At 39.4% G+C, this 72089-nt stretch overlaps 1 protein-coding gene and 2 pseudogenes across 1 annotated transcript in view; all 3 read right to left on the reverse strand.

Annotated features, from left to right (window-relative positions):
• Positions 1-11975: 11975 nt before the first annotated feature.
• On the reverse strand, positions 11976-13633 carry LOC132376290 (inositol-3-phosphate synthase 1-like; annotated as a pseudogene).
• A 12038-nt stretch (positions 13634-25671) lies between these two features.
• Positions 25672-26223, reverse strand: LOC132376291 (protein lin-28 homolog A-like; annotated as a pseudogene).
• Positions 26224-47779: 21556 nt separating this feature from the next.
• Positions 47780-72089, reverse strand: part of NKAIN2 (sodium/potassium transporting ATPase interacting 2) — a 1008072-nt gene continuing 983762 nt past the window's right edge. The window contains exons 5-7 of the mRNA XM_059941958.1: positions 71253-71313; positions 52256-52337; positions 47780-48099 (exon numbers count right to left, since the gene is read on the reverse strand). Coding sequence (XP_059797941.1) covers positions 48090-48099; positions 52256-52337; positions 71253-71313 — 153 coding nt within the window. The 3' untranslated portion in view covers positions 47780-48089. The remainder of the gene's footprint in view (positions 48100-52255; positions 52338-71252; positions 71314-72089) is intronic.

The raw sequence follows: 72089 nt of genomic DNA on the forward strand, positions 1-72089 counted from the left end.
TCCTGTCCTCTCTTCACTAATACATAATAAAAGGTAGAGAAGCAGAAAAAGAGTGACCTATGACAGAGAAGAGTTAGTGATTTATTTATTCAATTACGCATTTAATGAGCACAATTCAATTTGTGGATTGTGGAGTATATATTGTTAAAATAATTTAAACATATTCTAATTTACAATATTTTAGTGGGCAGTTAGATTGAGCTATAAACAGTGTCAGATGTCAGATAATCTCTTCATTACATAGTAATAACACAAAGTAACAAGTAAGAGCAAGTAAGAACAAATTGCATTCTTCTTATTCTTTATTTTAACACACACACAAAAATTGTGTTTTTCTTATCCCCCAGAGGAAAGGGAAAAAAAGAGACAGGATAGAAAGACGCTGATCTTTACCTAGTGCTGACTACCTGTAAGTGTTTTATGTATTTTGTTTTTATTAATTGTCTCAACAACCCCGTGGTGTGAGGCATTGATTTTTATTTATCCTGATAAGATAATCACACATCCTGGCTTGCTGGATAGTCCTGGTTTACTCTTGTTGTCCTGAGATAACTATTAATAGCGCCTCCTTTCACTCTTAAAAATATCCCAATTTGGACAACATACTATATGTCCTTCAAATTATCTCTGTTCTGTACTTGTAGAAACCAAGACCCAGAGATGTTAAGCAACCTGGCCAAGGTGATCAGTTTGTAAGTTGCCACGTAAGGACTGGGAGAAAACTCTGCCTGACCCTAAAACCCGTACTCTTCTTACTGGGCCAAGGTTGTGTCTGTCACAACATCTTCAGAATTTCTTCAGAGCCTTTTTGACTCTCCCTTGCCTATTGAGGCATATGATTTACTGCTTATCTTGTAGGCTTTATAGGCTAAGTCATAACTGTCATTAAACATTCCACATAAAATATAATTTCATTTTCAAAAGGAAACACAGATCTTGCTGATAGGACCACTCATGAATGCTAACAGCCTTTTAAAACTGCCTCCTCCAGTTGCTTTGTAAAGCCATCAACATACAGTGCTTAACTAGGTCATATCAGAAGCTTCTTGTGGTATTGAAAGGCTGTATTATCTTTATTTAATATTCTGCCCTTTCTCTAGTGCTCTATCAGATCAAAGTGTTAACCTGGTTGAATAATAATTTTGCTAATGAGTTCCTGGCAAAATTGTGTCATTATTAGAGAAGACAGAATCATTTGAATTAAAACTATCAATGCTGGGGTCGTCAAATGTCAAGTAAACCAGATCCTTGAAATTTATCCTCAGGAAAGCTGTCCACAGGTGAAGCATGCTGTATGAATATAGGGTGAGGGCTGGAGGGTAGGGAGTAAGTTGAAGCCAAAATGTGAAATGCACAGCAAGAATGCCCTTCGGGGAAAAACTTACCGAAAGTCAGCTTCGGGGCTGTATCGAGGTGTGTACCTAAAGGGAAGTGGTTTTACCCCCTTTTGCTTAAAGGTAGTTGAGGGTGGGGGAACTGAACAGCCAGATAGTAAAATATTATGCTTGATAAAACTCATTAACTTTAATGTGACTTAACACATTTGTTCTCCCAAGAGTATTTTTTTTATTTTCTTTCTCCCAGATATTAAAAAAATGAGAATATAGACAGAAATTTCAACATAGGTTGACAGCCTAGACACCCTTCAATGAGGGGTCTGCCTGCAAAGTCTCAATGCAGAGATGAATGCTATTTTATCTGGCAGTTGGTGGGATGTCTCTCAGGACAGCACATGCATTTAGGTGGACTTAAAGAAATATTATGAATGATGATTTTAAAAAGCTGTTCCCTTTCTGGGCTCTGTTCTTGACATAAAATTCCCAATTATATACTATTTTTTTCTCTCTCTCTCGGCTTAAAATAACATATACATAATACAAGTGTTATCATAAACTTTCTCACATTTGTGTGAGAAACACTTTTGTGTTTTATGTGGGGAGAAAAGGAATTTCTGGTGGATAATGAGGGAGAAGGAGAGAGAAATATTTCAAAATCTACACTTAGTACAGGGAAAAACCATCCTGGATTTTGCAAAAGCACTTCTACAAAGTCAGCAAGCTGAGAAGCTTTCAAATTTTTGCAAAGTCCAACTGGAAGAATTATTTACCATTTTATCAGCATCTTCTTTCTTATCTTGGCTTATTAGGGATTGCCAAAATGTATTACAAAGCACATTAAAAGAAGCCTCCCTTTCTTTTTCTACTCACATATCCTTGTGTCTAGCCTCTTAATAGCCCATAATCAGGTGAATTGTTTATGCTGCTGTTAAGTGAAGACGGCCTTCTGCTGGAGGTACCCTGGTGTGTTGCCATGGAGATGCCATGAGCACTGATTGAGCATGAGGATTTTTGGCCACACTGTGGAAATAAGCATAGAGAGAAGACAAGTTGAGATTTTCTTTAAAAGGATCCAAAATAACCTCAGTTATACTCATACCTTGCTTATGCAACAGATATTTCCTTTAAAGAGTTTATTTTTCATAAATAAAAAAAATAAAATCCTGTTATAGATACATTAAAGAAGCCTGATAATTATTGTTAGCTAATCTGGAAACAAAGAAAATGGGGATTTTTGTTGTTGCAATTGTTGTTAGTGATAACAGTACCTACTCCCTGGTTATATTATTTTAGTATAATTAAATACTATAATATATGTCAAGCATTCAGCATGGCTTTTAACAAGCAGGCAGATTTCTAAAGCTGCCCCTTAAGACTCCCATTCCCTGGTTATTCAACCAAAGACTAATCTAGACATTGCTCTATAGAGCAATCTAGGAGAGACTCTACAAATGTAATTAAGGTTCCTAATCAGCTGACCCTAAAATAGATTGTCTTGGGTTACCTGGATGGACCCTGAGAAGCAGAAGAGGAAGGCAGAAATATCAGTTACATCAGTTAGAGGGATGTGACAGAAGAAGTCAGAGATATCTGAAGTGTAAGAAAAATTCAGTCCAACATTTACGAGCCAAGGAATGTGGGCAGCCTCCAGAAGCTGCCCCTGGACAACAGCTAACATGGAGACAGGTACTCCAGTCCTACAACTGTGTGGAGCTGAATTCCACTAACACCCAAGTGAGCTTGGAAACAGACTTCTCTCCAGAGCTTCCAGAAAGGAATGCAGCCTGCTAACGCCTTGATTTCAGCACTCTGGGACCCAGAGAAGCTATCTGACTCCAAGAACTCTGAGATAATCAATCTGTGTTGTTTTAAGCAGCTAGATTTATGGTAATTTGTTATGGCATCAATAGAAAACTAATACAGGCACAAAGGAATGAGCAATGCATGTCTTTCCTTTTCTTCCTCTTTCTGCACTGCCCCCATCTCCCATTTATCATTGCTCTCTTCCTCCATTATTGGTAATTTGTTGTTATTACATATTGTACTTGCAATCAGAAGGAGTAAGAGAAAAAGAATGCTGCTCTCTCTCTCCCCTTGTCTTGTTCATCCTCATCTCCTCTTCCCCCAGCAGGTTCAAAGTGATAGATAGGCTGTAGTGGCCGGAAGTATGACCAAGATTATTTAGGGCATGGGAGAAGAAACATTTCACTGTTTCTTTACATAACCCTCCCCCCCACCCCGGTACCCTGTTCTTAGGTTAAAGCAAATTTTATAAATTAAAACAAAGAAAGAAAAAGGTGAAAGTGTCTTAGGAATAGGCTTATTTCTAATGTAGTACTTACTTATTTTTGTAAAACATAGTGGAGGTGATTGAGAAAGTAGCAATCATGAGTTTGTACGAAGGATGGAAATCTATGAACATCCTCATCAAGGTCAGAGTCATTAGTGCCCAATGTCTGTCTTACCATCAAGATTTCCTCCTCTTAATGGGTTGATATTCAACATGTGAAGTGCCCAGCTCCACTATAGCATCATATAATAGATGACATCCTCCCAAGCCAAATGCATCCCTTAGATAAAAACAGCTGATGATAGAAGGTTGTGATGTGTTTAAGTGGGAAGTGAAATGGATCTGGAAAGTTAAACCACATCCTGTATGACCTTAGTGGAGGTCTCTATGTTAGGGCCTCCCTAGAAACCAATCTGTCTTGGTTGGGTGCTCTCTTCAGCATATTCAGCATCTCAGGTTTTAAATGAGTAGAGTTTTTTCCAGATGAACATCTTGGGAACAGAGGATATTTGCAAAGTAGCAAGCATAATTTTGCACCATAAAGTCTAAGCTGGTCATAGAGGAAAGTAGACTCCCAGGCTGAAAGTGATCACTTTGGGGTAATGAAAGTTTACACCTGACATATGGAAGGTGATCAGAAGATATCAATGTATAATGTGAGAATGTACAGCTTAGAATAAAGTCAAGAATTTCCTGGAGCTGAACTTTTTATCATCATCATCGTTATTTATGATATTAAAAATACTTTGTGAATGTAGGGAGTTTTAGAATTTATTTTAAAAATTCTCACTTACAAAACCTTCTCACAAGAGCACTGTGAGGTAGATATCATTATTATTTCCATGTTACAAATTAAAAGAAGCAAAGTCTCAAATAGTTACATCACTCCAAAGGTCATTCGTTAAGGAGTGGTGAAGATGAGAATCACATTAATGCTTTCTAATCCCAAGGTAGCTGCTGTTTTCTTCTGAGTTCTCAAACGACCCCACAAAGGTACTTGGAGAAGACTAGTATACAGTTCTTTCTCCTCCTCCATTTTAAAAAATTTTGTAAAATATACATAACATAAAATTTGCCTCTTAACCATTTTTAATTGTACAGTTCAGTGGTATTAAGTACATTGATATTCTTGTGCAACCATTACCATCATCCATCTCTAGAACCCTTTTCATCTTCCAAAACTGAAATGCTGTACCCATTAAATAGTAACTCTCCATTGCCCTCCTTCCCCCAGCTCCTGGCAACCACCATTCTACTTTTTGTCTCTAAGAGTTTGAGGTACCACATATAAGTGGAATTATATAATGATTTATCTTTTTGTTACTGTACAGTCCTTTTTAATTCAAAATAAGAATTCTAGGACTCTTGCAGGTCAAGATAAGCTAAGAAATGTTTTTTGTTTTTTGTTTTTCAGGATTCTTGACTTGCCAAGTGATGTTCTCCCATCACTTCCAGTGACTCATTTGCAGACTTCATGTTTCTCATTCCTGTGGGCTCTGATAGGCTGGAGATCCTGGTTCCTGGGGGCTGGAGTGTGAGGAGGGTTTCCTACAAAAGATACAGTAAGTGACCCACTGAACCTGAAACTATAAACTGCCACCTGGTCACTTAGGGGTTCTCATGCCAAGGGACCAGGAGGCATAGAAAGGAGTACTACAACTGGCAGGGATAATTGATCTGTCCTCTTTCAAGAGGCAATGGAATTGTTGTTACATATGGAAACAGGGAGAATTATGTCTAGAACTCGGATTCACTGGAGTGTTTCTTGGTACTGCCAGGCATGATAATAACTTGATGGACAATTGCAAAAACCAAGGACTGGCAAAGAGCAAAGAACCAAGGCTCCTCAGTGGTGAAGGTCTGGGTCATCCCACCAGATAAGCACCCTAGGCCAGCTGAAGATGAGGCAGAAGTGAGGGAAATCTAGAGCAGACTAGAGAATAAGGAGATGATGAATACTAATTACAGGCTGATTACTAGTTAGTACTTCTCAGCTACCTCTCAAGAAATCTGTGACGGAGTGGGGCTCAGTGTGAGGTATGAGCAGATATGAGAGGTGCAAGGAGTGTTACAGCAGATGCCTTTATTGGCCCCCACCATGTCTCCTTGGTCTACCTCCAATCTCAGCCATTGCCCAGGTGGGTAGTTTTGTATGAGCTCTTATTCAACCTGTGCTGGCAGCTGTTCCATCTTAAGAGTATACTGTATACCTTTGCACTTTCAGGGTCTTCTCTAATGCCATGGCACCCTACTTGGCCCTTGGGTAAGGGTAGCTCAGAAGTGCAGGGGGAGTTAGAGTGCCCCCAGGGACAGCTCTCATCCAAAAGGTGATGATGGGAGCCAGTAGATGAATGCTCCAGATTCCAGTTCTCTGAGTAGTAATTCCAGGGAGGCATTTTCTACCCCTCTCAGAGGATCAGTGATAACAAAGTCTCTATTGCCATTTTTTTCTTTTCTTTTTTCTTATTTTTTTCCTACTTCCTTGGAACAACTCCCCAATAAATGACCTACTTCCAAGTCCTTGAATTCTTCCAGAAAGCAAATGTAGCAGAAAAGTGTTTGCAGAAATGACACTAACATTAGGATCCATCAGAAGATGAACTTGAAGGATAGCTCCCATTAGCATATTTAAGTTTAAGCATGTATCTTTAAAAATGTATGGCTAAATAATCTATCTTTTGGGAAGGATTTTTGCACCAAAACAATTTGACTTCAGTTGTCTTAATACTAATTATTATCATTTGTAGTTGCAGATGGTAAATCTGTACAATTCTTTCATACATTTTTTGGTGACACAATGAAATTTAAAAGCATATCTTTATATGTGACTCAAGATAAGGTGTCTCCTTATCACTTGTTAAGCAACTACTTTTTACTGGGTATTTTTTCATAACTACCATATGAACTGGGTGGACATTACTAACTTCTAGATTTACACCTTATGAAGATAATATGCCTTAGAAAAAGTAAGCTTCTTTCCCAAGATCACACAGCTGTTGAATGGCTCAAACAGGATTTAAATCTAGGAATTTCTGTCTCCAAGGTCCATGTTCTTACTATCATATCTTAAAAGAGGTTATTAGGAAACCCTAAAATGAATTTTCATAATGCCTGGAACAGGTATAATCAGACCTTGTATTTTCTAACATAATCAGAGCAATTATAAAAACAAAATTTTGGATTTGCATAAGAAATAAGAGATCATAAAACAGTTTAATGTTTATCAGGTAGTTGAAGGTATTATAATATTAATAACCAGATATTAGCTAATAAAATTGTATACTAATATGTTTAGTAGCATTAAAATTTTACATAGAGTCACTCAGTGAGATAAAAGAATATTGCAAATATGATAACTAAGATAGAGAAATGGTAAATGTTTGGTAGACTTTCACCCAAAGAAAGTCATAGATCTTGGGCAATAGGCCACCTGGGATTGTCACTCACATTTAAATAATAAAAAAAACTCAACATCTTGCTTTCTGATTATATTTGATTTAAGGAATCAAGTCAAAAGATGGAAACCAGTGAGCAAAAGATAGACTCACCATACTTAAGAATCTAAAATAATCACAAAAATCAACATAAAATTTTCCAATGAGAGAGAGGTATATAGAGTTCGAAAGAAGGTTCTGCCCCAGCTAGAGGAGGCTTCCTTTGAGATAGGAACTTTGAGTGAGATCTCTTTCAGTTATCCACTGTTAGGTAAAAAATTGGCCCAGTTTGGTGGCATGAAACAACCATTTATCTTGCTCATAAGTTCTGGGGGTGATGAATTTGGTCAGGACATAGCAGATATATTTTTTTGTTTCTGCTCCATGGTGTCTGGAGGCTTAAACGGAAGATCCAAAGGCCCAGTGTGTGTATTGGTGGGGGTTCGGGGGTGGGGAGGGTGGGAGGTGGATTCTAAGGCTGGGAATCAGAGCCTTCTAAGTGCTCAGTCACCCAGCTGGCTGTAGCTTGGGACTTCTTTTGGGACTTTTGACCAGAGCACCCACACGTGGCCTCTCCATAAAGCCTGGACTTCCCCACACATAATGGCTGGGTTCTAGTTCCAAGCTTGCTGAGAAAGAGAGAGCTAGACAGAAGCTATATGATGGTGTTGCTTCTACTACATTCTGTTCTCAAGGCAGCCACAAAGGCCAGCCCAGTTTCAAGGGAAGTGGAAATCGAATCTTCCTCTTTACGGAGAAAGGCAAGGTTCTGGGAAAGCTCACAGGGGACAGGAAGTATTGTTATGACCATTTTTTGTGAAAGATAACCTATCACAGATCTGAAGAATGAGTAGAAATTAACTGAGCTAAGAAGGAGTGGGTGTGAGATAGGACGAAGAGGAAGAGCGTTCTAACAGAAGGAAAGAGGACCACAGAGGTCTTGCACACCTGGAGAGAGAAGTGGTACTATTTAATGAGACAGGAAACACCAGTTCTGATGGAAGATCAAGTGTAGAGTTTTGCTTTGAGATGATTTTAAACACTCAAATTCAAATGTCAGTTTGCAGGGCTAGGAACTCAAAGTATTTCATCAGACTATATCAAATAGATTTTCCCATGGTTCAGTCTCCACTTATAAACTGGAAACTCCAATCTTCCTTAAATTACTCTGGCATATCAAAAGTTTCTCATTTAGTCCTTCCTTTAAGCAATAAGTAAATATTGAGCACCATAAGTACCAATTACTGTTCTAAGTACAAGTGATACTGTTGGGAAGAAATCAGAAAACAGTTGTCACCATGCTACAAATTCAAGTTTTGCCTTTTGGAATGTTTTATAATCTTTTCCAAATATTTTTGATCCACATTGGTTGAATCCTTGGATGCAGAGCCTATAGATAAGGAGAGCTGGCTGTATAAATAACTGTAAGTGCTATGAAGAGAAAAGGCAAGGCATATATGGTACTAGAGAGTGACAGGTGGCAGTCATTTTAGACTTTAAAGGGAAGACATCTTTAATGAAATGATCTTTAATAGCGGCCTGCTGGTGGGGATGGTGGGAGAAAGACTATCTTTGACCAACTGAGCTGCTGTATTGGTCCACCTGAGCAGGATTCTGACTTGGAATTGTTCAGTCATGACTCCATAGACAAGAGCTTCATCCTATTGGTTCCTCAGCCAAGCACATACTCCAAATGTCTGATGACTTGATTGGAGTGGAGTGCCAGCATGCAATTACCTGTGGGAAGAATGTTTGAAGCAAAGGGAGAGGCAGTTGTAAAAGCCTAAGTTAGGTGTGCTCTTGATATATTTGAGAAAGAACAAGGTGGCCAGTTTGACTGGAGAGAAAGTGGTAGATGAGGTTGCTGATATATCCAGGGACTAGCTCATGGAGGGCCACTTAGTCATGGCAAGGAAGGTTGACTTTATTTTAAATGCAATAGGAAGCTATCAGCAATTTCAGGTAGAAGAATGACATGATCCTAAATATATTTTAAATGGATCTGTCTGGCTGCTGTGTGAAAACAAGCTAGGAGGGGTTAAGAGTGGGAGCAAGGAAGCTAGGAAGGAGGTTATTGCAGAGATCCAGAAAGAGAAAACAGTGCTTAGATCAGACCGATGGAGGCAGAGATACTGAGAACAATCAGATTTGGGATAGAGTTTGAAGGTGAAGCCTACAAAAAACCCTCTCTCTTCCAGGTCATCCTATAGCATTGCGGTTTCCATCTGCCCTGCCACAGTCACCGCCTGGAATGAGCTGGTTTGATTCACTTCCCAGGCTACTGTGCTCCTATTGCTCACCTGGTCCATAAAATGCCCTCTCCTATCATATCATGTGTTGCCTCACCAAAGTGGAGAGAACATGCTTCCTGCCTCTCTGATGTGACTCACCGTGCTTGATTCCAGCATGTGTGCCTTGTCTCTCTGTTTCTCGAGTGATTATTATTTTTCTTTCCCCATGATGCTTCTTGATCTCTTAAGCAAAGGGACGCTGTTGACCCCATCCCTCTGCTATCCAGGAAGTACTGGATATGTTGTGTTGAGGCACTACCCAATGACAGCCCATTCCCCAAGAGTCCCTGAGGTAGTGGGGGCAACAGAACGTTGAGAATCTGTGTGGTACGGTTATCTTTAAGCTCCGGTACATCAGTTAATGATTTTCACCATTGTAGGAATCTTAGAACTTTAAAAAATGAAACCAGCTTATGGTGAATTGTACAATAAGATTCACTGTCTTATATCCGAAGGCATCATTTTATAATGACGTTCACTTATTTAATACTTAAATATTTACTTGCCTTTGTGCTTTATCCTGAAAATTGTCTTTTAAATCTGTAAAATGCCTCAAGCTTTTTTGGAATCAAGAAAGGAGTCCAATATTAAATGAACAAATGAATGAATATTTAAGTAAATAAAATACTTCGTCTTAGCCTAAAATGAAGACCTAGAAAAAAGAAACAATTATTTACCTTACAGAGGAAAGCTTCATGAGGCATCTTAAAGCTTATTTTCATGTGTATGAAAGGGAATGATGAACAAATATTGAACTTCTTTAAATATAGGACCTCAGAAAATGATCTTCGGTATTTTTTTCAAATTGAAATATATTTGACATATAACACTGTGTAAATTTAAAGCATACATGTTAATTTGATACATTTATATATTATAATGTGATTGCCATAGTAGTGATAATTAGCACCTGTATGACCTTGAGTATATATCATAAATACCCAAGAATAGAAGATGTATTTATTAGGAAGAATTTCTATACAAAGACAACTGTGAAATATTGGGAAGAATTAATGAAGGTAGTTGTGACTGGGACTTTTTAGATGATTCTTTAAAGTAACTTGTTTTCTTCTGCATGAGACTACTTGCAATTCTACGTGGAAAAGAAGATAGAATAGATGGGTTAAATAAAAATAATTTTTACAAATAAAAGATACAATTAAAATGTGACTTTCCAATAAATTTATTTTTGGAAAAAATTTTAAAAGTAACATGTAGTTTTAAAATGTTTTAACGATAAAACTTTTGGTTATATAATGCATTGCATTTCATTTGAAGCAATTTTAAATGGGATATTTAAAGGAATAAAATCATAAACTATGGGCAAAACACAACAGCAAGTCAAATTTATGATTCCTTTTTCTTGTTTTTGTCTCTACAGTCAGTGTGACGACTAGTGCTCTAATTGATTGCTAGAATTGCCAGACTAGATTCAACCATTCACTTAAACCAGAATACATATTAGGGTTAAGGATGAATAATTCAAGAAATATTTTGGGGGAGCTCTTTTCACATTGCAACTCTAATCAGCAGATGGAATTTAATAGCACCTGGATTAGGCAGAAACTAATGAGGTAAAAATTTCTTCCTCTCTACCTACAAAAAAATGTTCTCATTTGCACTAGGAAATTTTAAAGGGAGAAATCATTCAGATTATATTTTCTGAGTACACAGAAGGTATAGCAAGTTACTTGAGAGCCTCCCACATGAGAGAAAAGATATATGCTTTTGAATGCTTTTATGCTTTTGAATTCACAGCAAAATGTACTCTATTGGGCTACTAGTCAAAGAGGCTTATCTGTGTTGCTTGTCACTTAATACACACGGATTCTCACATACACCCATACGCACCTACTGTTACTGCTGCTCTCCAAAATTCAGTTTTAAATTTCCACCAAGGGAATTTCCAGCCAGGCACTATTCACTTGCCTTTCACCTCCTGTTCTCTCTCCTCCCTTCCGATTGACTGGCCTTCAGTATGTCACACTGTTGATTGATAACTTCTTGAAATAACCTCTATTTCCATAACTTCCTGGGGGACCATAAAGATTTAGTCCTGGAATACTCTGAATTTTTTTAAAAATTAGCCTAGGGTAAAATTATGATGATATTTTCTGGATCTTGTGGTATTTGTAGTTTGTATCACTTTTAAAAACTTGTAACTTGTTTTGACTTTCTCAGTCTAACCCTCTGATTCTAAGAGCAATAGGAATTTAATAGCATGTAAATTCAGCTGTTTTAGATGGTCAGTGAATTAATAGTAAAAGGAGGAGAAAGAACGAATCCTATCCCTTGTTTCTCATGGTGACCGCAGAATTTTTTGTTTTTTTTAGTTTTATGTTTCACACATAACAATAACACAGTTTAAATTAACTTCTGTTTTGTTAACCCAGTATTGTTTGTTATAGGATAAAAATAGTAAAACCAAGAAAGCTGTGTTGTTTTGATTAAAGACCTTAGTTTGGTTTTGGTGATGGTGATCGTAAACCTACTGATTTGCTGCATAAAACTTTTTTTTTTTTTGATAGGGGTACTAGCTTTATTATCTTTGGGGGGCCTGGAAGGGTTGGGTTCTGAGGAGCAATGGGGACAGGAGTTACGGGGGAGCTGTATGGCCATGGCCTTAGGTGGTGGGCATCTGGGGTGACTCAGCCTACAAGTGCCCGTTGGCGTCACCAGTATAGCCACTGGGGGCGGTGGGCACTGGTCCTTTCTTGCAAGGCACAGGTGGCAGGCACAAGCCCAACTCGCTTGAGGCCAGGGCACTCCATCTTGCGCTCCAGAAGCCTGTGGTTCTGCGGCCGGAGTCCCACGCAGGCCGTAAGGATGTTCTCCGTGCAGCTGCGGGGGCAGAAGGACACGCTGACCACCTGGCTGCCTGGCGGCACAAGTGGCACCTGGAAGAGGAAGCCAAGTTGAGCAGCCACAGCACGGGGTGGAAGCTCTGCGGCTCTGGGTCGACGTCGGTGCAGAAGCTCACGCGCTGGCACAGTTCTGTCAGCAGCGCCAGGTCCAGCATGATAGGCGCGGCCAGGAGCGAGTCCTCGCACGTGTTGAGCAGCACCAGCGTGCTGGTACCGCCCAGCATCAGCTCTGATGTGCTCATGCAGGGCACGCTTGCTGTCGCCCACGTATGGCACATACTTGATGACCACACAGTGACCGGGCTCCACGACCTGCTAGTAGAGCGCTGGGTTGCTGCGCCCTGTGTCGTCCACCACGCTGCTCTTGGACACCTCCTTGGAGCGGAACTGCGGCGGGGTCGACAGGTTCTGCCGGTCATTGCTGCCCAAGTGGTTGTACCTCACGATGGACGTGGTCTCGTGGCCAGAGCAGATAAGCAAATCCACGAGCACGGACTTGACCTTGGTCTGGCCCGATCTGAAGTCGTCTCCACCCACAAAGAGGCTGCACTGCCACTTGAACTCGAGGGCACCAGGCACCAGCGTGGTCAGTGGGGACCCACCGAGGAAGGAGCAGCCCTCCAAGACGCTGGCCACCGCAAAGAGCGTGGAGGGTGACACTTGCAGGCCCAGCTGGATGGTGCGCAGCAGGTTCTCAGAGGTGTCACTGAGGCCCGGGATCACTTCGGAGAAGTGCTCGGTATTCGCTGTCTTCCGCCTGATGACTTCAGCCAGCCCAGCGCCGGACTGGAAGCCGCAGAAGTCGGTACAGATCCGCTGCAGCTGCTGTGCGCGCGTGCCCAGGATGACGTAGTCGGCCCGCGCGCTCTGGTTAGTTAGCCGCGAGGAACTCTGGGAGGTAGACGGAGGGCCGCGGGAGCAGGGCCTCCAGGTGCGGCCGCGGTTTTTCCTGTGGCTCCTGTGTGCACTGCATCGCCTCCGCCAGGTTCAGAGACGATTATGGCCCAGCCGTCGAATACGAGGTCGTCGGGCGCCACCATGGGCAGCAGCGAGCTGAAGGGCACGAATACCTCCTGGCCTTCGTTGACCAGGCCCAGGTTAACGGGGCCGCCTGCGTCAGCGAGGCGCTGTAGTTGGCCTCCTTGTGGCAGGTGCGCGTGGGCCAGGACAGGCGCAGTCGGTGCGCCAGCACTGCAGCGGTCAGTCTGGAGCCGTTGTTCCCGCCCCAGCCCAGGAGCACGACCGCGAGCCCGGGCATCTGCTGGGCGGTCCGGAAGGTGAAGCGTGGACCTGGGGTGCATCTTGAGGATGGCGGCTTCGCGGCTGATGCACGTCATCCGGTGCTTACTGCACCTCGCTGGCCTCGGACTATAGACCGTGTTGGACTCTCGACCACGAACTCGGTGGCGGCCTCCATCGCGACGAGCGGCGCGGAGTCAGCTGGGACAGCGGCGGACAGCTAAGTAAAACTTCAGAAAACTTTTAATAGAGCTATAAAGTGAGTCATAAAATAAATTTTTATTTAAAAAGATATCACATAACAGTTTAAATTCAACTTGTTTTGAATCAAACATATCCTCATAGACTGAAGACTCTATGAAAATATTTATCTGATTGGGCATTTCAATGAGAACTAGTCCCTTTGTTTTATGGTAGCTGAGGTCCTGACTGACATCACCTGTAAAATAGTGAAGGGATGACTTAATTCCTTTTATTTCATAATGATTTAATTTCTAGAAGCCCACATAACCTTACAATCAATTATTTTATTGTCAGTATTTAATGGAAAATCTTAGATGGTATGACTGGGATGTAGAATCAAAGAGTATATGTTGACAAAAGTTTTAAAACTAAATTGTTTGCATATTTATTTACTCTATGAAGTCTTTTAAACACTAGATGGCGCTAAAAATATATCATGATAAATTTTGTTATTCATCAAGAGGTTATATTAATTTTATGACCTCGTAAGTTGGTGCATTCTTTCTTTATATTTTTTAAACATTTAAAACAACTTAAGTGCTGCTAGTGTAATTGATTATTGAAATAGGTAATAAAATCACCAAACTGTAGAAATACAGAATTTGTAATTAAAATTATTCAAAGTGTTATTTTGGTGGCCCACAGATATTGCCTTACGCAGGCTTTCTCATCATATAAGGTTCCTCTCCTCTAAATTCACTAAGAGGAAGAAATACTTTGCAAATGGACATAATGAATAGGTTCATGAACTATTTGATAATCTGATTAATGATGAGGCGTGACGTATGAACACATTGATAAAAGATTTAAATTCTTTTTTTTTTAAAACAAAGGAAAGCTTTATTTATTTTTTTTTAAGAGATTGGAGTTTATTTATTTATTTTATTTATTTATTTTTGGCTGTGTTGGGTCTTCGTTTCTGTGTGAGGGCTTTCTCTAGTTGTGGCAAGCAGGGGCCACTCGTCATCGCGGTGCGTGGGCCTCTCACTATCGCGGCCTCTCTTGTTGCGGAGCACAGGCTCCAGACGCGCAGGCTCAGTAGTTGTGGCTCACGGGCCCAGTTGCTCCGCGGCATGTGGGATCTTCCCAGACCAGCGCTCGAACCCGTGTCCCCTGCATTGGCAGGCAGATTCTCAACCACTGCGCCACCAGGGAAGCCCCAAGATTTAAATTCTTGACAGGTGATACTTTCTCCAACAAAGATAACATAAAACTAATGATATGCCACTACATAAGGACATCAGTGATTCATGATTGATTTGTCGTCAGTTCAAGGAATATTTGCAATTAGTGCACAGAATGCTTTGAAATGACCCGCAATGTCACACAATTTAAAGGGTTTCCTCAATTTGACAGTAGCCCTAAAATTTTACCCATTATTAATAGATATTTTGTGAAGTTGAAAGAAACTTTTATATACTATTGCTGGTAAACACATTATGATCAGCTGTGCTAGAGGAAAGCCTGAGTTATCTTCCTTGTCCTATGGAGACAGGATTGAAGAGTGTAGCCAGTCCCTGGAGAGAGGTGTGTTAGATAGTAACATAATTCAAATGTTGCATAGTGTCTGGATCTTGTGATATGTGTGGTATTTGCTGCTTTTAAAAGTTTCTCATTTGTTGTGACTTCTTTTCTCATTACAAATACATATTCATTTTTGTATGTAATTTTGTATTCTTTTTCTTAAATAGGGCTCAAAAAACTGTATAAGCTTCAGATTGCACAAATTATTCGTTTTTATTCCATAGTCTATGCTTTTTTTTTCACTATTGGACTTTTGTTTATGTTGTTTTCTTTGTTTTTTAATGCCCTTTCTCTCAGTATTGCCTTTCTAATTTCTACTTGCCTAGGTCTACAAGACCTGGTACATATATCATATTTCCTTCATGAAAAGGGCTCTGATCTCTTTCCCAAAACTCCGCACTTCAAGTCAGTCAAGAGTAATTTCTCCCTCATCTAGAACAATGTATTTTTATTTCTTTTGTGACCCATTTCTTTGTATATCTTGTATTATATATATTTATGAATGTGTTATTTTCCCCTATTGGGGTCTTAACTTCCTGATGAAAGAGTCTCAGTCTTACCCATATTTGCATCCCATGTAGTACCTAGCACAGTAATTTATATATTACAGGCAACCCACAAATATGTGTAAAATAAATTAATGAGGGCATGAACATTGTTTGATCTGAGGGTCACAGCATATGTTCTTCTCTGCCTGTTTATTTGAACTCTGAATATTTTAGTCTTAGGTGTATGCTTATATTTAAAATACAATATGCATCAACCAGACTCTTGGAGAAAATAAAGGAGCGTATTCTACATTTACAAGAAATCGTGGTCCTATCTCGATATAGGCAACATTACAATACCATAGATCCCTCTTCCAGCATATATTTAGTCTACATTAGGAGGCATCAAACTATAGCCCATGGGCTAAATCCAACCAGTTGCCTGTTTTTGTAAGTAAAGTTTTATTGAAACACAGCTTATTCATTTTTATCATGTCTGTGGTTGTTTTCAAGCCACAAAAACAAAGTTGAGTAGTTTCGACAGAGACTGTTATAGTGAGCAAAGCCTAAAATCTTTACCATCTGGTACTTTATTTATTTATTTATTTTTTAACATCTTTATTGGAGTTATAGTTGCTTTACAATGGTATGTTAGTTTCTGCTGTATAACAAAGTGAATCAGCTATACATAAACATATATCCTCATATCTCCTCCCTCTTGCATCTCCCTCCCACCCTCCCTATCCCACACCTCTAGGTGGTCACAAAGCACCGAGCTGATCTCCCTGTGCTATGTGGCTGCTTCCCACTAGCTACCTATTTTGCATTTGGCAGTGTATATATGTCCATGCCACTCTATCACTTTGACCCAGCTTAGCCTTCCTCTTCCCCGTGTCCTCAAGTCCATTCTCTATGTCTACGTTTTTATTCTTGTCCTGACCCTAGGTTCTTCAGAACCATTTTTCTTTTTTCTTTTTTTTTTTAGATTCCATATATATGTGTTAGCATATGGTATTTGTTTTTCTCTTTCTGACTTATTTCACTCTGTATGAAGACTCTGGGTCCAACCACCTCATTACAGATAACTCAATTTTGTTTCTTTTTATGGCTGAGTAATATTCCATTGTATGTATGTGCCACATCTTCTTTATCCATTCATCTGTCGTTGGACACTTAGGTTGCTTCCATGTGCTGGCTATTGTAAATAGAGCTGCAATGAACACTGTGGTACATGACTTTTTGAATTATGGTCTTCTCAGGGTATATGCCCAGTAGTGGGATTGCTGGGTCATATGGTAGTTCTATTTTTAGTTTTTTAAGGAACCTGCATACTGTTCTCCATAGTGGCTGTATCAATTTACATTCCCACCAACAGTGCAAGAGGGTACCCTTTTCTTCACACCCTCCCCAGAATTTATTGTTTGTAGATTTTTTGATGATGGCCATTCTGACTGGTGTGAGGTGATACCTCATTGTAGTTTTGATTGGCATTTCTCTAATGATTAGTGATGTTGAGCATCCTTTCATGTGTTTGTTGGAAATCTGTATATCTTCATTGGAGAAATGTCTGTTTAGGTCTTCTGCCCATTTTTGGATTGGGTTGTTTGTTTTTTTGATATTGAGCTGCATGAGCTGCTTGTATATTTTGGAGATTAATCCTTTGGCAGTTCCTTCGTTTGCAAATATTTTCTCCCATTCTGAGGGTTGTCTTTTCGTCTTGTTTATGGTTTCCTTTGCTGTGCAAAAGCTTTTAAGTTTCATTAGGTCCCATTTGCTTATTTTTGTTTTTATTTCCATTTCTCTAGGAGCTGGGTCCAAAAGGATCTTGCCGTGATGTATGTCATAGAGTGTTCTGCCTAAGTTTTCCTCTAAGAATTTTATCGTGCCTGGCCTTACATTTAGGTCTTTAATCCATTTTGAGTTCATTTTTGTGTATGGTGTTAGGGAGTGTTCTAATTTCATTCTTTTACATGTAGCTGTCCAGTTTTCCCAGCACCACTTATTGAAGAGGCTGTCTTTTCTGCATTGTATATTCTTGCCCCCTTTATCAAAGATAAGGTGACCACATGTGTGTGGGTTTATCTCTGTGTTTTCTGTCCTGTTCCATTGATCTATATTTCTGTTTTTGTGCCAGTACCATACTGTCTTGATTACTGTAGCATTGTAGCATAGTCCGAAGTCCGGGAGCCTGATTCCTCCAGCTCTGTTTTTCTTCTCAAGATTGCTTTGGCTATTTGGGGTCTTTTGTGTTTCCATACAAATTGTGAAATTTTTTGTTCTATGAAAAATGCCATTGGTCATTTGATAGGGATTGCGTTGAATCTGTAGATTGCTGTAGGTAGTATACTCATTTTCACAATGTTGATTCTTCCAATCCAAGAACATGGTATATCTCTCCATCTGTTTGTATCATCTTTAATTTCTTTCATCAGTGTCTTATAGTTTTCTGCACACAGGTCTTTTGTCTCCTTAGGTAGATTTATTCCTAGGTATTTTATTCTTTTTGTTGCAATGGTAAATGGGAGTGTTTCCTTAATTTCTCTTTCAGATTTTTCATCATTAGTGTGTAGGACTGCAACAGATTTCTGTGCATTAATTTTATATCCTGCTACTTTACCAAATTCATTGCTTAGCTTTAGTAGTTTTCTGGTGGCATCTTTGGGATTCTCTATGTATAGTATCATGTCATCTGCAAACAGTGACAGTTTTACTTCTTCTTTTCTGATTTAGATTCCTTTTATTTCTTTTGTTTCTCGAATGGCTGTGGCTAAAACTTCCAAAACTATGTTGAATAATAGTGGTGAGAGTGGGCAACCTTGTCTTGTTCCTGATCTTAGTGGAAATGGTTTCAATTTTCACCATTGAGAACGATGTTGGCTGTGGGTTTGTCGTATATGGCCTTTATTATGTTGAGGTAAGTTCCCTCTATGCCTACTTTCTGGAGAGTTTTTATCAAAAATGGGTGTTGAATTTTGTCAAAAGCTTTTTCTGCATCTATTGAGATTATCATATGGTTTTTCTCCTTCAATTTGTTAATATGGTTTATCATGTTGATTGATTTGCATGTATTGAAGAATCCTTGCATTCCTGGGATAAACCCCACTTGATCATGGTGTATGATCCTTTTAATGTGCTGTTGGATTCTGTTTGCTAGTATTTTGTTGAGGATTTTTGCATCTATGTTCATCAGTGATATTGGCCTGTAGTTTTCTTTTTTTGTGACATCTTTGTCTGGTTTTGGTATCAGGGTGATGGTGGCCTTGTAGAATGAGTTTGGGAGTGTTCCTCCCTCTGCTATATTTTGGAAGAGTTTGAGAAGGATAGGTGTTAGCTCTTCTCTAAATGTTTGATAGAATTCGTCTGTGAATCCATCTGGTCCTGGGCTTTTGTTTGTTGGAAGATTTTTAATCACAGTTTCAATTTCAGTGCTTGTGATTGGTCTGTTCATATTTTCTGTTTCTTCCTGGTTCAGTTTCGGGAGGTTGTCCTTTTCCAAGAATTTGTCCATTTCTTCCAGGTTGTCCATTTTTTTGGCATATAGTTGCTTGTAGTAATCTCTCATGATCCTTTGTATTTCTGCAGTGTCAGTTGTTACTTCTTTTTCATTTCTAATTCTATTGATTTGAGTCTTCTCCCTTTTTTTCTTGATGAGTCTGGCTACAGGTTTATCAATTTTCTTTATCTTCTCAAAGAACCAGCTTTTAGTTTTATTCATCTTTGCTATTGTTTTCTTCATCTCTATTTCATTTATTTCTGATCTGATCTTTATGATTTCTTTCCTTCTGCTAACTTTGGGGTTTTTTTGTTCTTCTTTCTCTAATTGCTTTAGATGTAAAGTTAGGTTGTTTATTTTAGATGTTTCTTGTTTCTTGAGGTAGGATTGTATTGCTATAAACTTCCCTCTTAGAACTGCTTTTGCTGCATCCCATAGGTTTTGGGTCGTCGTGTTTTCATTGTCATTTGTTTCTAGGTATTTTTTGATTTCCTCTTTGATTTCTTCAGTGATCTCTTTGTTATTTAGTAGTGTATTGTTTAGCCTCCAGATGTTTGTATTATTCACAGATTTTTTTCCTGTATTTGATACCTAGTCTTATAGTGTTGTGGTCAGAAAAGATACTTGATATGATTTCAATTGTCTTAAATTTACCAAGGCTTGATTTGTGACCCAAGATATGATCTATCCTGGAGAATGTTCCATGATCACTTGAGAAGAAAGTGTATTCTGTTGTTTTTGGATGGAATGTCCTATAAATATCAACTAAGTCCGTCTTGTTTAATGTATCATTTAAAGCTTGTGTTTCCTTATTTATTTTCATTTTGGATTATTTGTCCATTGGTGAAAGTGGGGTGTTAAAGTCCCCTACTAGTATTGTGTTACTGTCCATTTCCCCTTTTATGGCTGTTAGCATTTGCCTTATGTATTGAGGTGCTGCTATGTTGGGTGCATAAATATTTACAATTGTTATATCTTCTTCCTGGGTCAGTCCCTTGATCATTATGTAGTGTCCTTCTTTGTCTCTTGTAACAGTCTTTATTTTAAAGTCTGTTTTGTGAGATATGAGAATTGCTACTGCAGCTTTCTTTTGATTTCCATTTGCATGGAATATCTTTTTCCATCCCCTCACTTTCAGTCTTTATGTGTCCCTAGGTCTGAAGTAGGTCTCTTGTAGACAGTATATATATGGGTCTTTTTTTTTATCCATTCAGCCAGTCTGTGTCTTTTAGTTGGAGCATTTAATCCATTTACATTTAAGGTAGTTATCGATATGTGTGTTCCTATTATCATTTTCTTAATTGTTTCGGGTTTGTTATTTCAGGTGTTTTCCTTCTCTTGTGTTTCCTGCCTAGAGAAGTTCCTTTAGCATATGTTGTAAAGCTGGTTTGGTGATGCTGAATTCTGTTGTCTTTTGCTTGTCTGTAAAGGTTTTAATTTCTCCGTCGAAACTGAATGAGATCCTTGCTGAGTAGAGTAATCTTGGTTTTAGGTTTTTCTCTTTCATCACTTTAAATATGTCCTGCCACTCTCTTCTGGTTTGCAGAGTTTCTGCTGAAAGATCAGCTGTTAACCTTATGGGGATTCCCGTGTATGTTATTTGTTGCTTTTCCCTTGCTGCTTTTAATATTTTTTCTTTATATTTAATTTTTGATGGTTTGATTAATATGTGTCTTGACATGTTTCTCCTTTGATTTAACCTGTATGGGACTCTCTGTGCTTCCTGGACTTGACTGATTATTTCCTTTCCCATATTAGGGAAGTTTTCAACTATAATCTCTTCAAATATTTTCTCAGTCCCTTTCTTTTTCTCTTCTTCTTCTTCTATAATTCGAATGTTGGTGCTTTTAGTGTTGTCCCAGAGGTCTCTGAGACTGTCCTCAATTCTTTTCATTCTTTTTTCTTTATTCTGCTCTGCGGTAGTTATTTCCACTATTTTATCTTCCAGGTCACTTATCCGTACCTTCTGCCATTCTTCAATTATTCTGCTATTGATTCTTTCTAGAGAATTTTTAATTTCATTTATTGTGTTGTTCATCATTGTTTGTTTGCTCTTTAGTTCTTCTAGGTCCTTGTTAAATGTTTCTTGTATTTTCTCCATTCTATTTCCAAGATTTTGGATCATCCTTACTATCATTACTCTGAATTCTTTTTCAGGTAGACTGCCTATTTCCTCTTCTTTTGTTTCGTCTGGTGGGTTTTTACCTTGCTCCCTGCATCTGTGTATTTCTCTGTCTCTCATTTTGCTTAACTTACTGTGTTTGGGGTCTCCTTTTCTCAGGCTGCAGGTTCGTAGTTCCCTTTTTTTTTGGTGTCTGCCCCCAGTGGTTGGTTCAGTGGATTGTGTAGGCTTTTTGGTGGAGGGGACTGCTGACTGTGTTCTGGTGGATGAGGCTGGATGTTATCTTTCTGGTGGGCAGGACCACGTCCAGTAATGTGTTTTGGGGTGTCTGTAAACGTATTATGATTTTAGCCTCTCTGTTAATGGGTGGGGTTGTGTTCCTGTCTTGCTAGTTGTTTGGCATAGGGTGTCCAGCACTGTAGCTTGCTGCTCATTGAGTGGAGCTGGGTCTTTGCGTTGAGATGGAGATCTCTGAGAGAGCTTTCGCTGTTTGATATTACATGGGGCCGGGAGGTCTCTGGTGGACCAATGTCTTGAACTCAGGTATCCCACCTCAGAGGCTCAGGCCTGACACCCAGCCAGGGCACCAAGACCCTGTCAGCCACACGGCTCAGAAGAAAAGGGAGAAAAAGAAAGAAAGAAAGAAAAATAAAATAAAATAAAACAAAATAAAATAAGTTATTAAAATAAAAAACATTATTAAAAATAAAAAAATTAAAACGTAATAAAAAAACAAGAGAGAAAGAAAGAAGAGAGCAACCAAACCAAAAAAAATCCACCAATGATAACAAGTGCTAAAAACTATACTAAAAAAAACCAAACCGGACAGACAGAGCCCTAGGACAAATGGTAAAAGGAAAGCTGTACAGACAAAATTACACAAAGAAGCATACACATACACAGTCACAAAAAGAAAAAAGAAAAATATATATATATAAAAAAAAAAGGAAGAGAGCAACCAAATCAATAAACAAATCTACCAATGATAATAAACTCTAAATACTAAACTAAGATAAAGATAAAACCAGAAGCAAATAAGATGCAGAAAGCAAACCCCAAGTCTACAGTTGCTCCCAAAGTCCACTGCCTCAATTTTGGGATGATTCGTTGTCTATTCAGGTATGCCACAGCTGCAGGGTACATCAATTTGATTGTAGAGATTTAATCCACTGCTCCTGAGGCTGCTGGGAGAGATTTCCCTTTTTCTTCTTTGTTCGCACAGCTCCTGGGGTTCAGCTTTGGATTTGGACCCCCCTCTGCATGTAGGTCGCCTGAGGGCGTCTGTTCTTCGCTCAGACAGGACGGGGTAAAGGAGCAGCTGATTCGCGGGCTCTGACTCACTCAGGCCGGGGGGAGGGAGGGGTACGGAATGTGGGGCGAGCCTGCGGCAGCAGAGGCCAGCATGACATTGCAACAGCCTGAGGCGTGCCGTGTGTTCTCCCGGGGAAGTTGTCCCTGGATCACAGGACTCTGGCATTGGAGGGCTGCACAGGCTCCCAGGAGGGGAGGTGTGGACAGTGACCTGTGCTTGCACACAGGCTTCTTGGTGGCTGCAGTAGCAGCCTTAGTGTTTCATGTGGGTCTCTGGTGTTGGCGCCAATAGCTGCGGCTCATGCCTGTCTCTGGAGCTCGTTTAGGCAGTGCTCTGAATCCCCTCTCCTCATGCACCCTGAAACAATGGTCTCTTGCCTCTTAGGCAGGTCCAGACTTTCTCCTGGACTCCCTCCCGGCTAGGGGTGGCGCACTAGCCCCCTTCAGGCTGTGTTCACGCCGCCAACCCCAGTCTTCTCCCTGGGATCCAACCTCTGAAGTCCAAGCCTCAGCTCCCAGCCCCCGCCCGCCCCGGCGGGTGAGCAGACAAGCCTCTCGGGCTGGTGAGTGCTGGTCGACACCGATCCTCTGTGCGGGAATCTCTCCACTTTGCCCTCCGCACCCCTGTTGCTGCGCTCTCCTCTGTGGCTCCAAAGCTGCCCCCCTCTGCCACCGCAGTCTCCGCCCACGAAGGGGCTTCCTAGTGTGTGGAAACCTTTCCTCCTTCACAGCTCCCTCCCACTGGTGCAGGTCCCGTCCCTATTCTTTTGTCTGTGTTTTTTCTTTTTTCTTTTGCCCTAGCCAGGTACGTGGGGAGTTTCTTGCCTTTTGGGAAGTCTGAGGTCTTCTGCCAGCCTTCAGTAGGTGTTCTGTAGGAGTTGTTCCTCATGTAGATGTATTTTTGATGTATTTGTGGGGAGGAAGGTGATCTCCACATCTTACTCCTCTGCCATCTTGAAGCTCAAAGTCCCCTGGTCCTTTAATAAGAAAGTTTTGCTGACCTCTGATATAGATCTTATTGGTAGTTAGGTAGCCAGATGACTGGATAGGAGAATGCAAATCTTTTCTTTTAAAAAATGACTTGGGAATAAGAGAACTACTAAAATTTCAGTTTTGGAGCTATCACTGTTTCAGAGTGTTTGAGAGGTTAGTGCTCTCTTGGAGCATGTACACCCCATTGGGTAGTAGGAGCTACTCCACAGAAGTTTGTAAACAAAAAAACCCCAAAAGAACATGGAGAAAGACCAACACATTGTATTTCCACAGAGTAGGCCAATTAGCAATCACCAAATCAGTAACTTGTAAAGTCCTACAAGGCCTAGACAAATACAGTAACTGGCGGGGGAGGGGTGCATTTGGGGGAGACAAGAATCCAGGATCAGACACACAGCAGCCAGTGCTCTCCATTGCATTCGCTGATTTCAACACAGTGAGGTACGTCTGCAGTGATCTTACAGCATGTAAAGGAAATCCCCTTTTCTCCTCGAGCTTCCACAACACTATTAATCACTGCTGCGACACGGCAGGACACGGGCTCCTTGCACCACGAAGAAGTCATTGCTCTGGTCTGGAAGCCAAGGAGGAAAAGCCCAGAATTTTTAAAGGCTAAGGATTTTAGTCCTTGCTTCATATATCCATTCCTGGGCAGCACAGGATGTGTACAAAGGTATCGTCCTTAAAACCTGTCCTTCTCAGCTGACATTAAAACACACACACACACACACACACACACACACACACACACACGCTCTCTCACTCTGTCTCTCTCTGTCTCTCTCTCTCTCTCTCTCCCTGTTGTGCATAGTAGGCGTGGCCCAATCCAGTGAAGGATGGATCTGGTATGCAGAGTGAGTGCCATGTCCTGAGATTAGAGCTCTGGAACGGGAGACCTTTATCACATAGGTGACCCACATCCATTCTTGGCTTTTGCTCGGTGCCTTTCACCTGGCCCTTCTAACCTGGCTCAGCCTCTCCTAACCGCTCTGCCTCGCCTTTTCCTGTTCATACCAATTTCCAGTCTTCCAGGAGAAGGAGATCAAGTCATGGGGCAACCCAGTTAAAACCTAGTCTCCCGTGAAACATTGAAGGTAGAGAGGTTGCCAGAGGACACTGTAGCAGAAAAGCCAGCTCTAATTGGCAAAAGTGAGGTAGTTCAATAGGTTGTGCCCTCCGAATAGTCCTTCTCCATGGTGAGAGAACAAAAAGTGTCCCTGCTGTGCAGACCCTGAGACCACCGTGCAGGAATGAGGGCCTTAGATTAAAACATAAAACCAGAATATTTATATTAAGAAAAAAGTTAACTCAAGATATACCATTTGCACACAACTAGTTCAGTTGGCATCCTGAGACAGCGGGACCCAAGGTGCAGTTATTGAAGGGAGCAAATAAATATAAGCGTGTTGGCTTAGAATACCATGTGGGAGGGAGTGGGCAGCTGAGCAGCAAGTCTGCAGCTGTCCCCCCAAGCACCCCTTTTGCCTATCATCACAACCCATTTCTTGGGACAGTTCCTGGCACCCTATCTCAAGAGTGGGTTATGAGGAGACAAGATGTGGAAAAATCCAGCCTTACCCCTGAGAGATTCCCTCCTCTGGGATATAGTGGCTTGTGGGTTGAACCCATCAAGATTAGGCATGAGGTGGTCTCATGCCTAATCATTTCACTCTGGCATGGCAAATATTATTGTTACATACCCTTCTTTGAAAGGAAAACAACTTCTCTACTCAGGCCACTTTCAAAAGCTGGAGATTCTGGGGGTGGAGACTTGGATAAAGCATACAGGCTCTAGAGGGATTTCCTCCAAAGCCCTCCTGTGCATTTGAACAGAGTATGGTTGGAGTTCCTTTGTCTCACCACTACCCTGACCCAAGTGGGAAGAGGGGGCGATGATGTGGACCCAGTCAGAGATACATGGTAGTGCCAGCTGCCCCTACCCACCCTGCCCCCACTTTGTCACTCTGCAGATTGATGCCCGCTCCTAGAAACTTCCTGATGGCAAAAGGATGGCCCCAACACTGAGGCTCAGTTCTTAGCCTCTAAAGCAGGGCAGGGCCCTGGATCTCCTCTTCCTCCCCAAAGTATGCTGGCCTTCCTTGTGAGCTGGGGATTTTCAGTGTACAGGAGGCTGCCACATGGCAGATGCAGATGCGGCATGTCTGGGCCTGGGGTGGCTCCTTGCATTCCTTGGCCTGATGGTCTAGACCTCCACAGTTGTCTCATCTGTCTCTCTTTCATCTTCCTTCTGCATGTATTTCCCTTTTGGCCACCTCACACTCCCAATACCGAACACCCACCAGGGCTGGTGACACTGAGAGATTCCAGTCCCTAAGGGGACTTCTCAACGGTGAACTCCATTGCCTCACCCTCCTTCAGGCTCCGGAAGCCCTCCGTGTGCAGTTTACTCTGGGGCACAAAGTGCAGCACGACCTTGGTGCTAGCAGTCACAAACGGCAAGCACGACCTGTGCTCCCGCTGGGACCCACTTACAGGTGCTGGCATGGTGCTGCCGTCTGGGCCATGTCCTCTGACACCACCTCTGGTGCCTTGGTGCTGCCACCTGCGAACTGCTGGCCTGACGTGGAGACCATGGTAGTCGGTTGAGCTCCTGATCAAGAGCTTGCTGCCCCCTGAGAAGTCCAGAGGCAAAAGGTGGTGGGAGAAGAGGCTGCTGCAGCTTCTCTAGTACTCCAGGTGATGCTCATGACACCAGCATTTGAGAATCGCGATTTAGATAGAGCAAGAGAGTGAGTGAGGAGCAGGTTTAAGTAAGTGTATAAGTGTGTAGGAGGGCTTACTTACGGTAGACCTGCGGCTTCCAGAGCTCACGCGGGGGAGGTTTAGGAGAGTACGGGGGAATGGGATTTGCGATTGGGTAAATAAACATCAGATATTTAGCATCTGGACTCTGACTGGCTCTGGGAGAGTGGACTTGGGCCTGAGGTACTTAGGAGGAATCTCAGTAACTGTCAGAGGTGATGTGTCTGAGATAATTGAAATGAGAATAAAGTTGCACTTAACTGCGAAAAATGGGCTTTATTCAAGATCCAGTCATAATTGTAGATCCACTAGTTCTCACCCAGGTCTAATCACAGTAGCACCAAAATTGAAGTTACTGCTTTTATTACCTGAAGAAGAACACACAGTTTAGCTTCTCAGAGTCTCATCTTTCAAGTGTGTCTAACATGAAAATGAATGTATTTTTCCTAATACTTGAGATAGAGAACATTTCATTTTTACTTTTGAGCCCCCTTTGGTCTAAATCCTCTAGGACTAGTTAATACATGCTTGGGTCAAGCCCTCTGGCATGATCCAACTAGAACCAGGATAGGGGTTTCTGATTCTTCAACTATTTTGAAAAGTAAGACAATACCATACGAAAAGATAAAGTCATTTGCATAATTAGCTGCAAGTTATTTTGGTCTGTGCCTCCTTCCTTCCCCTTCCTCCCCCCCACCCCCCCATAGGCTTAGAGGAAAGATACAAGAGGGGATAGAAGAAAAAAATGAGAGCAAAATGAATTTTACATTTTCTGCATTTGACAGCTTTGTTCTTTCTACTGCTTAATGATACCAGATTATGAACAGTTTGTAAGTTTTTTCATAATATAAGTGCCTATCATCATCAGGGGTATTTTGTTTTCCCTCAGTAAGACCATTCACTCTTATTTGCACTGTGAAATCTCAGTAACATGTGAAAGACATAAAACACTGAAATTTAGACTATTTTTAGCCATAAATGGTTCTGATCAGCACGCATATCTGTAGCACTCGCTGCATATTTACCATGCATTATTAATTCTTTATGTTCACTAAGGCAGATATCTCAGTCTTAATATTCCTTTGTATCCCATTAGATTTATGGTACATAGTAAATCCTCAGTACATAGGAGTTGATTTATACAGCTGTGAAAGAGGATAGGTTCAAATTTGTTGATGACGCCAGTTGGAAAATTCGAGGTCTGTACAACTGCACATGGGTGAACGTTGATAAGTGAAATGTCTGGTGGATACTACGAGAATATTCTAGCAAAAATTATTTAGGAAAAGTGGGTAATTCTTTATGCAATGAGAAATTTACAAGAGAATGGTGATATATTTCAAAGCTTGTCTTTATAAGATTTGCACTCGAAAGCATTTTCCAAAGTTAGAGAAAAAGACACTCTAAATCCTTTCGGGAATCTTTATTGCCGTTTGCATACATAGATACTCTCCGGGGGCCCTTGGTTATAAATCCCTTCTTTGTGATGAAGGCAGGGCAGCTTTTGCCTCCCTTGCCGACCACACCTTATACATATGCCACGTCTGTCAGGAACAGTCTTCGTCTTCTGTGTGCCCCATCCTGGAAAGTACCCACATACGATTTTCTTTGCTTCATTTCTGGGTACAAATGTTTCTCTTTCTGGTTTGTTATATCAAAGATTGGGGCTGTTTTGAAATATTAAGAAGCAAATGAGAATCCATCTGGCCGAGATTTTTTAAAGACATTTATCACCATTTTGGGAGCAATAAGAAGCTATTCTGTCTTCATTAAGGACAAAGTAATTGTCAATATGCTTAAATTGCTGGAAAGTGCACTAAGAATAGACACAAGCAAGAGTTTCTCTGTAGGGAGTGTTGTTAGGCCCTTGAATGGGTGACATAGGAGGCAGGTCACTTCAGAATAGATTTTTATTAATAAATCTTGGGTGTCTTAATAAGATCTGAATTATAGACAAATGTACATTTCTCATATTTTGGAAATAAACAAAACCAAAACTTCCCACCAAAATGTCCTTCTTTAAGGCATCAGTTCTTCCCAGAGCTAATAATAATCGAAGGCATATGGAATAGATTTCACTGAAGACTATGAGTGCTGCTATGGAAAGATCTTCAAGGAATTTTGTTAAGTGTGAAAAAGCAAGGTGCCCACACAGCATGTATAACTATGGCTGCCTTCAAAACGGCAGTATGGCGTTAGAAATTGGGTGTGTGAGAGAGCTTTTTGATTTTGAATCTAGTGCATATATTCCCTATTCTGAAATAAATAAAAATAATAAAATTCTAAAAGCTCTTTGTTACTAAACAACAACAACGAAAAACACCCTGAATTCATCTAATGTTGACCAATAGGGAAGTGGTTAGATGGTACTCCATCTAATGGAATAAACTCTGCATCTATTAAAAAGAATGAGGTAGATAGACATAGAGAACGTAGTAAGTGAACAAAAGCAAAGTGCAGTATGTGCAAAGTTTCATTTCTGTACATTTTTAAAGGTCACTCAAAGAGCAGTATATACATACACTATTCTATGTGTGGGTGTTCTTTTCTGGAAGGACACACATGGAAGGATGAATAGAGATTAGCCATGGGGAGAGAATAGAGGGTGAATGTATGGAGAGGATGATTTTATTTGTCATAAATTTCTGAGTATTTTTAATATGTGTGTATGTTATTTTTATTTAATGAACACCTAATAGTTAATTTGTGTTATGTTATGCCTCTGTGAAAAATGTTTAGTGTCATATTCCATATTTTCCTAAACTGATGTGAATCCAAGTGGATGAATTATATAATATAGAAAACTCCTGTAAAAATTTCACAGGGAGATAGATAGCAGCCAATCCATTCTAGACACTTTCTTTTTCTTTTCTTTTTTTAGTCACAGTCTTTAGAAGTGATTTATTAAAAATGATTGGATTTTCCAAATTATTAGCAACAGTATGATGCAGTGGAAATAGTAGTAGCCTAAGAGTCTCACTGTGACTTCCACTTGGGCCCTTTCAGCCTAAGACACAGCAGTCTTCTGTGTTCAAAGAAAGAGATGACTAGTTTAAGATTCTGTCCCCCTTAGAATTCCAGGATTCTAATTCTTATTGCTAGAAAGCAGATGATTCAATGCTGATTTAAGTAGTTCTGTGATTTAAAGATTTTTAATATCCTATGTGATATTATATATCAGCAGTTAGGAATGCTGGCTCTTATACCAGTGTGTGTGGGGTAGTACCTAGGTAGAGACTTGGCGATTATGGTTGGTATAATAATGACCCTCCAAAGATGGCCATGCTTTAACCCCTGAAACCTATGTACGTGTTACCATACATAACAAAGGGATTTTTGTAGTCCCTTTTGCAGATATGATTAAGGATTTTGAGATGGGAAAATTATTCTGGAATATCATAATCACAGGGATCTTTGTAAGAGGGAGGCAGGAGGGTCAGTGTCAGAGGGGAAGAGGTGAAGATGACATCAGAGGTCACAGAGTCAGAGAGATTTGAGGATGCTATACTTCTGACTTTGAAGACAGAAGAAAGGACCTATAGCCAAGGAAAGCAGGAAGTCTCCAGAAGCTGGAAAAGGCAAAGAAACAGATTCTTCTCTTGAACCTCCAGAAGGAACAAAATCCTGCTGACACCTTGATTTGAGCCTAGTGAAACCCATTTTGGACTTCTGATCTCCAGAATCATATCTTAATAACTTAATAAGTTTATGTTGTTTTAAATCACTAAGTTGTGGTAATTTGTTATAGCAGCAATAGGAAACTAATACAGTGATTTATATCTAGAATTAAAATTTGAGGGTCATATCAGTTGTTGTATGTGTTTCCATCTCCTTTAATACAAACAGAAATTGTCAACCAAAGCAAGACTGAAGAAAATTTGTGATCATTCACTAACAATCGATAATACAGATAAAATGCTGTTGACTTTTATAAACAAAATATAAGAAAAGATAAATCAGTAGGTAAGTTTTTTAAGGAACTTGCTTGGCTTTTAATTGTAAATATACACTGTTTCAGAAGGATAAATTGCCAATAGCTATTTGATGAGAATAAGAATGAAGGAATACTGTTATGCTTGGCATGGATGGTGGAAAACTGTAGGGAACTGTTTCAGTTTTTTCCTAGCCTTCCAATGTAAATAATCCTTTAGGAAGATGTGACTTTTTGTAGTCATAGTAAATCCTGCCTGTAAGAATGATTAACACTGGCAACAGGTACTTAACAAGTCCTGGTTCACTGTCCATCTACATCCCATTTTCTCTAGCTCAGCACTTCTGTTAGTTTCAATTTTAAATGTCAAGCACAACCCAAGTGGGACTTATGAAGAAGGGAATTTATAAACATAATATATTACAAATGTCTTGTTTTCCTTCAGAATTGACCATATTTACCAAGATTCACTGTGCTTTTTTTTCCCTCACTGTGCTTTTTTTTGCCTCCCTATACAGACAGTGAAAGAATGTTGATGAGAGAGGTCCTGTGGTCATGATAGGTCCACTTTTAAGCCATGGAGACCCTTAGGGAAGGCTAATTCCAGAGTTTTCTGCTGAAGTCCACCCTCTGCCTGATGACCTTCATTATTAAGAAATCCCATTTTTTTTTCTTGTCTCAGTGAAATGTGTTTGGGGAGGAGGGGTGGGTGGAAAGAAGTGAATTCCCTGAATAGGGTCAGAACTACAAATTCTGTGAGTGAATGAGTAAGAATCAACTATAATCAGAGAGACAGATCTTCTTTGATGTTACAGAAAAACATAGCAAGCTACTTACATCTGCTCTCTGGAGACTTTATTAGAAGTTAGAACTGTGGGCTCTGTGGACAGAATCTGTGTTTGAAATTTGGATTTGTCACTTAGATGCTGTGGCAATACAGAATATTGTGTGGAACTTATCATATCCTTAATATTATCTTACATTGCAGACTGTTTATAATAGAAAAAAGAGTAAGAGAGGTAACTTTGCTATTCTAATGCTTTGGATATATGCCCACATAGAGACCTATGAAGGAAGAAAATATAATATCTCTCAGTCAATTACATAAAATATATTATTTCAATTTACTCGTTTGACACTGTGTCTTGATTCATGATGCATTATAATTAGGAATATTTTCCATTTCTAAAATCATTTTAGCAAGAAATCCATCTTATTTTAAATTTATTGGATATTTGAAGAAAATATTTGAAGAGATAATATCTGAAGTCTTCCCTAACATGGGAAAGGAAACAGTCACCCAAGTCCAGGAAGTGCAGAGTCCCATACAGGATAAACCCAAGGAGGAACATGCTGACTCTCATATTAATCAAATTGACAAAAATTAAACACAAAGAGAAAATATTAAAAGCGGTAACGGAAAAGCGACAAATAACGTAGAAGGGAATCCCCCTAAGCTTATCAGCTGATTTTTCAGCAGAGATTCTGCAGGCCAGAAGGGAGTGGCATGATATATTTAAAGTGATGAAAGGGAAAACCTACAACCAAGAATACTCTACCCAGCAAGACTCTCATTCAGATATGATGGAAAAATCAGAAGCTTTACAGACAGGCAAAAGCTAAGAGAATTCAGCACACCAAATTCAGCATTCACAACAAATGCTAAAGGAACTCCTCTAGGTGAAAAGGAAAGGCCACAACTAGAAACAAGAAAATTATGAATGGGAAAGCTACATACAGTAAAGGCAGGAAATCATCCATAAACAAATATGATATCAAAATCAGCAATTAGAATAAGAGAGTACAAGTGCAGGAAATTGGAAATGCATTTGAAATTAAGAGACCAGAAACTTAAAACAATCTTGTATATATGTATGTAGATTGTTATATAAAAACCTCATGGTAACTGCAAACTAAAAATCTACAGTAGATACACAACCAAAAAAGAAAAAGGAGTACAAACACAACACTAAAGATAGTCCTCAAATCACAAGAGAAGAGAGCAAAAGAAGAAGGGAAGGAAAAAGCCCTACAAAAACAAATCCAAAACAGTTCACAAAATGGCAATAAGAACATACATATCTATAATTACCTTAAATGTAAACGGATTAAACTCTCCAACCAAAAGACACATATTGGCTGAATGGATACAAAAACAAGACCCATATATATGCTGTCTACAACAGACCCAGTTCGGATCTAAGGAAACATACAGACTGAAAGTGAAAAAAGGTATTCCATGCAAATGGAAATCAAAAGAAAGCTGGAGTAGCAATACTCATATCAGACAAAATGTACTTTAAAATAAAGACTATTACAAGACAAAGACGGACACTACATAATGATCAAGGGATCAGTCCAAGAAGAAGATATAACAATTGTAAATACGTATGCACCCAACATAGGAGCACCTCAATATATAAGGCAAATGCTAACAGCCATAAAAAGAGAAATCGACAGTAACACAGTAATTGTGGGGAACTTTAACACCCCACTTACATCAATGGACAGATCATCCAGAAAGAAAATCAATAAGGAAACACAGGCCTTAAATGACACATTAGATCAGATGAACTTAATTGGTATTTATAGAGTATTCCATCCAAAAGCAGCAGAATATACATTCTTTTCAAGTGCATGCGGAACATTCTCCAGGATCACATGCTGGGCCACAAAGCAAGCCTTGGTAAATTTAAGAAAATTGAAATCATATCAAGCATCTTTTCCAATAATAACATTATGAGATTAGAAATTAACTACAAGAAAAAAATTGTAAAAAACATACGCATGTGGAGGCTAAACAATATGCTACTAAACAACCAATGGATCACTGAAGAAATCAAAGAGGAAATCAGAAAATACCTAGAGACAACTGAAAACGAAAACACTATGATCCAAAACCTATGGGATGCAGCAAAGCAGTTCTAAGAGGGAAGTTTATAGCAATACAATCTTACCTTAGGAAACATGAAAAATCTCAAATAAACAACTTAACCTTACACCTAAAGCAACTAGAGAAAGAAGAACAAACAAAACCCAAAGTTAGTAGAAGGAAAGAAATCATAAAGATCAGAGCAGAAATAAATGAAATAGAGATGAAGAAAACAATGGCAAAGATCAATAAAACTAAAAGCTGGTTCTTTGAAAAGATAAACAAAATTGATAAACCTGTAGCCAGACTCATCAAAGAAAAAAAAGGGAGAGGGCTCAAATCAATAAAATTAGAAATGAAAAGGAGAAGTTACAACAGTCATCACAGAAATACAAATGATCGTAAGAGACTACTACAAGCAACTGTGTGCCAATAAAATGGACAACCTGGAAGAAATGGACAAATTCTTAGAAAGGTACAATCTCCCAAGACTGAACCAGGAAGAAACAGAAAATATGAATAGACCAGTCACAAGTACTGAAATTGAAACTGTAATTAAAAAAAACCCCAACAAACAAAAGTCCAGGACCAGATGACTTCACAGGCGAATTCTATCAAACATTTAGAGAACTAACACCTATCCTTGTCAAACTCTTCCAAAATATAGTAGAGGGAGGAACACTCCCAAACTCATTCTGTGAGGCCACCAACACCCTGATACCAAAACCAGACAAAGATATCACAATAAAAGAAAATTACAGGACATAGACACAAAAATCTTCAACAAAATAATAGCAAACCGAATCCAGAAATACATTAAAAGGATCATGTACCATGATCAAGTGGGATATTTACAAGGGATGCAAGTTTTTCAGTATCCACAAATCAAACAGTGTGATACATCACATTAACATATTGAAGAATAAAAACCATATGATCATGTCAATAGATACAGAAAGAACTTTTGACAAAATTCAACTCCCATTTATGATAAAAACTCTCCAGAAAGTGGGCGTAGAGGGAACATACTTCAACATAATAAAGGCCATATATGACAAACCCACAGCCAACATTGTTCTCAATGGTGAAAAGCTGAAAGCCTTTCTTTCCTCTAAGATCAGGAACAAGACAAGGATGTCCACTCTCACCACTTTTATTCAACATAGTTTTGGAAGTCCTAGCCACAGCAATCAGAAGAGAAGAAGAAAAGGAATCCAAATTGGAAAAGAAGTAAAACTGTTACTGTTTGCAGATGACATGATACGATACATAGAAAATTCTAAAGAAACTACCAGAAAACTACTAGAGTTCATCAATGAATTCGGTAAAGTTGTGGGATACACAGTTAATACACAGGAATCTGTTGCATTTCTCTACACTAACAACAAAAGGTCAGAAAGAGAAATTAAGGAAACAATCCCATTTACCATCGCATCAAAAAGAGTAAACCTACCTAAGGAGGTAAAAGACCTGTACTCTGAAAACTGTAAGACACTGATGAAAGAAATCAAAGGTGACACAAACAAATGGAAAGATACACCATGTTCTTAGATTGAAAGAATCAATAATGTCAAAGTGTCTGTACTACGCAAGGCATTCTTGGGATTCAATGCAATCCCTATTGAATTACCAATGGCAATTTTTGCAGATCTAGAACAAAAAATCTTAAGTATGGAAACACAAAAGACCTTGAATAGCCAAAGCAATCTTGAGAAAGAAAAACGGAGCTGCAGGAATCAGGTTTCCTGGCTTCAGACTATAATATAAAGCTACTGTAATCAAAACAGTATGATATTGGCACAAAAACAGAAATATAGATTAATGGAACAGGGTAGAAAGCCCAGAAATAAACCCATGCACCTATGGCCAATTAATCTACAACAAAGGAGGCAAGAATATACAATGGAGAAAAGACAGTCCCTTCAATAAGTGGTGCTGGGAAAACTGGACAGCTGTATATAAAAGGGTGAAATTAGAACATTCTCTAACACCATACACAAAAATAAACTCAAAATGGATTAAAGACCTAAGTGCAAGACCAGATAGTATAAAAAACTTTTAGAGGAAAACATAGGAAGAACACTCCTTGACATAAATAGAAGCAATATCTTTTGTGACTCGTCTCCTAGAGTAATGAAAATAAAAACAAAAAGAAACAAATGGGACCTAATTAAACTTAAAAGCTTTTGCATGGCAAAGGAAACCATAAACAAAACAAAAAGACAACCCACGGGATGGGAGAAAATATTTGCAAATGATGTGACCGACAAGGGATTAATTTCCAAAATATACCAGCAGCTCATGCAGCTCAATATTAAAAAACAACCCAATCAAAAAATGGTTGGAAGACCTAAGTAGACATTTCTGCAAAGAAGACATACAGATGGCCAAAAAGCATGTGAAAAGATGCTCAGCATCTCTACGTATTAGAGAAATGCAAATCAAAACTACAATGAGGTATCACCTCATACAGGTTAGAATGGCCATCACCAAAAAGTCTATTAACCATAGATGCTAGAGAGGGTGTGGAGAAAAGGGAACCCTCCTACACTGTCAGTGGGAATAAATTGGTACAGCCACTGTGGAAAACAGTACGGAGATTCCTTAAAAAACTAAAAATAGAGTTACCATATGATCCAGCATTTCCATTCCTAGGCATATATCCAGAGAAAACCATAGTTTGAAAAGATACATGCACCCCAAGGTTCATCGCAACACTATTTCCAATAGCCAAGACATGGAAGCAACCTAAATGTCCATCGACAGATGAGTGGATAAAGATGTGGTACATAAATACAATGGAATATTATTCAGCCATAAGAATGAATGAAATAATGTCATTTGCAGCAACATGGATGGACCTAGAGATTATCATACTAAGTGAAGTAAGTCAAAGACAGACAAATATCATATGATATCACTTACATGTGGAATCTAAAAAAATGATACAAATGAACTTATTTACAAAACAGAAACAGACTCAGAAAACAAACTCGTGTTTGCCGAAGGGGAAAGGTGAGGGGGACGGATGAATGAGAGTTTGGGATTAGCAATGCCCCCTACTATGTGTGGAGTGGATGGTTGGCAGGGACTTACTATATAGCACAGGGAACTCTACCCAGTGTTCTTTGGTGACCTGTATGGGAGAAGAATCTGGAAAAGAATATATATATATACATATATATATATATGTGTATATATATATATGTATATACATGTATATATAGCTGAATCACCTTGCTGTACACCTGTAACTGACACAACATTGTAAATCAACTATTTAAAGAAAAAGAAACAAAGGAAACACAGTTTGCTGCTCTTCCTGATTCGCTAGGTCTGGGGCGGGGCTGTGAATGTGCTCTCCTAATAAACTCCCAGCTTCAGCTGATTCTGCTGATCCAGGGTCTGCACATGTGTTGATAACCACTGTTACAGTATGTACATACTTTAAGAATATAAGTCAGTTTGTTCCTCCAAACCATGTAGGGCTTTTCCATACAGGAAAAGCCAAAGTCCTGACAAAGCTTTCAGGGGGCCAGGTGCCCTGGCAGTTACCTCCCTCGCCTCATTCCCGAATCCCTTCCGCATTGTTGAGAAACTCTGGCTGCAGGGTTGTTTCTGGAACAAACCAGGCACAGTCCAACCTGAGGGCCTTTGCACAAATAGATCCCGCAATTAAACGAGTCTCCCCTAAACAGGTACAGGACTCAGTCCTTTACCTCCTTCAGCCTTTGCTTAATTCTACCTTTTCACCTGATTTTAAATTGCACTCCCCCTCCCCCCTCCCACCAAGCTACTTGACATGCTGATTTCTGCAGCATTGTCTCCACCTGACCAGTAAGAACTACATCATTGCTTATTATCTACCTCCTCCCACTAAAACTCAAGTTCCACGAACACAGAGACCTGTGTTTATTGTATTTACTGGTGTTCACAGTAGTGATATTCTTTCCCAGGATATAAGAGGTGCTCAACACATGCGTGGAATATGTGTTTACAGAACGGAGATACCCTAATCTGACCCTGTTTGTTCATGCTGTGGACACAGGCATTAAGTCACCTCAAGAACAAGGCATAAAGAACCATTTGCAGAAAATGTCTCCTTTGCAAATGGGTAAAGCCAAGTCACCCAAGTGTGTGTGTACGGGGAGTGATGAGTGGGTAGGACTTTAAAAATGCTATTGCCAAATGACTTAGTGCAATTTGACAATTCCACAGCTGTCAGCTATTTGTTGTTTTTGTGGTTGATAATCAGTCTGTTGGGCAGTAGAGGCAGGTGGAAGGTATATCCCCTCTCCACAACCCTATAACCAGAGTGTATCACAACCAAGATGAGGCTTAGAGCCCATTCTGATAAACATATAAACGTTCATTAGCAATCAAGCACCAAGTAGTCACATACTCTAAGTTCAGAGAGTTCCCTACACTTTGTCCCCAAGCATTCCAAAAATAGGGTAAAAATTTCACTCTGGGGCAAATGCACTGATACCCACCAGGCAGAACTGGTCAAACCTTTCATCTCTTCAGGTATTTGAGACATCCATGGAGGCAGGGCGGCTGAGGAGGGAGAACCCAGCCCCACAAGTTGTTCACAGTACAGGGTACAGGGGAAGGTGCTGGGTTGATGGGCTGCTCGGTCCCTAGACCCTGTCCACCCAAGGGTGGTGGCATCTGTGCAGTTTTCAAGGCAGCCACGTGGCTTGGCCATTGCTCATTGTGCCAAAGAGAAATTATTTCTGATGTTCCTTAGAAGTAGAGGAAGGTATTTAAGGTGCTTGGTAGTCTTCTCTAGATATAGAATCTCATTTAAGTTACTTCAAAGTTAACTAAAGGCCCCTAGAATATAGACGAAAGGTATTCAAACACCTTACACTATACTGAAATATTTTTATTTAAACTACACATAGATAATATAATAAGCATCTTTATATATACACATATATAAAGTTTAAAATGTGTTTGCTAAAATCATCAACACATTAAACTATGCAAGTGAAATCGTTTCAAGGTGCTTTGCTTTAACATCAAAGCTGGCAATGAAACAAAAACCATTTAATTCATTGAACTCACTGGATTTCCCAGTCCCGAGGACAAATGAAATAAAGAAACCTACAACCATTGCATAGTTAAAATTCCAAATTCCTAACTCTAACCATTTACATTCTGTTTGTAGGATCTTCACCTTTGGAAACTCCTATCATCTTTCATGTAGACCAAACCCTAACACTAAACACCTGACACTTAACACCTCAAATAGGGGATAATCAAACTTCTTTAAAAAATCTCCTGGACACAATTGGTGAGTTTGTTCACAACTAATACACAGAAATACACATTCAGTAAATCTCACAAAACTACTAGCCTTTTCTACCAAACATTAAAACAGTTTGAATTGTAACAGGAAAGGCTTCCTGTCCTTAAACAGGCAGAGTTGAGAGATGTCTAAGGTAGTTTGTAAATCTAAGTGGTTTAGAACAACTCAAAAGCGTTTAATCGAAGCAGAATGTTTCCTTACAGCTCCTAGTCCAACCCCTGCTAGTTGTGCGAGGCCAGACTAGGCACCCCTGCATTGTGGAGTTTTGCTCTAAATCCTAGGCAGAGCAGCAGGGTGGGGTGGGGAGAAAGTGGCCACATCTTCCTCTGCTTGGGTGACCAGCCTCTGGTTTGCCCAGGACTGAGGGGTCTTCCCGGATGCAGAACTTTCAGTGCTAAAAGTGAGACAGTCCCAGGCAGCAGGGCCAAGTTACTCACCCAACTTGAACCCTTGGCTCCTCTCCTAGAAGGATCCCTCCCAGCTGTCCCCAAGGCTGGGAGGATCTCCCAAGAGTGGTTTTCTTGTTCACAGTAAGCTGCTGAGCTTTGGAGGACTGTGTCCAAGCTTCTTCCCTCCACTCTGCTTAGCCATGTTCATGGGCTCGGCCCCTGAAGGCCCCAGCTACCCCTCCTCAGCCCCAAAAACCTAACCAGGTAGGAGGCTGATGGTGGCGGGGCAGGTGCGGGGCTGCAGGCACAGGTGGCTGTTTGGTTTCTGCTGTATAGCAGGGTGATTTGGTTCTACGGATATATATTCTTCATATTCTCTTCCATTATGGTTTATCACAGGATACTGAGTGCGGTTCCCTGTGCTATACAGTGGGACCTTGTTGTTTATCTATTTTCTGCTTAATAGTTTGCACCTGATGGTCCCAAACTCCCAAACCATCCCTTCCCCACCTCCCTTGGCATCCACAAGTCTGTTCTTTATTAGATCCCTTTAATAATTAGATCAGACTGAATATTCGTGGAACGAGAGAGCCGAGAAGTAGCAAGAGGTTATTATTGGCATAGCTGACCACTAGAAGCCCCTTAGGACCATGTTTCCATAACTTACGAAGCACAGGGCATGCTGCCTCCTGTCATCGAAGTGCTATGTGGGTACCAGGCCGTCAGCAAGTTATGAGCTGCAGAACTTGGGTTTTCGTGCAAGTTTAAATGTCACTCTTCAAAGACTCAGCGTGTCGTGAAACAAACTTAATTGAACCCAATCACCTTTTTCCTTAACCTGGCAAGGATTCAACACCCCTTATCAGTCGCAACAGTTCTCTTGTCAGCATTCATGTCACCAAGAGGAAATGACCCTGATCCCAGTTCCAGTGTTTCATGGTGACATGCATCCATACTTGTCCTATTCTCTCCCACGGGACACATCATCCCCATCTTAGGAAATGTGTTGTCAGTTGGGTCTTTCTCACAGCAACATAACTAGTTACTGGTGGAGAAAAGATGTAGACCCAGGTCCACCCAGCCACCCAGCTGGCTTCTATTCCTTGATGCTGGGAACCATGTGAACTCAGTTGTAGCCTTGCTCCTTCCTATTCTTGTAAACCTAGGCTTTCTTGGCTGCTTTGATGCCAGGAAAAAAAAAAAAAAAAGGATTGGATATATACTATCACTAACCTCAATAATTCTTATTTTAGAATTTTAGTGGGCGGGATTGAGAAACAACCCTTGTTGTTATTCTTGAAATTTATTCTCGAAGTTGTTACTAGATTGAAGTACAGCCGTGAAATGTTAGCGCCCATGCACTGCAATGGATTTCAGTTATCCATACAAAATCTTTCTTTAATAAAAGTGTAATAAAAACCTGACTAATCATACATATAACCAGTATTTGATCCAATTCATTGGAAGTTCTGAAAATACTCACCAGCCTTGCTAGCCAACGTATCCAATCTATTTTTTAAATTCTTTTTTGAAACATAATTATTTTTTTACTCAAAATCCCTGGAATATTTTTAATAATAAATGAAATATATCCTAATTATGTCTATTCCATTAACAAAATGGGGATAACTTTGAAGTGTGGGTGGAGGCAGAGGAATTTTTACTCTTGGCTTATCTAGCAAGCAGGGCTAGCTTTTTGGGCATGCGGTGTGTATCACATATGATCCCCATGCTCAGAGGAGTCTGCTGCTTGGTTTAATGCTCTACTGTCCTCTTCAGGAAATTCTTAATATACTATTTTTGAGCATGTGGTGAGCAGAGGAGATACCCTGGGGGGACAGCCCTGCCAGTGTTTGTGATCTAACAGCAGTGCCTGATGGCTCTGACTCAGTCCCCTGGGCACAGCATGCAGAGCAATTGGTCTGGCCAGCCCCAGGGCAATCCAAGGAGCCACTGGGCTGAGTGGGTGACCGGGAAAGGACCTGGGACCGGATTGGCAGTGGTGACAGTGAAAGCAGCAGAGGAAGTGACTGCTGTACCCCTAGGGAAAGCAGAGGGCCCAGGCAGCCCTGGGAACTGTGGGAGGCCGGCTTGCCCGTTAATTCACCAAGAGAACCGGTCCCTGCAGCTCCTGCACAAATATTAACTATGGTTTAGTGCTGGGACAGGGACTGCTAGTGCTCAGGCAGTAAACTTTGTCAAATTATTACAAGATAAAAGCATACACATGGATATTGCAACAAAGCATATCAGAGTTGTTAGAATTATTCAAAGAGTTTAGAGTCTCTGGTTGTGAAAACTGCTGCAACATTGTAAACAAATATCCAGTTAACACATAGAAATTAGTCTGTAGCTAGCAGTAGACAGCTCTTTTCCTGTGAACTTCAAATGAACAAATTACTAACTAGGAAGACAATTTTAAAATTATTTTTCTTGTTATTGAAGATGACAGCAGCAGAACACATAAGTAGGTGTTTTCAATGATGTAGAAACCATGAAGCCATTTTCAGCTTCTTAAACAACTTCAAGTTATAGGAAATATCAGAGGAAATACTAAAGTGCCACTGTATAATTTTTAAAATTCAGATTACACGAAACTGATTTTTATGAAGAGTTAAATCTTTTTAGAAAAATTGTTCTGTGAACCATTAGTTCAAATGATGAAAATTTATATTTCAAAATAATTTATCAGAAATATACCCAATATTGTCACTTTTTATAAAATATTCTTCACAGCTCCAGTAATAGGTGTATCAGCAGAAAGATTCTTCTCAAAATTAAAAATTATAAAAAACCATTGATGCATTTGCCGAGATGATTGATGTCATATTTATACTGATTGCAAATGAATTGGCTAAAAGCATAGATTTTGATGACTTAATCGTAGAAAAGTGAGTCAAATCTTATGATCAATCAAAATATCCCACTTAATAGGCTATTGTATTTAAAATTAGAACACCAAAATATTATGTTTTATAATTTATATTTTATATGGTTATTTATGTTACTATTACCCTCATTATGTTTTGTAAGTAATAAAATATTTTAAGGGAAAATCTTTTTTAGCAGCACTTTCTTCTTACTCCTTGAAAAAGGGGCCCCGCAAACTGTGTAGTCCACCCTGATAGCAAGGTTTAGCACCGATGCTCCCCTCCAGACATCTTCTCCTTGAGTTCTTATTCTTTACAACTTGAACTGACAGATGCTTTTGCCCATTAGAAATAGAAATGTTTCATGTTTAAGAATATTTGCCTTTTAGCACTCAAAACAATACATTCACTGAATATGCTCTGTTTTTCCATGAATTATTAGCCTCGGCCTCAGCCTCTCAGCCCTTTGGCTTTTGCCTACCTACCTGCTTTTGGAGATGGGAAGGCTAGTTCCATGGTGCGTGGAGCACAAGGTTGTTATATCCTTACCATTGGAGGGTTTTTCATAGTTTTCACTCAATTTGATACTTCCCCACTGACCTACCAGTCGTAACTCAGTGTCCATTTGTTTGACTTCATCCTAAGAGTCTTGGTCAGCCTGACATAACAGTGACAAGAAGTTCAGGTGTTCTGGTGGCTTCCACTGTGAGGCTGGAAAGATTGATGTCTAGACAGCTGTGTGCAAAAACCTCTCTGCACGTGGAGATCAACATATCCCCAAAGGATATAATGAGTAAAACTAGAAGAATAATGAAGAAAAATGACAGGCGCGCGGAAGGGGAACAAACAGGGTATGCCTCTGGTAAATAACTCCCTGAAGGACTCTTAGAAAAGACTTACTGATTAATTGAATCAATCCATCATCCTTGGGGTGACAGCATCAATTTGCAATCTTTTCTGGGAGTTGTTTTATTCCATTGCTGTTACCACTTAAATTCATATGAGGGTACAATGAGAGGTTAAAAAGTATACCTGTTTTATTATTAGGGTACCACAGTTCTGTGCTCTCATTATAGAAACAGCTTACATTGATTTTAATAATGGTTTAAAATGTTGGAACATCAACATGTGGCTTATACAAGGATTTGTCCTCTTTGAATTTATCTTACAGAAATCAGCTTTTAATACCCATCAAAATTTTAAGCTCATTTGCTTCTAAACTCTATAATGTTTAAGAATTTTTGAAAAATGATCTTCTTTATAATTCTGGGGAATATAAAAATATCTATCTTTACCCCTTTTAGGAGGAACTCACCTTCATTTTCTTTGTGGTCACTGGCAGCCATAGCTTGTGATACTTCTGCAGATTTCAGTGGTTAATGAGACCCTTGAGTGTATTCTCTAGTTCGAGCTTTTGTTGAATTAAAAGGACTAGAGTATATACATGTCGTGGAGATTTTGCTCTCATACCTATTAAAAATGATTGTTTTAAGACACTAGCATGTTTTAAATTGGACATAATATATCAATCACAGATTTCGTTCTTTCCTTTCTTGGGAGTGGGTGGAAGGTAGATGTAATACAGTGAAAAGAGGATTGAACATGGATCCTAAGCAAAGATTCACATGTGAGGAGAATAATTTGGGCTTCATTTTTTATAATGTAAGGATTTTGATATCAAAGCTTCCTGAGTATAAGCGTTGATTGCCATAATTTTACCCAAGACTGATAAAATGTCTGAAGGAAGATTTTTCTTGAAAATCATAGGAAGTATTCAAGATGGAACAGCTTGAGTAATCTTAATCTCTCTAATATTAGCTATTCATAAATGTATTATGAAAGAAGTAGAAGGACTTCTAACCCTGAAACTGAACATACTTGGTTGACTAATATATAAGAACATATCATATATACATGTTAACATATGGGTACATGTTATTGATATTTAAGAGAACTCTAACATGTGGGTGAAAAGTGTTGCCTGCCACTTCAGTAAACAAAGGATGTTGCAGCCATCAAGCCAGCAGGCACTGCAGCCGCCCCTGACTGTGCACACTGAGGGGATTCAGGATGGAGAGAAGCAGGACACTGGCCCTAGAGACCTGAGGTGCATATCAAAGGAAGGATTTCAGTGAGCCGAGACTCTTGCATCTTCCCATACACAGAAAAGTGCTAAATTCATTAACTTGAGATGTCTGGTTTTCTTTAATTAATAGTAATCTTTTGATGTTCTGACTACTTGGTTTTTGTTGCAAAAAACTCCTGTATGTCCCGGCTCCTCCATTCCCTCTTCGGAGCAGTCCCTCAGGGGAGTGACCGAGAGGCTGTCTTCCGGGCTCAAGTCCTCAGTTTTGTCTGCCAGATAAAACATAATTCTCAACTTTTAGGTTGTGCATTTTCCCCAGTAGACAAACATAAAAATGCATATTTAACATCGAAACTATACGGAACTTAATACACAATAATTCAGAAGCATTTTCTGGTCTTACACTGTCTTAGAGTCTTCCTTATCAGCGTTCATTGTGATTTACACAGTCCAGAGCCACTTGACAAATCCCAGTTGTCTGGGGTGTAGTTTATTCTATTCTAACCAGAGTACACATAGTAGAATTTGTTGTAGAATGGTGAGGTATTTGCATTTTCAGGATAAATGGCAATCTTGTATAATCTCTTAAGCTCTGTTGGCCTTAGTTTACTGTTTCTATAATGAATGAGTTTATATCTCAAGTTTGTTCTACAATGTGATCTATTTAAAATGTTTATTTCTGAGTTCAAATTGTCCACTTGTTATAGTACAGTGGAATGTTGGATATTTGCTTCACTGTTTCAGAGATTATGTTTTTTAGTAGCTACCAGATGAAGATCTTGGTACCACCTGTTATTTACCAAATGCACATCTTATTTAGTGGAGAACTCCAGACTAAGGAATCTTTTCTTTAGATTGCGTGTAAATACATGATCTTTTCTTAGGTTTGACCTATTAACTTTTGTCTCTTTTTATGCAACTGAGGTCTTGTGTGCACTTGCCCTCACAGTGGGAAGCAGCATCCTGACAGACATTCCTCACTCCTTCAATGAACCTGCATCAGCATACTTTTCACACAGGGAACATAAGTGAAAACAAGCTTGATCATGTACAAGGCTCTCACCATGTGGCCTAGAAGTGAAATACTACAAGTTGATATTCAGCTTCTTGTAATGCTTCCTCAAAGCCTCCCTTATTTTCAGTCAGTTTTGGCATTTCGGCTTCTGGGGGCTGGTGTGCGTCTGTGTGCTGTGAGAGGAAGGACATAACCCCAGCAGCCTGGAGCAGACCAAGCCCTCTATCCCTTGAGTACATATGGTAAACCTCAGCTGACATTGTGGCTATACTATCACAAGTGCCGGGGGTTAGTCTTTTCAACTTGCCTATCCTATTTCAAAATGCTCACTATAATTGTCATCAAAGTCTATGTCATCAAAGGGGCAATAAGTGAGTATTTTAAATTATTTTATGTTAAATAATTTGACATACAAAAAAATGAAAAACCCTACCTATGTTAACCAAAGTTTTATTTAATATAGTGCCATATAATCCAGCTATTAGCCGGATGCTAACTCTAAATTCCAGATAGAGGAGGGAAAAAAGTTCTCCACATGACAGCAAGTCTATTCCAGGCAGTCTCGTAAAAGAACCCTTAGAGATAATGAAAGTATGTGTTACCTATGACTGAGCTAAAATGGTGCCAAGGCCTGGCATTCCTTTTTACTGCTGACACATCCCTGTATGGTATAGAACATCAGCATTGCCTCCATGTCAATGGAATAGGGTGTCCCTGTCAATGACATAATCGAATACACTTTGAGAAGGAACAAGGGCTTTTAGGGATGGCTCAGAAACTTGATTGTTTTTCCATTTATTTTTAAAATGCAAATTACACTAGTAAGTCAAAAAAATCACTCTGTTAAAAATACATTCAGAATTAACAAATGCAAAAAAAAAAAAAAAAGACACAGGATTGTAACTCTTGCCTTCTGAATATTAGGTTTATAACAAAAGCTCAGCCTAGAAAAATAGCATTCTTCACCGGATTTTGAGGAGGATACAGCTGTACAACTTAGATGTTTTTCCAGATAGAATCACACTACTGTGCTCCCTGCCCACTGATTCCTTTTTAGTAGTCAACAACTGTTTTCAAAAATTTTGGTGGTGATGATAGTAGTGATTAGATGGTAACTTGGCTGCAACTTAAAGCAGGAATATGAGGGTTTAGTCTCTGTGCATTTAAATCTCTATCCATATACATGTCTTATAAGGTGGAATCTCATCACAGCATGAATGTACGGTGAAACCTCATTTTTAATAGTCACATTAATACTCACATCAGAATAATTTCTGGCATGTATAGTATTTATATTTTAAGAATCAAAGGATACATTGGTAAGTATTTTTCTCATACATTAAACATGCATGTCACTATAAAATCATCATATGAGGTTTCACTGACATGTTTGTGATTGTATAATTTTATGCATGTATATATGGACAAACGTATACAAACCACTGAGAAAATTCAAGCATAAGTGCTGGAACTTTTTTCTGTAGTTTATATTCTAATAGTAACCTTTGTTCCTTTGTTATTTTCAAATGCGTATATGTGTAGATCACAGACATCCATGCAGACACAGTAATGGGACTGGTTTATGTCGATTTGGATGGGCTAACGTTCAAAGTAGGTTAACCCAATAACTGAAACTTCTTAGAAACAAGGAGAAGAAGTTGCTCCATGCCAATTTATAACTTTTCAAGTCTGAATTTCACTGCATTTAAGGGTGGTGTATTAGTTCTAAAAAGAAAAAAATTGATTTTAGTGTCTCAGGTGGATCCAAAAAAAATGACTCCTCTGAGTTCCTGACAAGCCTGAGCTAATTATGTTTTTCACTAATGAAAACCAAATAATGTTTGAATATATAGAACAAAATTTCCTAGGAATTCAGAATATTCCATAAATACATTGACCTACTATTAAGTTTCCAAAGGCATCTTGTTGCCAACTACGTCAACAGCACAGTTTTTCTGCCACAATAATACAGGAGGATTAAAATACACTCTAACACACAACAGATCCCCCAAATACCACAAAGAGATCTCAAATATTTCACCAAGGTAACTATTGCTCCCCCCACCCACCCAAAAAATAATCTCGTACGCTGAAGTTAGGAAAAAAAGTTCACCTACGTAGGGGCTTCCATTTGAATTAGATATAAAAGAGTAAACATAGCTAATACATATTCAGTTGGCCTCTGTTGATAGAAATCCACAGCTGTTTCTGTGTTAGTAAAAGACATTTGTAGATACTTATAAAAGCACCTAGAGTGCAATAAATAAAATCAGTGAGTTAAGCCATTTCTGTTCTCTGCTTCCAGTAGATTAATGAGTTTAGTAGATTGATACGTTCCACTTTGTCCCACCCAACCCCCTCAGAAGACCTTATTGAAGAATTATAAAGATGACGATTATTACTTTGTTATTATTACTTGTCTTTTTTTGGCCACCATGGAGGCTCAATGGTAAAAGCACTTTGCTGACAGCTGGCAGTTTTTGTACACAGACACACTGCAGTTGCTGAGCTATGCAGTCTTGTTTCTTGACATGACACACACAGACTTGAACTCATTTGGAATTAATAGCAGTGTGTTAGCCTAAAGGAAGTGACTTGGGGGTGTCTGCACTGAGATTCTCAGGCGCACAACTTAGGTGGGTTAAGGCAAGTATGTACGGTACAGCCTTTAGGGCAAACAACCTGCCATTTCAGACTTCAGTTACAGGGTCGTCATGGCATGTTTCGTTTGTTTGTTTTTTGCAATTACATTGCCTACATAGCCGTGGTGCTATCAAGACATGGAGTGCAGAAGACAGGGCTCTCAAGCTAATGTGCCCTGGATGACTTCGCAGCTGGCAGAGGCCGACTGGCTGGGCTGCAGAACAGTTAGTGACGGCCAGCAGAGGGCACCAGCACGTCTCCTTAAGAACTTTCCAGAGGCCTGGGAGAAAGCAGCCTGCTTCCAGGAAATCCATGATGGGCGTGTCCTGCATATCTGTCTGTTTCAGTTAGGAAGAGGAGGCCAAGTAGAATTGGTTGTGTGTGCGCATGTCTGTGTGTGTGTGTCTGTGTGTGTGTGTGTGTGTGTGTGGTCCCAGTGTACATGGAGGCTTTATGTTTTGTTAGTATGTATATATATTTAAACTTAGTTGCTTCTTGCTCTTCAAAAAATGCAGGAGGCCACTGCGAAACAAGTTCTTTGAACGGTCCAGGAGCTGATATACTGAAGCCATTTGTATTATTTCGACCTGAGAGAGAGAGAAAAAAGATGTTTTTAATCAAGGGTGAGAGCTCAGCACCTTTTCTCACCTCTCCAAGCACAAGAGTAAACCAAAAAAAAAAAAGAAAAAAAAAAAAAAGAGATCCAAAGCCCAAATTGTGCTTTAAATAGACAGTTTTCCTCTCCTCTTTTTCCTCGGTGCAACCTTTTGGATAGAGGCCATTTATGGTAATTTAAAATCCATTTTCTGGGGGCAAATTGAATATGTATTGCTGTACAATTAGGCTGTCAAAAAGAATGCAATGTTTTCAAATGTGGTCTGATATAGCATGGAGTATTCTCACATTTATACTGCAGGGAGCCCAAACAGATCTCGACCTGCTTCGGCACATAGGTCAGTGGTAGTCAAAGCAGCTACTTTGTTAGAAAATCAACCTGCGGGCGTGGGAATGTTTTTCCACAGCAACTTCATAGCCATTATTTGTTTCAAAGAGTTCTCCAAACTGTAAGAGAAAAATTAATGAAAACTCTTCCCTTTTAGATGGATTATAGATAATCTGAAGAATTACAGGCCAAGAACATTCACCCAACTTAACTTTAAAAAAAGAGGACTGTCTATTCATTGACTACAGGAACTGAAACACAGCTGTGAATGGAGGTCAGTTAGGACAGTGTTTTCAAAGCCTTGTCCAGGCTCTGAGCCACAGAAGATTTCCTGGGTATAATGGAAACCCCACAGCTAAAACTGCACATTACTTTTAAGCATCTGTTTTCCTTCTAAGGAACGGCTTTTATTTCCAGTTGCTATATAATATCATTGGGGGGCTTGAACTGGCCCATGATGTTAAATTACTCTTATTTTATGAGACTTATTTATGGCAGGTTGACAGGAGAAGGTCCACCCCACAGGACAAAGATACAGGAGATGCTCAGGTCTCTGCCTCTCAGCAGGGGATGAAGTTTATGCTTGAATCCGTTTTGGTTTTTCATGGGATTTTAATAGGCAGTGACTCTCCAGTGATTGTATTTGAAGGCTACACAGTTGAAAAAGCGCTTCATTCAACACCACATATAATGTGAAATCAAAAGGGAATAAAGGGAACGCAGGAAAAGGGGAGGGTGCAGGCATGTATGGAACTATGGCAGCTAAGTTAGTGTGAGGAAGTAAAGATAAGTAAATATAAAATCAGGGAATGAAATGTCAGAGCAAACTCAGCAGTCCACATAAGAATTTGGAAAAAACTAAGCGGTCAGGAAAACCGGTTGATAATTGGGGCTGTGTAAGTAACAAGTTGTGTGACCTTTGTTTTTCTTTTCTTTCATCTAGTTTCCTCACCTGTAAAATAAAATCTTAGTGTTCTAGTACTTGAGGTCTGCTAGAGGATTCTTTGTAGAAGGCATGGTAGTAGTATTTTGACTGGTGACTTATTAAACATTTAACTTATTTCATGAGCAGTGAGACTTGAAAACTCATATAATTTTACTATTCTCAGGCAGTAAGGAGGAAAATAATATTTTTATTACTTTTGGTTCAGCATTTAAAGTACTTATAAAATCATGAGAAGTTTTGTCTTCAAGGAATTTCATTCTGGACATTAAATTTGAAGAGTCCTCTAATTAAAGACAACATTGGAATTATAAATGCCTGGTTTGAAACTATAGTCTTGATTATATATAATCAGCATTCTCATGTTATTATCAGAGCTGATCCTTACAGAGTGGTTGCATCTAATTTATTATATTTTGATCATATTTATTGATCATTCATATTGACCAACACAATGTAATATTATATGATAAGAATGTTGTGTGATATTGTCAGAAGCAAGAAATTGCAGGACTTGTAGATGTTCTGGTCTACTCTTGAGCACAAACATATTGTTACATGTTACTTGGGCTGATATATGTGATATATTGTTTACAGAGGAAACCTTTTGGGAATGAAATACAGTGTATGGTGATTTCTGAGTTGATAAAATCTTTTCATGAGTAATATTGGTTAACATAAGCATTGTTACTACATCTAAGAAATTATGTTTATTAAACATGTAGTATGTGACATGTCCTATGTTGTACATGCTCTACAAGCATTGTTTTATGTAAATTCAGAACAACTATATGAAGTGCATATGCTATTGTCTCTATTTTGCAGGTGAGGAAACTTAGGCTTGGTGAGAATAAAGTTACTCAAATAAAGTTATAGGTCCAGGGTCATAAAGAATTTTATCTCATGCAGTCTGCCTTCAGCAGCTCATCTTAACCCCTACTCCTTACCACACTACTCCTTAGTGCTTTGACTTTATTTTTTAATAGAACACTTTACACAAGGCTATGTTACAATATTGAGAAGAATGGTAAAGAATGTAAAGGATTTATCATTTTATTTTTTGCTTAAGCTATCAAATCTGGGAGGATAGGAATGTTATGGTATAAATAGAAATACAACTATAGTATGGGGCAAAACAAAAAGAAATATCAGAGGAAAAAGATTAAGAAATGTTTCCTAAAGGAAGTATATTTTAAGATACAATTTGAAGGAGAGTGGGATTTGAAAGAGTGGAATTTGGGGAAAAAAACCCAACATTTGGTGTCAAGAGAACAGCATGGACAATTGGAAAAATACATGTCATATTTGCAGATGGTAAGAGTTTTAGTTTGGCTGTAAAAAAAAAAAAAAAAAAAAGGATAAGGGGAGATATCAGACTATGTGTGCCCTCAATAGATGATAAGCTTCAGGAAGCAGAGACCAGTTCTTATTTATCATTACATTTTCCTGGGGTCTCCCAGCATTGTCTGCATATGGTTGAGACTATTAAAGGTTGAAGAGGAGAGATAATATTTCAGTAGAACACTGGGGCCAGATCAGAGTAGATTTGCAAAGTCTGATAAGGAGTTTTGACTTTGTTCAGTAGGCAATAAGGAGTCATTGATAGGTTTTGGACAGGTGCCTAACATAATCAGAGTGGTACTTTAAGAAGATTAATTTGGCAGTCACATGGAAGGTGGGATAGGAGTTCTAAAATAAGAAAGAGACTGGAAAACTTCAGTTAATGATTGCCTGAATTAGGGCAGTGGTTTTGGGAATGTAAAAGAGGGGATGTGTGATGTCCTGTTTACAAAAGGGATGCTTTGAATGACATACAGTATTGGCTGATTTCTGAACTCTTTTTTATGAGTGGTGTTACCAAATGCTTTTGGGAAACTACAAGAGACACACACAAAATGCAGGCATGATGCATAGATCATTCCCTTTGTAAAGAAAAGCTTAAAAGGGGATGTATAAGGATTACTTTAATCTCTCTGGAGGAGAAGTAATCCAAAAAATGTGTTTATTATCCTACACACTAACAATATTAAAAGGTAAAATGATTCAATGGTGGAGGACAACGACGACAAACACATATCTTCAAAGAGAGAAGCTCACATTTCGAAATGAATTGGAATCTTACTTTCTATTTTGATCTTCGCTTGCAATTCAGCATATCACTTGATGCTGATATATAGAATTTGTTATCAGTTGTTATCCAAGGGAATTTGCCTAAACACAGATATAAAAATCAGGCTCTGATTGTATGTCTGCTCTCTTGAGTGCTAGAGTTAAGGGTCTGATAAGTTTCAGTGTTAATATTCTGGTTTCATTTTCACTTTTCACACCAGAAAAATGAAAGAGTATTATTATTTTTTAACACTACACATAATTAAGGTGATAACCTATCATTTATCATCCAAATGAGAACACTTTTAAGACCAATAGGGTGTGCTGGTAATAATTATATCAGGACAACCCATGTAAACTAAGACTGTACTGGGAAAACCAGGATATATGGCTTATATATAGTTACATATAACTACCTACAATGTTATATCATTTTCAAAATATACAAATTTTGGGTAATTCAAAGAAGTTGTATATTATATTGGATTTTTAGCCATGTAGTTGATACTTATGTAAGACTACTTTTAAAAGTAACTTTAGAGATGGCTTTCCTGGTAAGTTAAATATTATTCATAATTTTAAAAAAATTTATTAGAATTATCTCAGTCAGAACAATATTAATAGAAGAGAAAATACTGAAAGTAAATGACTGAAGGAAAGCTGCATGCCATCTATTTTGTGCCACAATAACATTTTCTTAATCATCTTTTAGTATCCCAGAAGAGTACCTCCAAAGTAAAGTACTTACATGTACATAGGCTGTAGCTGTAAATGAGATGTCTTCTGAGGCCCCTGATAGCCATAAGAGTCAAAGCCACCTATGAAATCAACTGAAAGGGACAATTGCCTTAATTAGTTAACTTTTCAGAAGAGATAAACGTTCATGATCAAGGTCTCACACAGATTACTAATATAAACCTTTTAATAATCTATTAAACCAGAACTAGCTAATTGTGGAGGAAAAAAGATAGTTCCTTCAAGGCAGTGATTTTTTTTCCCCCCTCAACTGTGAGATTCAATTATTGCTTTACAAGAATCTATTCACTTGGGAGAAGAAATTTATATACTCCTTTGAAGCAACCAAGACCTAATTGGAGCAATAAAATTCACTTGCACAATTAAGATGCTATATGTCTTTTTGGTTAGCATGGAGATTTTCTGCAACACATTACAAATGTAAAAAATAATGATCGCTCAAGTGCATGTACCTATCAGCAATTGCGGCACTAGTAATAGTGTTATATCCTATGATTGTCAAGTACAAGGTGCTATGGTGGTGGTCATGTAAATTAGCTCAAAATGGCTGTCCCCTGCCATTATGTGGTTCATAATCTCAAATAGACAATCAGAAATAAAGATGTGCAGCAAACTCTAACCAAACATTCAAATGCAATACATACCTAGGTATTTAAGGTACAATGAGATGTAACAAGAGTTACAGTGGTAGATTATATTATCCAAAATGGCTGCAACAATATCTCCTATTCCATATCTGCCTGCAGTGTGACCTTGACACTCACCCCATCCTGAGGTTTGGGTCTTTGTCCCTTCCTCTTGAACCTGGGTAGAACTTTGTGGCCACTTTGACCAGTAGAGTATGGTAGAAGTGACACTTTGTGACTTCCAAGGCTAGATCAAAAAAATGTCATGCACTTTGCTCTTTAGGGATGCTCTCTTTTGGAACACAGCCATCATGCCCAAACTAGGAATCCCAAACTAGCCCACGTGGAGAGATCAATGGAGGACCCTCGGATATGATTTTGGCTGACAGGCTAGCTAAGGTCCCAGCTGATAGTCACCATCAACACCCAGACATGTGACAAAAATTGCCTCCAAATGATTCCAGCCCCAAGCTGTTGAGTCAGCCCAATCTTGGAGTCTCCCACCTGAGGGTCCTGACATCCGGGATCAGAAACAAGCTATCCTCACTGTGCCCTGTCTGGATTCTTAACCCACAGATCCATGAGCATAATAATGGTTGTTTTATACCACTACATTTTGGAAGGGGTAGTAACTGGGACAGTAAATACTAAGAGTGCTGTGAAAATGTTTTGGTTTTGTTTTTTCTTTCCCATTCCTGGATGTGGAGGTCATGTGGTGGGGCAAAAAGAGGCAAAACAACAAAAAGCTGACAAGATAGATGACAGGAAGAAGAAAGAGAGGAAACTAGAAACTGAATTAGGATGCTAGAGGATGTCTTTACTTTTTCTAATATCTCTTTCTGTTGGCTTAGCTTTGACTAGTTTTTGTTCTTTTTAATATCCTAAGTGTTACAGGTAGAAATTGGAGCAAGTAACATAAAGTCCATGATGTCTGTTTAGTGGGGAAATCTTTTTATTTTTTTAAAATAGATTTTATTTTTTAGAACAGTTTTAGGTTCACAGCAAAATTGAGAAGAAAATACCAAGAGTTGCTATATACCCCCTCCTGCCCCCACCCCGCCCAACATGTGCACAACCTCCCCTACTGTCAACATCCCAACCAGAGTGGTGCATTTGTTATGGCTGATAAACCTATACTGACATATTGTTACCACCTAAAGTCCAGAGTTTGTATTACGGTTCACTTCTGGTGTTTTAAATTCTGTAGGTTTCGACAAATATGTAATGACATGTATCCACAATGTTAGTGTCATACAGAATAGTTTCACTGCCCTAAAAGTCCTGTGTTCTGCCTTTTTATCCCTCCCTCTCCCCTAATCTCTAGCAACCACTGATCTTTTTACTGTCTCCATAATTTTGCCTTTTCCAGAATGTCATAGAGTTGGACTCCTATAGTATCTAGCCTTTTCTGATTGGCTTTTTTCACTTATTAATATGCTTTCAAGGTGCCTCCGTGTATTCTTTTGATTTAATATCTCTTTTTATCATGAAAACCCTTTTATTGAGGCAGAATTTCTCTTCTGGTCAGAAGTGGAATAGTACAGCAGTCCCCCCTTATCTGCGGGGATACAGTCCAAGACCCTTAGTGGATGCTTGAACCATGAATAGTACTGAACCCTATATATACACAATACTATTTTTTTTTTTCCTATACTAACGGATGGGTGGCATACACAGCATGAATATGCTGGACAAAGGGGTGATTTATGTTACTGGAGGGACAGAGCAGGACGGTGTAAGATTTCATCACTACTCAGAATGGCTCATGATTTAAAACTTATGAATTGTTTATTCCGTTTAATCTTTTCAGACTGCAGTTGACGGCAGGTAATCGAAACCATGGAAAGTGAAACTACAAATAAGGAGGACTACAGTGTAATGAAAAGGACAGAGATCCTGATGTTAGAAGGATCAGGGTTCAAATACTGCTTTGACCACTTGCCAGCTGTGTGACCTTAGACAAATCACTTAACTTCTCTTACACGAGAATTATAATACTTAATACTATTAGTGTGAGGATAAAATAAGGAACGTAGAGCCCTGGATAAGACATGCAGTATGGAAGAAGAAAATTAAAAACCCTTAAAAATTCAGGATTTTCTTTATAATTCTTCTAAACCATGCAGTTTAGGAGAAAGATAGAAAGTGTTTTAATTTGGAACAACTATAGAACTATATCAAATATTTTATAGAAGATGAATTAAAAGAGACGGAACCTCTTTTGTTTTCTGAATTGCCCACGTTTGCACATTAGCTAATATAAATGGTACCAGAAGAGCTGTACAATAATTGAATGGCAACTATATTTAAAGTTTGTATTTTGAGAAATTATTTTCCACGATTGGGGATTCATTGCAGATAGTGCCTAAATTCCTGTTCATTGGGGTTCACTCTTACCAACATTAAGACTTAAGGACTAGTTTTCTGAGAGGCATTCAAGCATTAAAGTTTCCTTGTTCTGAGGTTCCCTGTTAGTAAGATGGTCCCCACCCTGGTGCTGGAGAAGAGAGTGGGAAGATGTAAACAGTAAGGTCTCCTCCACTGAAACCGAGATCCAAGTCAACCTCAGGCTTATTAGTGTTATCATTGTTGTTTTGAAATATTTCCTTAGCTTGATTCCAGAGGTGTGAGATGGATGGCAGAAAAAAACAGATGGTAATTTATAAGTCAGAGACTGTGCAGTGAACCAAGGGATAACCAGAAGAAACCAAGATGAATCTTCAAGTCCAAAGGATAGAATTGGGACCAAAACTGGGAAACAAAGCTTGAGTCAGGAGCAGTGTAGACCTTCTGGAGACGTGAGAAAAGGCCAGAAGGGAAATGAGATGTGTCTGAGTACTGTTGCAAATGGAGGTTGAGTTGTCTGCGTCTTGCTCTCATTAGCCATCTATCTGGTGTGTGGGTTGGTGGGGCCGATTTACAACTACCCAGCTGGGGAGGATAGCGCTAAAGCTTTGACAGAAGGATTGCGATTGTTTTGGTCATTCTGGTCGTTCAGATCATCTGGGGCCGTGGAAAAGGATGCAACAGCAGATGACTCAGAACCAAGAGGAGAAAAGAAGAGGATCTGAGTGTAACCAGGATGCATTTTTACCATCTCACTTGTGAGGAGGCATTCAAATTTAAATCAGAATCAAAGGATATATTTTCTGTAGTGTATTTTATATACCTGCCTGTGTTCACAGCCAAGGAATTTATGTAACGTCAGTTTCCACATGTACTCATTCTCAGTAATTGTTTGGATGTCTTCCTAAAGACCTGAAGGAGAGGAATATGAATAAGCTGGATCCAACTGACCACACTAGAGTTAAGAGTGTGGTGGTCAGTGTAGGTAGACATGGTTCTCTGCATCTTTTACAGAATGGTGTTTCACCCATAATTTGGAACTCTTTGGGGTGCCATGTGGGTGGAGAGCATAGTAGAAGAAATTATGCTTCTCTCTCTTAAAATTGAATTACTGGGGTTAGCTTACATTTTTAGAATACCCTTAATACCACTTTGGTCTGTTTTCTGTTTCTTTTATATAATTACATTTATTTAGGCTCTAAAGAGGCTACTGAATATTGTAAAACTTTCCTAAGCAATAGGAGTCATGAAACAGCTAACAGGTACTTCTCCAAGTAATTGTGATGGCATCTAGATGTTTGGCTCATAGCTCAAATTTGTTGTCTAGGAGGATGTTGCAGCCTTTAATGGAACAAAAAGAATGAGAGGAGGGAGTTGGTGTTTGGCTTCATTAGGAAATGTAGTATATGTGGCACGTACAAGCAGCAAGGACCAGGAAACACTTGGGAAAAGGGAAATGTAATTGTAATTGGTGCAAGGCAGATTAGGGACTTGCTGGGATTTTAGAGATTAATTTCTTTTTCCTCATTCAGCTTTATTGTGCTTTATTGAAAACTATGTCCACCTGACATATTGTGAATCTACTTTTTTGTTGTTGATCCCATCACTATAATTTAAGCTGCATGAGATTTACTATTTACTACAGTAGCCCCAGAACCCAGAACAGTGTCTGGCTCATGGAAGCCATATTTACTGAATAAACTCTTTAGGCTGTTTTTTTTTTTTTTTTTTTTTTTTTTTAAAGACAATTGATTTAAGCATGGAAGATGCTGGTAAAATTTCTAAGTGAAATTTGACTGAGTGCATTTACCCTTTCCTTCATAAGGTCTTGAATGATAATAAAGAGAAGACCTTTTATAGAAGATCTAGAATGTCAATGATTGCTTAGGTCCTGTGAGATAAAAGAAATCGTTTGGATACCAATGGGAAGAAGGCACCACTCTAGTCTCTTTGATCTAGGGGAGTAGAAGGAAAGAGGCTAGGACATGCTTTAGCATCAAGATGACTGGGCTGAGAGGGTAATCCATTGACGAATGCTATGTTGCAAATGTTGATAATTGCTAGGGAAAACATTGCTTTCTTTCTGGCCAGTTCATAGCATCCTAAACAGAGGTACATGACTGGGTAGAAGGTGACAAAATAAAAATCAAATCTGTACTTGTTTAATCTTTGCCTCATTGGAGTGATTTCTTTTGGTCCTCTGAAAACAACTCAGGAATGTTATTTTCTTTGCAGATGTTACAGCGTTTTCTCTTTGGCTTAGTTTTCCCATCTGCAATATGGGTGTGTTTTTGTCTACTTACCAACAGAGGCACAGAGATGCCCAATGATTTTAAATTAGTAAAGTGCCATATCAGTTTAATAACTATGATTTAATAAAATTAATAATAGTGGGATTTCGAAATTACCAAGTAAGAGAAAAGTGCTTTTTGAATAAATATTCCTCACTCAAATATGTTTCCTGTTGTGAGCTTCCCTTTTATTTAAATCTTTTAATCATGAACTCTGAGTTCAGCAAACTTAAAACTGCTTTTTTAAATACATGTTGGCAGGGAGGTATTGTAATATAATATTGTACCTTGGTTATTAATGACAAAGCCACTAGGCAACACACTCTCTTTTGGAGACAGAGCTGGAAAAGGCTATGGGGGGAAATTTTAACAGGCAGTTCACAGAAAGCTAAGCCTAAATATTTGGAAGAACTCATTGAAAGACATTAAAAAATTTGTGTGGGCCTATGAAAACAGAGTGTAAATCCATTGTCTCTGCAGGTCACTATTTCAAGGGTACTTATCTCCAGTTGCACAAAAGGAATTCAGAGCATAACTTACTGTAGCCCAAATTCAAAAGCCCCACCTTCCTCCCACACAGACTTACTTGGCGGCAGCAGTTCAGCTTCCTGTGTGAGCTTGATGTGCTCAGTCTGGACTTGTATCTCTGAGTGGACTCAGAGCTGTTTTTTTTTTCTGATTAGGAAAACACAACCCTTCGTAGGGGTACTTTAGTCTGTTATTGCCTGAAAGGTCACTGAAGTGTAATGCTACAGAGAGCTTCTGGCAGGCGAAACATGCATTGAATGACATGAGACTTATTAGGTAAATCATGGCAGATGCTTCACTTCCTAACCTTGTTGAGAAAATAACATTTTCTCAGGGTCTTAGGATTCTATTTTCCATGTTTCTCTCTTAGTTGTATCAGAACCAGATCTTCAATATTTTAAACTTGGTAACACGTTTACATATACTAAAAACTGGAAGTGGAATGCAATCACTACAATGGTATAAAAATGAAATATTTCTTTAGTTAGAGATCATTTGAGTAACCACTTTAAACTGTTGGTTCTAAAAAATAAAAATGAAATATAAGTTTCCACTTGATAAACTGTTTTGTCTTTTCACTCTTGCCTATTTTTGCTAATTCTCAGTGTGGCCAGTACCTTAGGTGAGATTTGAAGAAACACATGCTGGTTTTCTGCTGAGACCAGGATCTTGCTATTGAATCTTATTCTAATAATCTAATGCCATCACTGGCTGCATCACAGGGAAAGTATGAAGTAATATAATGATTGAGGGTTTGGTAGTTGGAAGACCTGGGCTCAGGTGTGCCTTCCCTTCTGACCAGCATCATATCCACAAGCAGGTCACAATTGCTCTGAGCCTGACTTTCTTCCTCTGTGAAGTAGAGATAATAAAACAATTCCAACTTCACAGGGTTATATGTGTTTAATACTTAGATGCATGTATTTTATGGATGCACTACAGGTAGATTTGGGATCTCATCTCTTTTAACAAGGGATTTATACCAAAAGAATGATTCAAATTATGCTTTAAAATATATATTTAGGTTCTTTACTGAAAGGATGAGAATTTTTCAGGCCAGGGAAGTAGATGGAGATAAGGGTCAAAGAAGAGAACTTTGTGTTAGAATTTACTGGAATTTTGTATGGAATGACATGAGTGTGGAAATCATCAGCGGAAGCTGAGGTAGGTTTATGGAAACCCTTAATGCCCACTTGGTTGGTTGATTGTGGTCTGGCAAGCAGTAGGAATGTGACATATGTGACATATTGTGGAAAAAAAGGGAAGATGTATTTTAAAAAAACTACGTAGAACTGAGTTTCCATATTTCAAATAGTTTTGGAAGTCACCTTATATATTATCCAAAAGGATGGGGAGAGGCTAGGCCCGGCCTGGTTTGTAGTCTATGAGACTTCGACCCATATGTAGGGAAGAGGAACTTTACAGTGGAGTGGGCGAGAATGAAGACACCAAGAGCTCATCTCCTGAACCAGGCAGAGGGGATGAAGCCAAGGCTTGGTGGAAGGATTGCTTTGAAGAGGAAAAGCTTAACGGTTCCTCTCAGATTTGGAGAGGGTTTCTAAAGACAAAAAGATAATTGCTGGTATAGAATTGTTGAGGTTCTGAGGGAAAAATGGAAGGAGTTTGGTAGCTTTGATTTTCTCAGGTTTGGGAACTAGACTTAAGGAACTTGGAAAGGTTTGGAGCACGTCCTGTGGTGACTGTGGCGCACTGTCCATGGGAGAGGAGTGAGAGCCTTGTTGAGCAGGAGAGAGCGTCCAGCTGGGTTTAGGGACTCTCTCCAGCCATGTGCAGCAACCCAGGATTAGGAGTGGAGAAACTGCACCTGAGCCTCATCAGACAGGGTTATGGAAAATCCAAGGATGGTGGAAGAGAAAGCAAGGAAGGAAACTAAGTGTGCCTGTAAGAGCATCACCGCTCTTGTGGATTCAGGAGACAGATGATGAGCAGAAAGATAAACAAAGATTCCAGTGGAGGGAAGCTCCTAATTAAAGATGAAGAAAAATTCCTCCAGGAGGGAAGCAGGAGAACAAGGAGGGAGTAAAGATAGGAGTTTATAATCAGGCAGAGAATTTTAGAACTGGTGATTTTTAGAGAAGCCTTCTTCCTCCATAATGAAGGTGATAAAAATTAGCCTCCTTGGTGAAGGGAACTAAGGAGATAGGTGAAGTGAGTGGTGACAAAGATGGTAAGAGCTGAGAAGATCAAGAAATTGTAAAGCTAGAGTCAGAAAATTATGTATTCAGATATCTTTATTACTTTCAATAACCGTGGAATCGTGTGCAGAATATGATGAAATGGCTAAGCAAACTTTATCTTAAAGGTGCCTGGCCTCACTTTGTGCCATGCCATTTGGGTGGGTTAGATTTACCAGTCTCTGTTTTGTTCTCCCCTATTAGAATGGCTTTCAATTATGTGACATGCCTTTCCGTCGAAATTGGAAAGAGCAGTTATTACAGGCTATAGGCAAGCTAGTTAGACATGATTGGGTATGTCTTCTCAGCTGACATCCAGGATATATTTTTATATATTAGAAGGCACAGCCCATTTAAATGCAGTGGTTTTAATTAGGATGTGGGCACATCAATGCATACATATTTAGGAAAATGAAAAATAAAGCATGCATGCTAAAATCCCCCAGTAGAGAACTATTCCTCCCCTTGTAATTTTTGCTAACACAATCTTCGCATTATTTTGCAGCCTCCAGAAAGGAGGACTAAACCTAAATTACTCATCTTTATAGAACAACAATAGCAGTTTCAGGTATGAGGATGTCCAGTGGTTACTCTAATATTTTTCCAGCTATCTGGGAAAGGCGAAACTAGATTTGCTGTATGGGGTTCATTAAAAACACTTAAGATGATTCCTGTGTGAATTATGGTGTCCATTTGGTCAATACGGGTGGAAAAAGTTACCCTTTTTAAAAAAGACACCTATTTTTGTTAAATTCTGCATATCCCCCTGATTTGTCCTTTAGGTTTCGGTGGAAATGTCATTTCCTCAGGGAAGAATTTCCTAGTTTTCTTAACTGGATGAGGCACCCCTGGGGTATGTCCCCCTACCCCCACTCTCCTTGTCTGAACACTCGTCACGCTTTGGTGTAGTTCCTCCTGTGAACTGTGTGCTGGGCTGTAAGCATCAGGAGGGCAAAGACAGTGTCTGCCTCGTGCCTAGTGACTAACACGCAGCCTACCATGTGCAGTGGCTACTCGGCAAACATGTGTTGGAAGAATCTACGTCGAGTCTCACAGTGAAGTGATGTGTAAAGTATACCTAGAATCGGGAGACAAGTTCTGCTCCCAGCACTGCCTCTAAATGATTGACTCAGAGCAAATCAATTTCAGTGTTCCTTTCCTCAGCTGTAAAATTAGGGGATTAAAGCAGGTGATTGCTAATATTGTTCATAGCGCTATGATCTGCACAATTCCATATTTGTGGGATTGGTTTACATACTGATAATAGCAATAAAACATTTAAAATGAACAAATCTGCAAAGGCATAATGAATGGGAAGATTTAGTGCAAAGGAGTTGTTTCCCCTCTGGCTGTTACTACTATCATGCATTGATTTTACTAAGCAAGTTTCCAGGGAGATGAACTGCTGAATAGGGTATATTGGAACCTGAGACATGAGACATGACAATTCCCAGTTGGAAAACAGAGTGATGAAAATGGTGGGACCTGGGAGAGAAGCAGCGGATTGACAGGTTTGGAGCCCACAGAAATACTGTGGCCTCCTTTTAACTTACTTCCGGGATGAAGGTATATGGATGAGTGACTATGTGCGTCCCATTGCCTCTGTGCTCTTGGGAATTCCTTTAACATCAGCTTCATTAGTTACAGAGGCAGCAATCCATATCCAATTTTTTTTGTGTGTCAGGATGGTTCATGTATAAACTAGCCTTCTTTGTTGGAAACATTTGCAATTAATCCCATAAACAAACAAAAAATGCAAATCCTGCACTGCCCCAGCCAACCCTGCTGACACTGAGACCAGACTGCCATCTATTATACACAGAAATGAATTGAAATTCTCACTTTGGGCCTAACCTAATTTTCCAGTGATAATAGGCATGGATTCCCAGAAGCACTCTACACCTCTTGATAGTAACATCCTCATTTCCTTTCCTGGTAAATGTTTTAAATAAGATTTCAACACCAAAGGAAATTAACCTTTAAATTAATTGTAATTTTAAAATGCCATCACTGATTTTTGTCTTCAGCCTAATTACTTTCTATTATTTAAATAAACCTCGCCTCCTGTGAGCTTTAAGTTTGTTTCTCCTTCACTCCCTGCCACACAATGCCAACCCGTCCACGTGGAGGCCTTCCTGACTCTGCTGCTGGAGCAGCCTCATTTAAATGTCACAGGATTGCGGGTTCGCCCTATGCTGCTTATTTACAAGGCACTCTTGCAGCGCTCTGTGTAAGGCTGCTCCACTCAGATGTTTTCATTCTGCGTACCTGGTGGCCATCCTTAGAGATGCAGTGTTTTTAGTCCTCCTGCTGTTAAGAAGGAGATAGCTAAGCCTGGCCTTCTGTTCCTGTCAGATGCCATTTCCACCACTAAAGTAAAACTGGTCGTAATGAAATTGGCAACAGCCAGCATCATTTATCAAAAGACTAACTTTGAATGTACAGTCTTCTTTCTTAGCACGTCTCAGCTTTGGAGAGCTTTTAGACTTCTGTTTCCTGGGCCAGCTCTTTGTCTTGTTCTCATTTGTCCTTTCAAGGTAGGACTAAGGGATCCCAGCAATTTTATTTTGTGAGCATGTATATTGGTGCTAAAAGCATCCTATTTTTCTGCCACGTAGCTGCTTTCCTTCTCATGTCATTATCCATGTGGGTATAGAGAGAGATGGTGAGGAAACAAGTACAGGACACCCAGTACAGGTGGACTAGGTATTAGAGAATTGGAAGAGGCAGAATAAGCAAAATGGGAGATGTTTCTTTTAATCATTTCTGTAAATGTCACCACTTCTCCTTCCTTTCACATGCTGTTGTTTTCTTTTCCATTGAGGCGGATTAAAACAACTTGGATATTATTCATCTACTGGATCATGTCAGTTTTCTGCACCACATACCTCCTTTATTACACCCCAGTTAAAGGTCCTCCTTTGCTAGTAGGAATATAGTTACCTCAACATTGACTCTTTAGAAACAAGGTCCTGATTGTTTCGAATCAGCAAAGGATAGGGAATGAATCAATTTCTTTCCCCGCTATTTTTGATTTGGGAACATTAGATTTATTTAAAGATGATTATAGTGTGCATGTTTGTGTGTGTATGTGTGTGTATAATAAGCAGTAGAGTATAATGGAGGAGACGTTAAGAGAAAAGGGAGAAAATGAGAAGTGATTGTTAAAGAAGACTCAACCTGGACCTGAGTATCCAAATTTAAAAATAAAGTGCATATGTTTTCTCTTCCCTGACCACAAGAGGGAGCAACTTAACAGCAGGCTGAAAAAAAAGACCAGCACTAATTTTGGGAGACAATGTAAAAATTGTATCACTGTTAGGGAAGGCTGGTGTCACTAATAGGAGCTCGCATGTGATTGACAGGAGGCACATGTATATGTAAGCGTTCGTTTCAGGTGCTGATCATCTAGGCTGTCTTTTATTTTTACATATGGCAGCTTATCTTTTTTTTCCACTTTCTTCCATTTGTCTAGAAAATGATGAAAGCTGCTTTATTCTAATTCATTATTCATTTACTTAGAATCAATTGGGGTCTAAACAAATGTCACATTTCCTTAGGAGTTTCCATATAGTCCAGGAAATGTTAGTGGAGAGCTGCTTGATTCGTTTATTTCCCATATACTTACTGAGTCCTGCTTCAGGTTGGGGGTGGGCTAGATGCTGAGGATGTAGCGGTGGTCAAGATAGCTGTGGCCTGCACTAGCATCCCCTAATACTCTTACCCTGGGGGAGTCAACACGTGCTATATTATGTCAGAAGTTCACCGATAAGCTCAGTGACCTGGGGCAAGTCATTTAATCTATATGGGCCTATAAAATTAAAGTGTTGAAATAGAGCAGTAGGCAGTAGTTTCCTATCATTTCAAACTCTGCAGTGTTCTTAGTTCACAAGAAATCTTAAGCGGAATCAAGAGTTGTAAAATTAAATAAATGCAGAGCTCCTGTGCTCTGGGAAGTTGGAAGAGGAGCAAGGTGACACCTTCTGCCTTGGCCCCACCATGATTCTGCAGGGCACTCGCTCGAGGTTAGTAGCACCTGAAGTCTGGGGCTCCAGACTCTAATCACATGTGATTCTGTTCAGAGATGGGGAAAGGAACGGCACATTTTGATTTTGTGGGAGCCTGGCAGATATGGACAAGGTTGTTTCACTCAGTCACCTTCAGAATTACAAAACAAACGTTATAAAGAGAACAATAATATACTACTCTTTCATTTGATTGCTTGAGTATGATATTTGAACAGTAAAAATAGACACACCATTCTCATAACTCTACCTGTCAACCTGGCACCCAGGAACTTGGCACCTTTTTTGAACTGCTAATTGCCTACCCCTTAGGTTATGTTTGGAGAGTGATTTATAAATAATAAGAAAGAAAGCTCAGGTTACCAAACAGAATGTATAATATGGCCCTAACAACCAGATAGAGAGAAAGAAAAAGAAAGGAAGAAAGGAAGAAAGCAGACATATACCCAAATGTTACCTGAGAACCAGAATTCAAAATTGTGAAATCATTCTAATTTTCTTTTTTGTTTGTTTATCTGTATTTTCTCTACATTCTGCAGTAAACTTACATTCCTTTATAAACAGAAAGAACCAAATATTTTTTAATGGACGAGTACTCCTCCCTTGCCACCTCTACCCTCCCCCACAGGTGGGAGAGTGTGTCCTTGTGCTCAGAGAATCCCATCCAAACTCAATGATCCTGTCAAACTGGAAAAGCGATCAAAACATACAGAACAGAGTTCAATACACAGAAGTGTAGGCCAGCAGGCTTTAGAAGAAAAATCAAACAAAAATAACAGAAAATTATTAGCCTCAGAGAAGTGAATAATTTCCGTGGTTTGCTTTTCAAATGAAAGAGTCTATAAATCGATTATGACTTTTATCCCAAGGCCAGTTTATTTTGGAGAATTCAGGACAGGCTTTTATGCATCTGTGCTTGGTTGGTAGGTTTGTGCATGTGTGTATCTAAACATGTGTGTTTAAACATCTAGAATTAATTTTCCAATTTCTTTTTTCAAAATAAGCCCCCTTAGGATATTTTTAAAATGACATTCTGCATATTTTCCCGGATGATTTGAATATTTAAGAACATTTGCAAACACATTGAATCTCTTTTAGAAAAGATAGTGACTACTTAGAAAAATGGATCCATTTTCCAGAGGACTGATGTTTATTTTTATTTTTAGTTTAACTATTAAGGCAAAGGTTTATAAGAAAACATAATAAAAATTGAGAAATCATGTTGCCTGTTTTTTCTATTATGGATTAGTTATTATTTTTCCACAGCTGCATGTTTTCCTTTTAATTGTCACATCCAACAACTCTAATGAAGCTGATAAGTTCTTAGTTCTGTCACTGTAAGTGGACATCGGACTCTGGTGCAGAAGAGCTGAGGATTAAGGGAGAGGAGAGCTCCAAGTATAATAAAAGGCACCAGACCAGAAATCTCAGAACATTTTCTTTCTTTCACAGAATACTGTCAAAGAGAACAAGTAGAGGGGAATAGAAAACACTGGAGGTCATAAGGAAAACTCAGCATGGTTGGCAACAGATGATACAGTGAAGAGCCCAGCCACAAAGACAGCTCAGCGAGGGATGCACGCTCTCCTGGAGAAAGCCTTTTCTCCTAAGACATATCACTGCCTTTTCATGAACAAATATATAAAAGTATGTTGTGATGGTTGCCCCACTCAAATAAGGTTCAAGTGTCAAGGCACACCCTCTGGAGCAGGTCCCAGCGTTTTTCTGGTGAGGAGCTTCTCATCTGAAGGCAGATCACCCCACCCCACAGCAGGCGATGCGGACCGGAACTCCTGCCTACTGGCAGTGAGCCAGGAGCAGGGAGGCTCCCATTACCACCTGGAGCCTCTTACCCACAGGCGTTTGATGTGCCAGTGAGCAGAAGCTAGCCCCACTCTGTTCCCCATAGGTATTTTCAAATAGCCAACAGCCACATGGTGTGTGCGTGCATGTGTGTGTGTGTGTGTGTGTGTGTATCTTTAGATATGGAATGTTATGGTCTGAATGGTATCCCCTTCCAAATTTATCTGTTAAAGGCCCAACCTGCTATGTGATTGTATTTGGAGATGGGGCCTTTAAAGAGGTAATTAAGGCTAAAGAGGCCATAAGTGCGTGGCCCTAATTCAGTAAAACTGGTGTCCTTATAAGAAGAGGAAGAGACGTGGGGGCATGCACAGACAGAGAAAAGGGGGCAAAGTGAGAATTCAGCCTTCTACAAGCCAAGGAGAGAGGCTTTAGGAGAAACCAAACCTGCCAACACCTTGATCTTGGACTTCTGGCCTCCAGAACTGTGAGAAAATAAATATGCATTGTTTAAGCCACCCAGTCTGTTATATTTTGTTATTGCACCCCTAGGTGACTGATATATGGGGGCGGAATTGCCCACATCTTCCTATTTGAAATCTTTGCTCCAAGGGTGGTTGTCATCTCCTGATAGGCACAGCAGATGGCAGTGTTATCCTGTGAGTTTGCACAGCCAGTTGGCCTGTCAGGCTGGGGCTCTGGCTTAGGTAACCAGAGGGTCAGAGATGTAAACTTCAAGGCCCAGGGTTTTCATTGAGGAAATTAACAACAACTTTGCATTAAAGTGTCTATGTAAGTATTTATAAAACTGGCCTCTAGAAAAGTAAATGAGATACTGTTTAAAAGGAGAAATAAAGAAAAAAATCTTAGGCATTTGATGTGCCTGCAGGAACTCCCTCTAGTTCAATGATGATTTATTGCTATTTCGTGGAGTCTAAGTTTGACTCTTCGCTCATGGAGCCTGAACCCTCGCCTTAGCTCCCTAGAGGGTGGAGCCTCTGAGGCTCTCTGGCTACACTTGCTGCTGAGCCTCAGATATCAAAACTGAGCACAGAGCCGGTCCGCTTCCTACTGACGTCAAGAATACTTCAGTCTTCCAGCTGCCGTAATTAGGCCCTTATCTCCACAGTCCATTCTCAGCACAGCTACAGAACCCAAACTGTCCTGTGTTCCTTGTGAGGCTCTTAGGAATGGAAACTTAACGAATTTGGCAGGTAGGGAGCTGGCATCTCCTCCTGTACTACAATCCCGTCAGGTTGCTTCATTGCAAATCCGCAGCAGGTAAGAATAGTTACACAGAGGTCCTTTCCCTGTTTATATATACATTAAACTTTCCCCATCTTTCAGGACTTACTTTCTGAGAGCATTTGTGTGTGTGTGTGCATGTGTGTGTGTGTGTGTTTTATTGTACATTCATCAAGCCAAAACATTTTTAAAGGGTCAAAATAATTTTCTCTATAATATAATTACTGAAAACTAGATAGAAGTTGCACCCTTTTTTACACTTGAGCATTGGAAGTCATGTGTTCTAGGTAGTGCCTGGAGGTAAACACATAGACAGGTGATCAAGATAATGATAATGCATGGGAAGTATCAATCTAAAGCATTTTACTCAACAAATATTCATAATTGTCTGTGTGTGAGTGACCACAAGTAAACAGACCTAACTGGACAGAGACCTGGCCCAAATGAGCATCTCCTCCAGGTTGTTTAGTAGTCCCATGAATGTTCATGATAAGCATGAGTCTACCTGGATATAAAAAAAAGGAAAGTAGTTCATATCTTACTCACTGAGCAAAAAGACTAAAATTAGAAAAATTATCTATGATAAGTCTGCTTGTCTTTTAGATTAATAAAGGCACTTAAGGAGTTGTGGTCAAAATACATAAAAAGACATAAGCATTATGGAAAACAGTTTGTTAGATGCTTGAAAGATAAGCCTTATCTTCCAGAAGATACTTGTAACTTCACATCCCCTTGGATTTACATGGCTTTGACCAAAACTTGACCTAGGGCAGAATTCCCTAAAATGAGTTGCCTGGAATTATAATTCCCTGGAATATTAAGATTTCTTATGAAAAAAGGTTCCGTGTTCAAATGTTTGGGATATTAACTATAGTTTTAGTTTCTGTAAAATGCCTTAACATCTACAGAATGACCACAGGCTGTTCCCAAGTTAAGTCTGGCCCACCCAAAACATCTGGAGACCTTGGATAACCCCAAACCTTATTCTCTGACAGTCACAGTGAACATGAATTTCATGGGGACTTCTTTCAAACTTAGCCAATCCTAAACCCTTTTACCCTGCCTTGTCTGGTCCTTTCCCTGGAAACCACAATAAAAGCACTTGCTTACAGTTCTGTGTGTGTGTGTGTGTGTGTGTGTGTGTGTTGTGTGTTTCTCTCTCCTCCCTCCCTCTCTCTCTCTCTCTCTCTCTCTGCCTCATGACCCACAATGATGCTTTCCCTGAGTCGCCCTGCGTGGCATGCTGTTCTCCCTAGGGAACCGTGAATGTAGTAAAACCCTTTTTGGTTTCTCTCTTTGATCTGCTTCTGGCCTCACTGTATCTCATCCAACGCAATATGGTTAAAACAAAACTGTGGATTAGGACAAATTGGACATACTTCTTTACTGCGATACTCTCAGAGATGTTAATACATAAATGTGCATTCTAAATTTTCAGTGTCAAACTTACTTGGCTTTGGAATCTTTTTTGAGCAGTATAGCTTATGGACTAGCGTTTCTGGGATCCCGCTTGGGAGGTACTATTCTGGAGAGATACCGATTATCTGTCTAGGAGACTTGGTGTGTCAGTATTTTTCTGAAGATAAAAATGCAGACATCATTGTGAAATAAAATCAAACATTATAGTTTAGAGAAAGCTCAATTCCCATATGTAATTTAACCTATAGACTCATCAAGGATTTGGCACAAAGACACTGAATGGTAATAGCTGAATGAACTTACGTAGTTTGTGGAGTCCATACATTTTAAAATCCATATATCTTTTACCTTTCCTAATATTTACCCTTCCAAAAGAATAAATCTTTTGGGCATAGGACAAGTGCTTACTAGATATCTTCTCCTGCATCTTCGTTAAGCACCTCAAACTCAACCTTTCCAAACTGAACTAATTGCTGCATCCCCATTCTACTTTCCTCAAGTGACATTTCCATCTAGCCATTCACTCATATCAGAAATTCAGAAATCTATCAGTCTCTTCCTTACGCCTTACATAGTACCCATCCATGGCCCATTAATCAGTATTATTTTTATGTTTAATAACATATCTATCCTCTCCCTCTCCAACACTGGTCTTAGTCCAGACCCTCATCATCTCATATCTCTGTCATTTTCACGGTGTCCTAATCTGTCTGTCTTTCCTTAATCTCGACCCTCCCATTCAAGTCTCTCCTTCATACTGATACCATTATGTTTTTTCTGAAGTGCATTTCTGATTGTTATTCTCTTTCTATTAACTGCCAATTGATTGGCCATCATGCTATACAAAATAAAGTCCAGACTCCTTACTTTGTCATAACTGTTTTTCTACTATCTCATCTTTTCCAGTTGTCTCTGGGTACCCACCTCTAGCACAGGATATAATTCAGTCATGTTAACCTGACTGCTCTGCCCCCAACATGGAAGGCTGTGATATGTCTTGGTTCTTTTCCACCTTTTGCCTGGGATCACCTTATTCCCGTATCTGCTATCCAAATATCTATTTATTTTGCAAGACCAAGCTCAAGAGTGTCCTTCTCTATGAAACCTTTCCTGATTCCTTTCCTGTCTCCCCACACTATACACTCTACAGAGTTTTATTATACTTATTTGTTCACATGTTTCTTTCCCCTACAAAATGCTTAATTCCTAGAAGTAAAAGACTGCATATTACTCATCTATTTTTTTTTTATAAAGTTATTTATTTATTTATTTTTGCTGCATTGGGTCTTCGTTGCTGCGCGCAGCATTTCTCTAGTTGTGGCGAACGGCGGCTACTCTTCGTTGTGGTGCGCGGGCTTCTCATTGCAGTGACTTGTTGCAGAGCACAGGCTCTTGGCACGTGGGCTCAGTAGTTGTGGCTTGCGGGCTCTAGAGCGCAGGCTCAGTAGTTGTGGCACACGGGCTTAGTTGCTACGCGGCATGTGGGATCTTCCCGGACCAGGGATCGAACCCATGTCCCCTGCCTTGGCAGGCGGATTCTTAACCACTGCACCACCAGGGAAGCCCCTACTCATCTTAAAATATCCCAAAACTGACATAGCACTTGATGCATTCAGGAGTGTTTTACAAACGCTTATTTGTAAAGGACTATCATTTCCTTTTGCAAACAACAATATAAACTATGCACTGTGTATTCCTAATTTTACGTCATGTGTGAATATGATTGAGAATGTGCCTCCTCTAAATGAATCACATGATACAGCCTCCTTCTTTCTAGTATGACTGGAAAGTGAAGAAGAAACATATTTCTCTTTGAGTATTTTCCTCAAATCATCCTATAACAGAGCAGTGGATCCTCATCTTTTCCTCCACTGTCTCAACACCCCAATCATTATGAATATTTTTAGAAACCAAGAAAAATGATTCCCAGCTCTGATTTTTCCTCAGAATAAATATAGCTGTATGGGCAAGTACCCAGAGAGCACTGAAGTACTTTTTCCAATCCTCCTATTTCAGATCCTTAGGGGGCAAGGAAGGAGTGAAACCTTCTACCTGCCAATTTTTAGAAGAGCAGAGGACAATGGAGCCACTTAGAGGCTTGTGAGAGGGTACCTCCATGTAAACTCTGGATCAAGCAGTAGTGCTGAATGCTGAGACTCTGACATAAAGTTCTAGCTATTTGTATCAAATTGTAGGAAAAAATAGGAAATATGAACATTTGGTTTCATGAAGACAAATTTCTTGAATTAATCTGAGTCAGTTCTTGTGAGAATTTTTGGAACTATTGCAAATTGTTGATTGTTGGGATTTGTAGTCCTGAGTGAAACTGATTAGTTATCTATATGCTGGATACTTTTATGAAAAACATTTTAGCCTAATGGGTACAAAGGGCTTAGTCCCTATTCTAATGATGTGTTAAGGGATATTGTCTGAGAAGTAGGAAAGCAGGTAAGAGGCAGTAAAGAAGATGCTCTGAACTTGAAAGAAACAGAATAGAGCTTTAATACTTACAGCTGTCCTCTTCTTCAGTTATACATTTCACAACATAACAGGCGTAGATGAACCCTGCCAGCTGAAACAAAACAAAGATGCTTTAGACATGTGGCAAAGGCAACAGTACTGGATCTCACTGGGGGAGCAACTTTTCAAAAGCATGTGGTTTTGACTAGATTCAGTGTTCCAAAATAGTTCATCAGACTGGATCTGGACTCCAGTGTGGATTCTTGATTCGTATAATGTGCCTTATAAATGAATATATTACTCTGTTTTCCTTTGTTCTGCATTTATGTGTAAGATTTGTTAATTGCCAGGCAATCTACAACAAGTTATTTTAGGTCTAGAGGAAAAGTAAAGAATTATGGCCATTCATCAATGGATTAGCATTTGCATTTGTGCCAATCAACTTCTAATTCACTTTTCATTAGCCCAGAGCCTAAGATTCTAAAATTGGACTCCTGCTGACTATCAGAAAAATGTTTTGAGAGAAAAATATTAAGGAGATTCCATGAAATGTTGCCTCAACACTTTGTAAGTAAGAAAAACTCTTATTTAGACCAGTAACAGGAACCAGGACATACCGAGTATAGTTAAGATGACATGATACAGAGGAGCAGCGGGGTGGATAACTGTAAGGAATATCACAGTGCATTTGACTGGGATTGGACACATCAGAGCATCCTTTCTGAAACATGCAACAGAGGTCCCTGTGGTCAGGGAAGTCTTTGCTCGCTGAAATAGTATCTGTGAAGGAGCACAGTAAAGCCCTTTGATATGTGTTCCCTCAGATGGTGTAGTTTTGTATTCCTTCATATAAGTATAACTATTTAGTCAAATAATGAGCACTGGTAT

This window comes from Balaenoptera ricei, chromosome 12 (assembly GCF_028023285.1).
Source record: "Balaenoptera ricei isolate mBalRic1 chromosome 12, mBalRic1.hap2, whole genome shotgun sequence".
Taxonomy (NCBI): Eukaryota; Metazoa; Chordata; class Mammalia; order Artiodactyla; family Balaenopteridae; genus Balaenoptera; species Balaenoptera ricei.